Here is a 65,092-nt window from a genome sequence, read left to right on the forward strand (position 1 = left end):
AGTCTTCAAGAACTGGGTCAGGTATTTATTTTTATTAAGTAGAGCTTTAAAAAACTGGAATGTCTGAAAAGTTATTTCACAACAAATTCTCTTTGACTGTGCTCTCAGCCATTCTGCATCTGCTTTCTGTAGCAGAAGATGAGTTTTCTTGGTATTCATGGAAGCAGTTGATTTGAAGTGAGCATTAGCAAATACCTGCAACAGCCAGAACTCTTCGCATGAAGGATTTGAAAGAAAACTTACCATTAATTCAAGGTCTAATGATAGATGTATTCTTTCCTACTAAATTGACCTTACTTTACTGAAGAATGTGATGATCAATAGGAAAGGGGGAAAATGCATTGGAAAAACTACATAAAGACAAAGCCTCTTCAGTCTGTGCGTATACAATACTTGGGATGAAGGTGTTCTGGAAAGGATGGAGTGCTTGTGAGTGCTTGTCGCAGCAGGACAAGGGGTGTGGCTGCTTTTTCAAATATCTTTAGTTTTCAGATCCTAGCCTCCTTAAGCTCCCTTTATATTCAGAGGTTACCCAGGAAGGTGAAATGAGGAAGCATTGCTTACTACACTTACAGTAAGGCTGTAAAACCAACACATGAATATAGGTTTCAGCTCACTTCTCAACTGAGTCATTAATGCACCACAAAAGCAATGTGTGCCTGTGATGCCTTCCTGCCCCTTTCACTGCAGTGCCAAGAAAGCAAATGGGAACGGTGCCTGCACCACCCTGGATTCACATGACTCTTCAAAGTATGCTCAAGAGTGGAACCTTATTTTTGTCTTTCATACTCCATTAATTCAGCTGAACCTTGTGCAAGGAAATTGTGATTCTTAGCTCACTTCTGAGACTGTGTTTGCCTATTTTTTCCTGAAGACTCAACAAAGAATAGAACTGCTTATATGAACCTGAAATACTGAGAAGATGTCTTTTTTTAAAACATTTCCAGTTCCCACTTTTGGAAAATACAGATCACCTGATGCTGAGAAAAATACAGACATGTTCAATATATGTGGGAAGGCTAAACCCAAACATGAACAATCAAGCAATAGTCTCACTACAGTCTCAGACAGAGTACATATGCAAGAAATTTGTGGCAGAAACAATGTATATTGTGCAAACTCACAGAGCTATAAATACATGCTCCTTCTTTAAGTCACAGGAAATGTCAAAGTTGTCAGTTCCCAGTGCAAAGACATTCAGAAATTGAAAAAATGACTAAATGCAACATTTATTTTTGCAAATGTACATCCCATTCAGGAGTAAACTCACGAAAAGTTGAATTAAGCCTCCAGTCTTCAATACAGTACATCCTGGTAGACTGAAAAAATCAGTAAACAAAATATACGTGACTTTATGAGCTTGATCCTGAGTGTGTGAGGTAGTGTGGCTCCATTAACACCATTTTAGCTACTGATTAATTACTTTAACTCAGTTTCTGTCTCTGAAAATATAAAATTGCCTTTGCTATACATTTGCTTATGATAAGTGTATTAATAGCCCAGAAAGGGAATCTGGCCTTTCTTTTCTTAAAACACTGAAAAGGTTAATAAATTCTGGTGCCCAGCATATAACTAACCTATGAAACTGACTGGCACAGGCTACTATTCCGACATGCAAAAGCTGATTAAAAATCAAGCTCAACAGGGATAACACTTGCAGTAGCAGCAGCTAGGACAAAACTGATAATAAGATCTGTCAATCACGAGGCTTTAAGGAATGTATTTCTTCCCTTGTACAGAAACAGGAGTGTTTATACAGTGTTATACAATCTAATGCCTGCTACTTTTCCTTAAAAACCTGTCATTAGCTGGATACAAAGTAGTGAACAAGATGGAACAATTAGTCTGCTCTTGTTAGACATTTCTTACACACTGTTGCTGTTAGGAAAGACTTTAAGTGGAGTCAAAGAAGCATTGATGAGTTGCCTGGGGGCTGTTTTAAAATGCAATGAAGCTCTTATGAGTGCTTCAAATTATTTCAGTGGGTGCTAGATCATATGAAAGTTGAGACTGTATTTAGAAAATGAACCCTTACTTTTATTCACTTTAATTAGTACAGTATCTTGTGTAGAGCTGACTCAGTGTACCTGTACTATAAAAGCTGTACTACAACATAGCACCACTTTACTTTGTATCCAACTTTGTAAAATAATTCAGAAGTTTTGGTGTTTCAGAAAGAAACTCCTTATATTTTTACAAAAAGCTTTAAAATATTCTTTATGTAAATAATTGGGAGAACATTTGTGAGGTTTTTTTTTTTTTACATAAGATTCTTATTTCTAGCTCATATGAAAACTGAAAAGCAAAGCATTTGGTCCCCCACCAAAGTTAAGTTGAAGGACAGATGTTATTTGAATTTGGTCTCGGTTGGTGCATAGGACCTAAATGAAGAGGTGCCAATGCAGGAGGCAATCAGCAAAAATGGCCACAACACAATAAGGTTTAACATGGTATCAGGAGAGAGAAGCAACACAAATCCGCTCAATCACTAGAAAGGAACTATGTAAAAGAAGGTAATTAGTCAAACAAGTCTAAAAGAAGTACAGAAACCAAGAATTCTTCAAGTCTGGAGGCTGTTAAAAAGATTGTATTATTAGAAGACCAGATAAAATGCATACCAGGATTCAAAATTATATCAAATGGATCAAACTTTCCCCTTAACATACGGGTCAATATAAAATAAAAGGCAGCAAATGTAGGGAAAAAATTGGCATTTAGAAAAATGGACAGTTTGCCTAAAATAGAAGAAAAAATGTAAGCAAGAGATTAAAAGGGCTTACGAAATGATCTGAAAAACATTTTCAAAAGATGGTCAAACCAGTAGGAAAAGACTCTACAAATGCATGAAAACAGTAAGTCATCTAGAAAACCTAACTTGATGGCAAGGGTGTCAAGGTGCACTCTAGAATGAAGACATAAGACAAAATCTCTGAATTCTTTGTGTTGCTCTGCTCCTGGAGGTGCTGGAGAGATTTCTGTAGTTTGTTGCAATCATATCATTCTGAAGTAAATACTATCAGAGCAAATAGGTAAGTTAGTTGTTGATAGATAACCAGGACTGAATGGCACCTTGGAGTGTTGAAAGAAACCACCTATGAAATTGCAGAACAGCTGGTCAAAGTGCATAGCCTGTCATCAAAAATTTCCACCATGCCAGAGGACTGGAAGGCTGCTAGAGAACTTCTTTTTGCAGAAAGGACTCTTGAAGAGTTTGTGAAAACTACAGATGGATGGTTTGTTTCTCTCCCTGGTAAAGTGTCAAGTTATGAGGAATAGGACCAGGGAACATACAGATTAACATGGTCTGTTGGGGAAGGTCAGAATGCCTTCTGTAAGGGAAAATCTTACCTCAGTACTGTTCGATGACAGTGTCAAAAGGCATATGTTACATATGTGTGGACGTAACACACTTTGATTTTCAGGAATGTTTATTAGCAAAAGTCATGAGAGAAATTATGTTGCCACAGGAAAAGGGAAGGTCCTTTTATAGATGTTAAAGGATAGGAAAGGCTTAATGGTCACTTGCCAGGATGGAGAATAGTCAGCAGTGGGGTTTTCTATGGATGATTGCTACCACCAGTTCTACGAGAGTCCAAACAGCGGACTTTGGGACTCTGGACTAGATGAACTAGATGAACTATTTGTTTGACCCACCAGGGTATTTCTTATCTTTTTTAATTTCCTTAAATACTTTCATTGAGGTGTTTTGGTTTTGTTCTTGTTTTTTTTAATAGCTTTTTATTGCAAGTCTCATAAAATATCTGAGACTAGTATTTTGTAGATAGTCACACCTTTATGTACAAATACAGCAAGATAATTTTGTGATATTACTGATAATGAGAGCAATAAGCTACTACAATTTTAAAATACTGCTATTAACTGTATAATAATTACCTATCAAGGATTTAGGAAATGCTTATTAAATTCAAAGACAAAAAGAATTTCTTTAAATACTAATGATCATTTACACTTAACAAATTTGTTTAAGAATCAAAGTTGACTAAAATTATTACTTTGAGGCCTGAGAGATCTTTATATAAAGCTTATATTTAATTCTATAAATAAAAAATAAAATTTAAACTCTTGTGGTGGAATTAAAGTAATATATCAGAAAGCAAATTATTTAAAGGAAGTAAATAAACACTTATTTGATATTCCAAAAAATTCCTGTCCAAAAAAAGTTAATTGTTATATAGCTACATAGGCCTCAGGAAATAGCATGCTAATACACTGTCCACACTGTCAGCACAGTATATGCAGGTATGAGACTTTGAACTACTAAGACTATTGTTAGAGTCCATCCATGCTTCAGAAGGAAGTGTAACTTTCACCATCAAGGCCACACAGAGAAGTTGTATTTCTCTATGAATTAAGACACCAAAAGAGAAAGAGATAACAAGAGATAAAACTATTTCCTTTGATTTCATAATTTTATTAATATTTTTGTCTATGCCTATCTATAACATACTTAGTGTAGTTATTATGTTAGAAAAACCAGCCTACTACTAAGCTTGTTTTCCCACCCATACCATGGTTTCCTAGCCATACCATGGTTGGCACCATGACAGAGGACTTATCCTAGTAGGAGAATAAAGTGGTTTGGTACTTTCTTAACTTGAAGATACAGTATCTAATAAATGTTCTCAGAGTAAACCTCTCTGAAAAGTCTTTCTTTCCTTTGTGTGTCATTCTTAATTCCTTTTGCTGGTTTAATCTGCAAACGTCTACTTGGCAACTTTAACATACCAAGCATTGCAGTTAACATATGTATTAATTTTTAAAGCAAAAATAGAAGTTCTGTGCTTTGGGGTGCTCTGAAGCAACATACATGTTGTAGTATACACTGAATAAATACACACCTTGTAAAGACACTACTGTATGTTTTCTTGTGTAATTAGAGTAATTTATATTTAATATTTGAGTAACTTCAAATTTTAATTTGCCTCTCCCAAACCAGGCCTTAGTAGTATATACAAATAGGTCTGTCATTTAAAAAAATGCATAAGAACTGGTGAAATCTGAATATTTGCTGTGATCTCAGTTAGCAGGGTATGACTAATCAAAATTTTTTTTTTAACAGATTGAGCTTCTTGGCTTAACAAAAGCAGCATACTAAATATATTAAAAATAACACTATAACATTGGATATGTGTGTAACTTAGTCTCAATTCAAAACCAACAAAACAGAACATATTCAGCAATTATGTACTTAGACAGTACTTCATTTTCATTGCAATTTTACATCTTGAGTGCACCTGATGTTCGAATTTCCTACAAAGAAAAAGATGAAAGATGAAAATATACCATAAGTATAGTAGAGCCAGATCTTCTGGCAGTATTAAATTGGCACAGATCCATTGAAAAAACAATGTCAATACATAACAGCACTGTAAATCAGCTGAATAACTAAGATTTTAAAGTAAACTAAATAAAAGACAATGCAATTGTGTTTCAGTGTGTAACCCTTTTCTAGTGTGCTATGGTTAACAAATATTACAAAATTAACACTACTGAAGCACAGCAGAAATATTGACTGGCAACATACTTTACATATTGGATTTTTAATTGATAGCTGCTGTGCATAAAATATGTGTAATTTTTCTTCCAAACTGCTAGTATACTTTTACCATTATCATTAGAAATCTGTTATATAGCTTTGTAGGTTACACAGAGTGGAAACAGATAAAGCAGGAAACGTTGCATGTTACAGGATGATTGAATTTAGTTTGCACATTGTGAAACAATTCAATGTATTAGATTGGCACTAGTTATATATCATTTGATCTGGTGATTATGCAACATTTACAGTCAACAGTTCAACTTGTGAAATGATGACTACAACTACATTTTAATCTAACCAATTAGAAAACAGTGCCATAGGAAAATTTTAATCACAGTTCATTAGGTCTTCAAATTCTATGAATAGTCTTGTGGAAATGCCAAGTTGCAACTTCAAAATAGCCAACCTAGCAATTGCCTTAAGGCAAAAAAGTTGAATACAGACATATTCTTTCCTCCGAAAGCTCCTAAACCAAGATTTCCCAGCACTCAAATCAACACCATAAGACCTTTACTGTTTGGATAAAAGAGTATAGTCGAGCAGGAAGCTCTAGTACCAAATGCAGAATTACATCCTGAACACAGAGAAGGCTATAGGCTTACCCTTTGGACATGTAGAAACAAATGGGTTTGCTGTGCACCTTCTTAACTACTTACTGAGACAAAACAGTCATCTCCTCAAGCAGAGGAAATTCCCAAAAGATGGGGAGGAAAACAAAGAGAAATAAGCGCTTTTAAAAAGATCAAAGATCATTCTGAAGTGAAAATACAGATGTAAGCATAGTACAATGGTTGTATAGATTAGACTATTAGTGGGAAATAAGCAGTTAAATATGTTACAGAACTCATCTACTATAAAATCACACATTTTGTTCTAAGAATATGTCATAGTTGTCTGATGAAGATGTCAATTCAAAGAATATCTTGAATAATTAGACTATTTAGGATTCAAATCTAACAGCATGGGCTTGTTTCAAGTTCAGCATAATAAATAATTTGTACAGTTCTCTGTGTAAGTCTCCAGATGATACACAAAACAACCTTGCAGAAGGTATGGTTACTTGTCCTCTGCCATCATAGTTAACGACACTGAAGAAAAAAAATATTTTTTATTTCTCTGTCTAATGTATGTATCTTCTTGACCTGTTGTTCTAGATTTATGGGCCTTTTTAAAGCCAGATTTAAGGCAGAATGTGGGAGCCTGGATAGAACATGAAAGATATGATCAAAGATTAGTGATAACAAGAGTTCTGTCAGTCGAGAAAACTGACAAACTGAGAAAACATAGGAAGACCTGTTTTCCCAAAGAGCATTTTTGCATACTTGAAATAATACTGTATTTCACAGAAACTCTGATAAAGTTTCTAAAGTGCCTTAAAATTGCCAGGGATTAAGGATTAGCATCCTTTAGGTAAGTTTCTCAGGTTATTTAATTGCCTAAGAAATGAGCTGAAACTTATTCAACCCATATTTCCACTAGTCTTCTGTAAAAGCTGGATCTTCTTTTGTTAGGTGCTTAAATAATAGTAAAGGTGATAAAGGTAGGAACAGTTCTGTATTTTATAGACTGTAGGTGTCCTGGAACACAGACAGGCCTCCCTCTCCAGACTAAATCCTGTTAGGAATGGAGCAATGCTGTGGCACTTGCTGTTGTTCAACCAAAATTGAACATGAAGAGAGCTACAGCAACAAGAATTTCCTTGCTCCCACTTCTGACCCAGGCAGTGACATGGGCATGCATTAAATCAGTATAACGTGTGGCAAACCTGTTGTACTAGCACTGCCCGTCACTGAACTGAAATGCCAGCCTGGCAAAACAGGAAAGTTCTGAGACTGCTGAAATTCCATGCAAGTGGACTTCTGGTTTTGAGTCAGAAAATAAGATCGTGCTCACAACTACAAATATGATACAGGCTAAATAATATCTCTTACTAATCTCTGCATCAAGTTTCTTAGCTGGACACTGAGCCTGATCGAGCTCCTGTTGACAACTGCAGGACTTTTTGAGCTGACCTAAATGGATTATCTGTGATGTTAGGCACTTAGGAGAATAAATGGGGATTTCACTGTGGTGTTGGGAGTGACAGTTTCTCATACAGTGATTTGCATGGATTTTAGTTACTTTTGCAAGGTACCTTTAGGGGATAAGAGTTCCAGTGGATCAGCACAGCCTATTGCACCAGCACAGCTTGCTCACAGCATCTGGGCATACTTCTCCAACACAGTGTCTCAGAGAAAACGTAGTCCTCATTGATTGTGCCTGGCCAGTGGTCTAGTATAATCCACAGTCAAAAAACAATAAAAAAGAAGAAATGGTATGGGACAAATGTAATTACTTTCCATACTGCAATAGTTTACAGTTAGTGATTGCTGCTATTTCTTCTGCTCCATCTTTATTTTGAGGAAGTATTCATATCCAGTAAAATATTAATACACAGGGCTTAGTTCCATTCTTAGGACTACACAAACTTGACATAAAGACAGAAGATTATCCTGTGTCCAGGAGGCTCTCAACATCCACTATTTATAAGCACAGCTTTGTCAGAAGACTCTTGCTTCTCTAGAATACATGCTGGAACTGATAATCAGGTTTTACTTTTAAAAAGTGAGAGAGCCTAACTAAAAAAAGAAAAAGTTGCATGCCTTGCCTTGCCTGATTCTTCAGAGCTGGTTTTGTAAGGATTGCATATTCCTTATACATACTTGACTAGTGCACCTTACATATTTCAATACATGTACACATCCTAAATTAGGCTACTTGGAAATCCTGTGGAAACTCATTGCTTCCTATATTTATATGGAGCAGACTTGTGGCTAAGACCAAAGTGCACAACATCAGACGTATTCACACCACCTTGTTTTAATCATCTTACTTAGATGCCATTTCAGATGTTAGATGAAATGACAGTCTTACCTGTCCTGTAAAAATGACTTTTTATTTCGTTGCCTGCAAAGAGTCCTAAGCTCCCAGTGCAAGTACCTAAGATGGATACAAAAATGTAGGTGATAAATGATCCCAAATTCTGCCTTTAATAATACAAGCTATTCCTTAGTGGGAATCTTTCTTCACATAATTCCCTGGTGTTTTCATAGTCTTCGATGCTTCTTTTAAACACCAGAGCAGGCTAAATATATCACTAGAGACAGATGTTTTCCATTCTACACATCCTCTGCAGGCTCTATTAAATTGTCTGTAAGTAAACAATAGGACTGAGCCTCCTAGTTGTGTCATGCTTTTTGTTTGCTTGTTCTGCTTGGCATATCTTGGTGGCATCTCTCAGTTAGATATTCGTTGGGCAAACCCTGCAACACAGGGAATCCTGGTGTGCTCCTCCACATTTACTTTCCACTTGCTATATATGGAGGCAATTTCAGGGCTGAGAATTCATATCCCAATATGCACAATGACTACTCTTTTCTCGTATAATAATTATGAAGCCTTTATGAGCATCATAATCCTGTTTTGTACAAAGTCCTAATTAAAATAAAAGCTTGCTGTTGGCTCATAAGTGCCTTGTGATGTCCTTACATACCCATCAACTTACCTTCTGTATTTTGGCTTTATTTGCCCCTTCTTGCACATTTTGCTTTGTCAATAGATGCCACTGGTAGCTTGCCAAATTGCTCTTTGGAAATTGCATTTACATTTTTGAAATTATATGTTAGGTTTTTGTAATACCTTAAATAGACAAATGTTTGAAGAAAGTCTCAGCAATATATTCTTGTAATTTCCTGCCTAATGAGGTAATTTTGCCAAGTAAACTGGGAAAAAACAAGGTTTTTGGATGCAAATCAGGTCTTTGCTATTTACATAACCAAAGTCCTTGGTGCTCTTTTTCATGTAATGACTGAAGTTATGCAGGCCTAAAAAAATAAAGACATTACATTTCAGTGGAAATACACCTAATTCTGAGCATATTTCCAATGTAATGACATCTTGTACATGGAAGAAAGGGAAAGCTAATTTACCAATAATAAGAATATTTTATGTATGCAAATCTATCTATACAGAGTTTTACTTGGGAATTTACCAACATTAATATAATTATCATCAGATGCAGTAAAGCCATGCCAATTATAGGAAGACTAGGGCTGTAAGAATTTTGCTAGGAAATGTTAAAATGAGAAATAAAAGATGTTGGTTCCTCATAGTGAATGCAATCATTTATGTCCTGATTTGATACTACCGAAAGTCACTAATAAGGAGGTCATTCAAGGTCAGAAAATTCAAAGATTATTTTCTTATTCTGCGGTCTATAAGACTCTCATTTTTGCATCAGGAAAAACAGTTCTGACAGCTTGTCAGTCCAAATACTCTAGGTAAAGAAATTTAGTTTCTCTTTTGTCATTTTGACAAGAAAATGATTTTCTGTTGTTTTCAAAGTCCTACTCTATTGAGTTGAAGAGCATAAAATGTGAAGATTATTACACTTTTCCCTAACAGGACTGACTGTTCTCCTGCTATCATACATATGTGATATGATTCTTAATAAGAGGGAATTGGAATATATAAATTATAAACCACATTTCTGTATGTTCCTCTATAAAGGAGTGAAAGATTTCATGATGGGAAATAAGAGTTATTTCTTTGTCAAAACCAAATGGGCAGAGATAAACATCTTTATGTCACCTGCTCAGATGACTGCAGACATGCTGATGTTTTAAACGCATCATTATACATATGTCAGGATGTCTTTTCTCTCTTAAAACATTATCACTCACTTTTAACTGCAGAAACTTTGAGCTTTGTGAATATGGATGAACATGAATCATCCACATACGTGACTCATGTATATGTCCTTGTGAAAGATTATACCACAGATACAGATGGATAATGGACCTGAATGAATGAGTGAAGTCAAACACATAACGCAGAATTCTACAGTAAGCAGAACAGAGCCATACTGTTAATTGAAAAAGCTGCTAGATCTCAAAAAGTGGACGACTTCTGTGTGGCCTTCTCTTCCCACTTCCTGTGCATTCCTCCCTTTTGGACTTTTCATCCTTGCTGCCTTATACCACCAGTGCCACAAGCTGCTGTAGGCAGAAGTCTGAAACCCAAATGATGCAATGAATCTCTTTTAGGTCTAGGACAAGTCAATGAAGCTGTTATGGCACATAGTCGTGCTTGCCTATAATTTGGCACAGGCTGGATAATACAATGCATTTCATTAATCAGAAATGTTTTGATGTTCCATCAATTCCTGTCTTTGCCATTTTTTCCAGTTTTGTGTAGGATACAGTATGTTCTTTCTTATATGCTCTGCAATCTCATTAGACCTGCTTCATAACAGGTTATGATTGCCTGTCGATACAGTATCCCTTATTTCAGGAAGTCATTTGGAATATGCCTCTCCATGTAGTACCGTTTAATGCCTGAGTGCCAAGAGATGCTGACTGCGGTGTTTCCTGTGTGAATTGAAAGAGGAACTCAAAAAGCACTTTGGCTGTGCAAGTCAGCCCTAAACAATACTCTCGATAAGTCAGGCAAACAAGATTTATGCCAGGTTCAGTAACTGTGATGTATGTCCAAATTTCATATTAAATTTGGCTATCTACAGTCAGCAAAGGCATCCTAATTGGAACTCTTTCTGGATCTGTATTACTATTAACAATCAGGTTCTGAAATCAAAATACAGTCTGTTTCTTGTATGCAAACCAGTCGTTTTCAATGTTAGAACAGCTTTAAATAAGGGTCAGTGAGATTCATTTAAACAGTCTTAAAATACTGCTAAATAGATCAGGCTTTTAGCAGTTAAACTGAGTTTCTCAGAGAGAACTCATTTCATTTTCCGTCAGCTGTTGGCTCATATAGTGAAAAGATATCAAAGAAAAGATTAAAGCAGAAACTTTATCACTTTACAGAGTGGAATTACACACTCTATTCTGAACCAAAGACAAGATAATACACATATACATTTCCATTAACCATATATAATATCTCATCAATATATAATTAACTTCAATGATAAAAGAAACCATACAGCACATACGTAGATTTACTAAACACAAGCTAACACTTTCTATAGAAAAATTTGTAAAAAAAGTTCATAATAAACTAATTTAATTTTTTAGGACTTCCCCAAAGTTTAATTCAATGTATTCATGCTATCTTGAACTTTGGATTAGACTGGACACTCTACTGTGAACATTCAATATTGACGGCCTCAAGTTTAAGCTCCCTTTACACGATACTGTTCACTTCTCTCAAAGCAATACCTGCAGACTGTAACTGTCTGTGACAGATTCTATAGAAACATAGCGTAAAAGAAAGTCTTGCTTCAGTATATTTAAAATACATACAACGTTTTTCAAAATTCATTGAAATTAAAGGAAGGAACTTTTTATACTTCAACAGACAGTGGACAAGGCTCAGCAGGGTCAGCCTCACAACCCATAAATGTTCCTTTACCTTTGTGCCATTCTGATGGTAGGACTATGGCTTCATTTCAGACATAGTATCACAAACTGACAAGGTAAGTTAGCTAGAGAAGAAAAGGTCTGATAAGAAAGTGTAGATACAAGGATTAGGTATGAATAGAATTTACAGGTCAGAGGTATTTTTATGTTTATATGTAAATAAGATAAATTAGTGATAGCACCAGACTTAGCTACCTGTCCATGGCATTTGCTCACACTTAGTGAATATGCCTGTCACAAACTCACTGGTCTTGTTATAAGTGTACTTGTCTTGCACCTGTAAGGCACTGATTCCCTGCTGTCTTGTACGTTGTGTAGATACTTGTCCCAGTGCCAACCGGCTTAAACTGTATTGGATTTGACGGATGAGCTTTATCTGCAGTAGCTCTTTCCAGACTGCCAAGACATCTTTGATCTTTGCTGCTGCATATCTGGTCAGCAAAAGAGAAGCATCAGCAAGACACAACTTTCTTAGCAGACTTTTTAGCTGATGCTACATTTTAGAAAATGATATCTGTTATGTCTGGTTTCACTCAGATAACTGCTTCCTGATGCTTTCCTCAGCCCACAGACCCAATATCCTGTCATTTCTGGATGCCTGCAGCATAAAGGAAGGGAAAACCAGCTTTTTTCCTGGATGGATGAGAAAATACTGTTTAATTGGATTTTTGGTGCAAAAGCAGCAAAGTTCAGTGACAATTCAGTCCAATATTAAAGCAAGATGAAGACCTTTTACAGACTTTACTTCTGGTGACAGGTTAGCTGTAGCATTATTTCGCTGAAGAATGGGAACAGAGACTGTTTTCTGAGCGTTTTAAAATTAAATTATAAAAGTACAGACTGCATTAGACACTGTACAGGAAAACAGCTTAGCACAATCCAATGATCATAGAAAACACAGCTGTCCTCGATAATTAAAAAAATCCTAGCAGATCTGCAGCATGGTCAGTCCAGTGTATTGTCAGAACATTGCAGTGCTGCATCTGAAAATTGATCATGTTTGCACTCAGCTAAGTAGTAAGGAGGAAGCAGAAGAGATTATTAGAAAGTCAGAAATCAAATTATATCTGTTCCCCTGTCTTCTAGCAATACAGCACCAACATGAGACACAATGTTTTCTAGACTCCTGCTTCTCTCTAATTTTCTGTAATACTGGCTCTCACTCTATAAAATAATAGGGACCTACACAATTTTTACTTCACTGACTATTAGGCTTCTGTGAATTACTTTTATTTCTTTCAGCATTGAATGACTTTGCAATGTACACACTAAGTAATAAAGGAAGTACTTTTATATATCAAACTATTTGAAAGATCTTAATTTTGGATTTACTTTCATTTAAACATAATGATATGGAAGTACAATTACTAAAAAAATATTTCTGTACCTCATTTTCATATCTTCTTAGTAAGCCAACTAAACATGTCATATTATACTTACTAAAATTATGTCTTCATTGGTAACATCTATAGTTAGCAAGTCCATTCCTACTATTGCATACAACTACAGTGCTAAGTGCCAATGACAGATTTATTTCACAGAATAATACACCAGGGAATTACTCTAGTTCAGTGATATTCATTGGGAATTACTCTTCCTTTGTGGTGAAGGATTTAAATGCAGAAAGACTATGTAATATGTGACATTAATGAACAAGATTAGCTGGTATTAACTAGATAATGTCATAAGATGTGCTATACCAATATACTCCTCAAGGAAAATATACATTTTCTTAATTTGAAATCTACTATTTGGATTTAAAAGATAGAACTTATTCTAAGCCTTACAATGTTTGCAGTGTAGTGAACTTTTTCTGTTTTTCCAACTAGATCACTTCTAAATGCTAGAATGAAACAATGGATTCACAATGGGAAGGCATGAATTTGTCTACAGATTTCTGTCATGAAGTGCAAATACAGCTACCAGAGACTTTTTTTCACTGGATAGTTTTCTGAAACTCAACATACTTGGATGTGGAGCCTCTGTCTTCACTGAGATTTTATTATTGCTCTGAGAGATTTTTATAGTTTTTTAACTAAGAATAATATACCTTGTAAAAATACAACTGGAGAACCAGCAAACACATTTGAATATATACGGTAAAATCTATATGGTCACTTTCTGAAATATTAATCTCTTAAAGTCTGTTGGGATAGCTGAAAGCAATGAGACAACTCAGTTTGCAACACAAACTATGTCTTTAGTTTTTTCTAAGATAAGGAGACATGGCACTATAAGAAAATCAGATATGCAATAAGAACGTTGAACTATTGTTTATTGTAATCAAATACAAGGTCACCAAATTCATAGCTGGGTCTTATCCACAGTTATGGACAGAATCCAAGCAACTTGATTGGAGTTTTATTATTTACTGTTTGCTATTTATTAAAGAACACTTGTATAGAGGTGGAAGGTTACCTTGGCTTTTTACATTTGTACTGTAGGATATGTTCCCTGTCTGGGAGATATTACAGCTTAACAGATGTCTCCCAGATGGTCATCTGATACAAAGTCATACACAGAAGTCAGGTCAGCAACTTTGAAAATAAAATCCAACTCACAGGAAATATTTATAGTTGATTCAGCATGCAGCAATATGACCTTTATAAATATTTAAGGAAAAATGAGAAAAAAGTTTCATACTTAGTCTAGAAAACTTTGGGAAAAATAGCAAGGAAACTTTTAGTTTGGCATTCCTAAGGCCTACCCCAAGTGAAAAAAAGAAATAATAAAATGTTTAACATACTTAGAATAACAAACTTTTTGGTAAAACTATTAGTGAAACATTTAGTTTGCTGTTTCTGAGGCCTACTGAATGTAAAAAAATACACAAGAACTCATAAATATCATATCATGACATCTGCTCAAAACAGATGGTTTACATGGACTGTAGAAAACTTATGAATTGGAAACAAAATATATCATCTTTCACATTCTCTAAGTGCCTGCCCATACTTATCCAATTATTTCTCTAAAAGCCATTCAAGCCATTTGGAGTTCTGACACACAATGACCTGTTATTTCTATCATTAATAGTCAAAGAATCATCCTTCCTCGTGAGCGAAAGTAGAGACTTAAAGCATGACTAGAGCATAGGATTTGTCTGCTCAACTTTGATGGAAAACTGAAACAACTACCAAGGGACAAATGACATTATCCTGGAATAATTTTATCTCAGAACAGCTCTGTCTGCTTTTTAATATGTAGACACCTTACAGATGCACTCTGCAAACCCTATATTAAAAATGAAAATAAATCTTAATGTTCATAGTTATCTATTTGAGGGGTTATTTGCAAAGTCTAACATTATGATCCCTAAAGCCAATGTAGAAAACTTACTAACTTAAAAGTGGTCTGCATTATCCCCAGAGGGGTTATACATCTCTTCTAGGATGGGGAAACTTGTTTTGTAGCAGATGCATCTCAGGCACATGCTTAAAGTTAAACAATTCTGCTCTTGCCGGGTTAGCTTTCAGCCAGATGAGCAAGCAGAAACATCCAGCTGTATGACCATATCAGCAGTCTGCCAACAAAGAGTAGACAGCAGAACATGTGGCCTAGGGTGGAGGGAACACCACTTCTGACAGCAGCATTAGTTAGCTTAATCTGATTATGACACTATAACCCTTTCGTGCCAACCTGCCAAGACAATCATCCAAATTGCACTACAGTACTTCCAGATAATACACAGGAAGCCTCCTTTCAAAATTAGAGATCTGGCCAGACCATTTGCTATAACATTTCCTTTACTTTGGATCCTTTGGATTGCATAGAAAGATTTTATTTCTCTCCTGGCAGTTGTGTGTCACTAATTGGTGTAGAATATTTCATTCACAAAACCAAAAGTGTATGGTGATTTTATAGGTTTGAAAAGTTATTTAATGGAAGAAAAATGTGGATTGTAAGTGATTTCCAAGTCTGATTCTACTATCAGTTTTCAGTTTGTTATTCTGCACACATTACAGTTTACCTCAGTCTTCTATAACTGCTCTGAAAAGCATTTATTAGGAGGCTGCTGTTTCAAGTGCTGTAACTTCTTGCTGTGAGTAGTGCTGTGAGTGTGCTGGTTTAAAGATATGTTTGCACTGTAATGCAACGCCTTGCTGGACTACAAAAGCCAGGTGGGCTCAATCTCAGGTGGGCCCTGGAGAAAAAGTCTTAGGGCTTTCAATGCTTTTTAGTTCTAGATTTCACTTAGTCTTATTTGGGGTTTGAAATAATTTCCTTAACACAATATTTGAATTACAGTGGCTGCTAAGGTGTTTTCAGTCATATTACTTTACTGTTCTTTATCTGCCTTTTTAAAAGGGACTACAGGATTTCAGGCACAAGAGGCAGTTTCTCAGTTTATCCTTTTGCATAAAGTGCAGTGATCTACTTTTTTATGACATGGAAGAAGAATTTGTTTTGGTTCTGGTTCAGTTTTTATTGTTTTTTTGTCAAATATAGAGGATGTAAAGTCAAAGTGTCTTCTACCTTCCCTGGGGAGAGAGACCATCTGGGGTTTATCACACAGAATCACAGAATTGTGGTGGTTGGAAAGGACCTCAGAGAAAATGGTGATCCCTAGTTCTGGAAGAACAGCAAATAGCACAGGCCAGATACCTGGGTTTGCCATGACGTTTATATTCTTTTTTACATTCTTTTTTTCATATAAAGATTGCAGAATAGAATAGGATGTTTCAGTTGGAAGGGACCTACAACAGTCATGTAGTCTAACTGCCTGACCACTTAGAATTAAATAATCTGGTTTTACCATACAGACTCAAAAAACATTAAGAAATGTATTTGCCCTAGATTTACACATTTCAGACCCAGATCCACTGTTATTACGTGACCTCAGTGGGAATAATGCCTGAGTGAGAAGTGAAGTCTTCAGCTTTCAATGATATGCTGGTAATGTACACAAAGAAACAAAAGAAAACAGATGACTAAAACTTGCACTTGTATGTGGTTTCAGTTACAAATATCATCTTCATTTCAATGGCATTTGATATATGGTCCATTTTTTAGGATGTTTTGAAGCATTCTTGCTGCATACCAAATTAATTTTAAATTGGCTAGAGTGGTACTCATTAGTGCCTGATGTAAAAATTAGTTCCAAAATGGATTTTCATATCCTGAGGGTAGATGGTACATTTTAAAGGATTTACAAATGTCAAGGTCACTGTAGATTTTTATTTATCACAGTCAGTTTGGAAAGTAGAACATGCTTTCCTGGAGGTGTTTCAGCTTTTTGCAACCAAATTTTTGAATAGAAGTTTACCTTTGATGTTACAAGATTCTATAAAATAGAAAGGAAAAGAAAATAAGTTTATTTCTTGACAGCAGAAGTGTGATTCAAGAGCTTAGCTATGCTATGTCAATTTAAATTAATCTTTCTTAGCAGGACTGTTGCTTGAAATTTAAAACATAGATTTTTTAAAAAATCAAATTGAATAATCTTTAGAAAAAATTACATAATCCATAATTAAGGGTCATATTATTTTTGAATCTATTATCAAGTTATTTGTACAGCATTCAATTATAAGCATGTTGTATAAACAAACAATGCAATACCAGTTCCATTTCCCTACTGTAAATTGTAGATTTTTTCAGACAGTCCACTTCAAGAACCCTTGAAATACTTGAACATGCTGATTTCAGTACTCAAGTAGAAAATATCTTCTTCTGAATCAGAAAAATTTCCCTTGCACATAAAACATGTATTTAACACTGCCTGCCCAATACGTCTTCAATTTATGCAGATGACATAATGCTTCTGCAAAACTGGAGTCATTTCAATATGTATCCACTCCGGACTGTTCCTCAGTTCTACCTATTCTTGCCTCCACCAGGTGCATTTAGGTAGACAGATCAGTGCTGTACTTAAGGATGTAAAGAGATGTGTATTTTACTGTATTAAGTGATCCATTTATCTCACAATAAATAGTTTGAGAGTTACAGTTCAAGGCTCAAAATATGCTTCCAACAAGGGTATAGTTTACAGTTCTAATCATTGCAGATACCACACAACAGGAATATTTAACAGCTGTCAAACCATCCATTTAAAAGTCTAGCTCATTTGCACATATGGTGTTGGTCTTGGTATTGGCCTTCAAGAGGGTACACAAATATAAAGAAAAGCTTGAAGAAGTTAGCAACTGGCAGCTATTCACCAATGATCACTTTAACTTGAGCTCTTGGTTAGTGCAGTTTGACACACAATGAAAAACCTAGTGATCTGCCTCTTAGACCACAAAATAAAGATATTTAACATAAAGTAGATTTACTGTAATAAGATCCAGAAGAAAAAACTACAGAAAATTTAGGATTATGCATGTCTCAGGGGCCCTCATGAAGAAGTGGGATAAACTGCTGCAAGGAAAAATAAAAACAGCATAATCCCAGTACATAAAGTTTAAGGGAAACAAACTATCTCACAACTGAATAGGTTAAAAAAATGTCATCTGAAGAAAAAGTGAATATAACTTGCTACTAGAGTACAGGAAAAAAAAAAAAAAAAAAGCCAGGGAAAGATTCCATCAGAGCAAGTCATATAAGAACAACATCAAAGATCTTTTATTCCTACTCCTCCCTTCCTTACCATGCCTCTTCTACTTCCCTTTTTGCCAATATTTTTACAAAATTTATTAGAAAAAATAGAAGTTAATAGGCAAAAAAGGAAATTACTGGATTTGGTGAATTTTTCCCTTCATGAAATTTCCTTCCAAAACTTCATAGATGGTATTTTTACCAAATTCAACTGCAGTTCATGAAAGGGCATGTAGAAAATAAACAGGCAGCAGTTCATTGTCAGTATTCTCTAGCCTATATTAAACTTTCCATTACTGCATAGTGTTTCAACTAGTCACATCCATCAGTCAGCCTTACTCCTCACACTGTCACCACACTCCCTTTAGAGAAGAAAGGACTTGCCTACTTTTTGTGTCAGAGCCCTCAAGGCACTAATAGGCTTTAATGGCCCTGACCAGCCTCAGCTGGAACCTCCACTCACATGCCCTGCCCACGGGGTAGCTCTTTTTAAGCTCAGTCTTGGTCCTTCAGTGACCTGAGACACATTGATGGAGAAGTATTGGTCTCAGTTTTGTGCTAATCATACCTGCACTTGGCTACTGAGCCCCCTGATTCAAGCCTTGACCTAGAAACTGACTTCACCTTGGACTACCATGCTGCTGTGGACCTGCTGGGCAACCATCTTTCACTTGAAGACCTCTGCCAGATCATTCTGAAAGCATACAGATAAAGGTATTGTGATAATTCACTGTGTAGATCTTTATCAAAGTCACACTACAAAGATATTGTTCTGAAAGTATAATATGCTCTGTCAGCCCCACAACTTTTTCTAGCTTGTGTGCAAAAAGAGTGTTTGTCTCAAGGGGAGAATTAATGCTTAAGTATCATCCTATAAACATAAAGACCATTTGCTTTATAAAAGACAGGGGGAAAAAATGGACTTATGAGAGTGTACTCTTGAAAGCCTTCCAAAATAGTCATGCTCTTACTCAGTAGAATCATAATAATAATACACTAGATAAAAACTCTAATTAGGGTACCACAAGGAGAAGAACCTAGGGGGAAGTGCAGCCTTTTATAATCTGCCTTAAATGAAGCAGAGCTGCAAAAGAACTTTTATAGACGCTCTGCACTGGAAAGAATTTAACCACAAGTGAATATTCCTTATGTTTTGCAGTTTGGCTTAAGATAGTGTTCTCTCATTCTTCTCTGCTCCTCCTTTTAAATATGACCTGACTCCAATCTTTGACTGACTTCGGCACCAATGCATAAACTAGATGTACTCATCTAATATTAATGACTGTTTGAGCTCTTCTATTTATCAGTGACAATGGGTGAAATCCACTGTATTTCCATATGAAATTTGTCATCCTCTTCTGTGATTTACACAAAGCCTTAGTGGTAAGTGAGCTGCTGTAATTCAAGTCAATAAATCTCCAGATAACTTTTTAAAGTTATCAAGGAAAATTCTTTTTGCAGCAGGGAAGCTGCTTCTGACCAATGAAGTTCTGCCAGAGTAGAAATGGATATACCTACTAGACTTAAAAAAAAAAAAAAACAAAGGAAAAAGGTTGTGTCTTTTTTTTAAAAAAAATCACCAAATAGATCACTCTCTCAAACAAAATAGGAGTCTGTTACAACCCAAGACTCTTCAGGGTCTGGGAAATACATAGATTTATGTAAATGGAAATTCTGGTTGTGTCTTTTTTTTTAAAAAAATCACCAAATAGATCACTCTCTCAAACAAAATAGGAGTCTGTTACAACCCAAGACTCTTCAGGGTCTGGGAAATACATAGATTTATGTAAATGGAAATTCTGGTGATGAAGCATTTTATACCAGTTTTAATCCTTACAGTTGTACACCAATAGTTTTAAGACCAGATAATGTCCAGGTAGAATGCTGATATCCTTACTAATACTGAATACCCCTTGCCAGTCTTTTTTCAGTGGTGCCCAGGGATAGGACAAGAGGAAATGGGCACAAACTTGAATATAAGAAGTTCCACCTAAACATGAGGAGGAACTTCTTTACTTTGAGGGTAGCAGAGCACTGGAACAGGCTGCCCAGAGAGATGGTGGAGTCTCCTTCTCTGGAGACATTCAAAACCCGCCCGGAGCTTTCCTGTCCGGGCTGCTCTAAGTGGACCTGCTCTGGCAGGGGATTGGACTAGCTGATCTCCAGAGGTCCCTTCCAACCCCATATCATTCTGTGAATAAACACCTCATGCAGTACCTGGCTATCAGTGGAACTGTTAGTAAAGCAAAGATACAAATTGCCTGTTCATAGGGTGGAAGAAGAAAAACAAGTGGCTTTTAGTCTTTGCTCTAGGTCTCTAGAAACTAAGACTGGCCTCTGGTGAAGCCTGAAGAAAGCCTTATGATCCTTGTTAGAATTTGTTACTGCATGCCCACTGCAACTATGTAAGCATGCTCCATAGATTTGAGATCCCTAACATTGTCATTCTAGTGGCATAGAATTTTCAACAAATTTTAATGGCAAATATTTCACTTAATGACTTTTATTTCATGTACTTGTTGCCTGTGTAAGTATATAATGACTTTTTTAGAAGGCAGTTTTAGATGCCTTTGAAAGTACCAGTAAGCTCATACCTGGAAGCAAAATGAGTAATATCCTATATATTTAGCATAACCACTGCAACTTGGTGTCCTTTATATAAATCTACCTTAAAGTAAATCAGTAAAAACACCAAAACAAGAGTTAGCATGCTTATGGGACAGGAGCTCAGTTTCAGTATAATTGTTAATGAGTTTGCAAAAAGGAAGCTCACTTTTAAAATGGATGTTGAATGACACCTTGAGGAGCCTGCTGTGGCCATACCAATGTCCTGGTGAAGCTGGCATTACAGTGCAATGCAGCCATTTCCCGGTGAGGCCCCAGCGTGACCAGCAGATGCTACTTCAGTGAGGGCAAAACAGGCTCCGCGTACCACTTATCTCTCAAAGAGTGTAATTTCCTTGCTTACATATTGAAAATAGGATCCAGACCTCTGACCAGCAGAAGTATACTACATGCATGTCTAGAAGTTGGAGAGGCTGATATTAGGCTACTAGTTCCAAACCTCTTTTATGTTGGACCTGACAGGCACTGACCCAGCTTATAGTCTGTTCTGAATTGTATAACCTGTTTTCATTCCTGCACTGGTTTTGACATATGGGGATCACCTGACTGGAGCTGTGCCTTTAACACTCCCATGCAGGAGGCAGCTAGTTGAGTATGTATGCTTTGTCTGCTGCAGTCAACTTAACCTTCCTGTAGTTAACATTTCCTATCAGAAATGGAAGAATTGCCGCAGAAATTAAAGTGTTTGTAGGAGTTCATAGAAATGGCAAATGGTAAAATACAATTAGCTCACATGAAAGCATGCAGTTCTTTTGAAATCACTTTGAGAAGATCATTAGCAAATTGGTGTCATCTTTGAAAGTCTAATGGAGCTTCTGGCTAAGAGTGATCCAACAGTGTGGATCAAACCACTGCACTTTTTTTTTTTTTTTGTCACCCTTAATTCTAGGTGCAGTTACGGCATAGAAAAATAAATTCTAAAACTTAAACTGAAAACACCATTCTAACTGTGTAGTACAGATAAACAGAACAAAATATAAATATAAATCTGAATTAAATATATCAAGTATCTTCTCTGCATACTTTCCACTTTTTGCAAAAATCTTTACTCAAAGCAGTCCACATCTGCATCTATGGAGAATATATACATGCACAGCTTCTAGAATCATATATTCTCAGTATCAGCAGACAGAGCTACTACTAGGATGTATGATCTACATGGATTTTTATAAAACATAGCTAGTCTATATACTATAACAGCTACAATGCATATAAGAACAAGAAAAAAAAACCAACAGGTTTTCATATATGAAAATGCTGCAGAGTTTTATAAAACAAAGAATAACAGCAAAATGTTAACAGTACAGGAACATTTGCAACTAAGAGTTACAGCATCATCTAGTGGTCAGATATGAAAAACATAATTCTAAGTGAGTTATCTATTGTTTTGCTACTGTATTCAGACAGAAAAATTAAAAGCATAAAGAAAATGGCTACTTGCACTTCAGGGAACATTGTAGGCAAAGCCTGGGAAAGCAGTTACCTGGCTTTTTAAAATATCTACTTTCTCTTTTCTTTTCACAGAAAAGAAATTTAATAAAGTGCACTAACAGAGGAGATACCATGTACTGTTACATTTTTTTTTCTTTAACTGTATTCAGATATACACTGAATGGAAATAAAATCCTCCAAAACATGTACAAGTCAAGCAAAATGACATTTAGCAATCATTTTGCAGTCTCTTTGAGGCTGTATGTATGCTTACACAGTAACTAACAAAACACAGCTCCTGTCCAAGCCTGAAGCTTCTGTAACACGTATACATGATGCTAGCAGCAATAGATACTACCTTGTCAGTGGAACTCCAGTCCTTCTATGACCTTATTTCTAAGGCTACTTTGTTACACTATTCTATTCATATTAATATGAAAAAAGCTCCAGAAGTGCCACCATGGAAATAAAATTTTCCTCAGCAGTTTTGCCATTTATGTCTCAAAGCTACTCTTGTGATTTTCTTCCTTCCTTAGTAATTAAAACACTTTGTCCTGCAGCTTCTAGGGCTTGTACCAAACACCTTGTTAGCCTTGTCTAGCTCACAAGCAATTAGGCAGGAAAAAATAGCTTTTGGGAGCTGAATTTGAATAATATGTAATACCACCTATACCTCCAATATTTTTGATCTACAGAGTTGTTATGGCAATAATGACCTAGTGACATAGGATGTTACCCTGTAGGCCAGTAAATGCGGTATTGCCATTACTAATCATGAGCCCCAGGCTTTCACTGAGTTTGCAAAGCCTCAGGACTGAGACATGTCAGACTCACTTTGCTTGAATTCATCTAGACCTGTCTGGAGCTTTGTCTTAATTTGTTTAGATGTAACATCAATTTTTCTTATCAGGTGGCTATGCCTAATTTCATTTACTTTTGTTTGCCTCTGTACTGAAAAATAGATTTGATATATGCTGTAGTAACAAGTAGCCATTCTACATAGAATGAAATAATTATAGCTCTAATCTAATGCAGGAATACAGACTTAGAACAGGCAGAGGCCTTGAAATCAGTGAGGTGTACGGAGACATTCCTATCAACCTCTCAATTTGAATGCAAACATACAAGTGCTGCTGTAGAAGCTTTGTAGAACCTGGAGTGCTACACAGTATTTGTAACCTGTATTTTGAATCTATCAAGGAAAAGCAAGAGCAGGCTCCACTCAGAGAACCAGTCAAGCAGTCCCGGCTGCACTCTACAGTTCTGCAAGTTGCTGTTTGTATAGTTACAGATCAGCTGTTTCATGTGGAGTTTGAGAGCTACGATGGAATTCGTATTTTTGGGTTATATTAATCTTTCTTTGACGCGTGCCCCACAAATAAGGCTGAGTAGCTTAGTGTTGGATATGGTTTGATACAGAGACTTCCATTGGTGATGAAGGTATATTTGAGAACTAAATGGCTTATTTTCCCATAGGGTACTCGTGCTCTTCCACAGAGGAAAGATATTTACTTATGAGCCAATTGATAGAATCTACTCTGCACCGTGATCCACAAACTGAGAAGCTTTGCTTTAAAAGATGCAGTTGCAGAAAGAGCGAAGTCAGCACTCATACCGTTCTAAAGAACAGCCAATGCTGAACAGGTCAATGTTTTCATATTTTGAGAAAATCCACATATCAACATACAATTGAAATGCAAACAGTTTTATGGAGATAGCTTTGAATGTCTTTGGTTTCTTGTGCCAAACACTAAGTATACAAATATTAAAGTCACTAGGCACTTTTAACACTGAAATAAGAGTAATGATGTCACAAAATCCTATATGATGAATTAACTCTGATTCACAAGTAATAAATGTCCAACTAGACAGTCTTTGATTAAACTAAGTCTCTTTTGTTGACTTGTAAAATAAGGCAGAAAATACATCAATTAGAAAAACAGGATGAGAGTGAAATAATATGAATTTTGACTAGTGCCAAATTTGCAGCTCTGGAGAACTAAAATGATATTTCTGTGGATGCTATCATTCTAAAAGCCATTTGCTTGTTATACATTCCTCTTTCTGAAAGAAACAAAAGATTCCCCCTCCACCAGCTATTTTTTGTCACCCCCAAATTATTTCTTGCATAGCTATAGATATCATTCCACAAAGCAGGAGGGACAGTAAAAGGGGAAATTTCAGATTGCAATTGCCAGATCTTCTGGTGTCGAAGAGTTTACTGAAAGTAAAATGTCAATTACTTCTGGAATGGCAGTGTACAGGCTCTTATTTCAGACATGCTGCCCTATGTTGAAATTTTCATAGCCCAATGATCTAGAATGAAGTTGTACTTGCATATAAAGTATTGATTGTAGTTAGTGGAAAAAGTCACTAAGTGTCTTACATAGGACTATAACACACATTAAGGCATTGGTCCTGAACCTCATCCCGATCCCCTGTGGGTAAAAAAAAAAAAAACCAAACCTTGGAACTCAGCTTATGCTGAGGTGTATTTTATGCTTTCACCTGAAAGGTTGTTGACCTTTGCTTTAAGATATGAAATACATAACCTTGGCATTAGATGTATAACCTGAGAACTGACTTTGAAAACTGATCAAATGCAGCATGTAGTTCTTCCCCCGCAACATATTGAGTGAAAGGTAATTTGTTTTGGTTTGCAATTCACTGTTAAAATGTAGCACTTTAGTGTAACACTTTCTCTTATAATAATTAGTTTCTGACTCCTGTGCTGCAAGGCATGCTTAAACATGCAGACACCTGTTACAAAAAATTTTTATTCAAATGAAGGCTTGGAGGAAAAGCAACCAGAGCACAACTGCATCGGGAAAGGAAGGTAAAAAGGCACCACCATTAGTACTAACCCTGTGAACTTTGTTTAAAAAGCAAAGAAATTATCAGAATTTGCTGCTGAGGCTTCTCAGTGTGCAGGAACAACCCTTTTCTTACTCTGATACCAGAATTCTAGTTGACACACTCTGAATAATGTACAGAATATATGGAGAGTACCAAAAGTGTTTCATGTGTTTCATTAAAGGCAGAAAAAGAACCCAAGAAAAACAATTGTATCATTTGAAAAAAAATAACTGAGGAAAGCATTTTTTTTTTCTTCTCTTTAGTGAGGAGATTGTTTTCTTCAAAAAGCCTTTTCTGACAGCCTCTCAAATTGTATTAAAAGTTCTGACTATTCTTCCTGGGGGAAGGAATTTGAATTAAGGTTATTTGGAGCTGCTGCTGTGGTAATCTGAAGGGATTTTTTCCTTGTGTCAGTAATAGATTAATGCAAAACCAGAAGAGTCAGGAAATTGTAGCGCTACCTCTAATATGCATTTTCATTAGTGAAAGAATGTGACCCCATTATACAGTGTTATTTATACTGTGGATTGTGCAACAGATGTTGTGTGGGGGGCCATTTAAAACTCTAATTTTGGTGGCCTTTCTGGTCCTAGCTATACAAGAGTTCCAAAATATTAAGTTGCAAGATAAAACAAACCATACTATCGTGAGCTTATCTTCATGCTAACACAGCTACTTGTCACCTCACTCCAGAGCTTGCCTGTATCCAGCCAACTCAAACATCTACTGGAGACAACAGAAGATACCTAGAGGCATATTAAAAAAAAGACATAATAATGATAAAAGCAGAGTCTAGAAATCCCACCACACTGCAGCTTTTCTTCAACATTTAGCCTCTTTCTGGTCTCACTTAATCAGGATGATGATCTAACAGCATCTTTGTGTATCTTAATTGCTCCAAGAAACAGTAGTATTGCTGCTCTCATAATAATGCTCACCTTTCCCTGTTTAAGGATGCAGATGAATACTTTCCAAAAATTGTGAGCCCGCTAGCTCATACCATCCAGAAGTAAACTCATCTATTACAACTGGAGACGTAAATATTTTTTTATAAATTTAAATGAATCAGTTAATTATTCATCATGTTACTAATTTGCTGGTTTCATAAATTACTGTAAAGGACAGGCTGAGTTTGACTTCTGTTACTTTGGACAACTGTATCTGCCCCTGGCCACTGCTGATTTGGTGTGACTACTGGACAACTTTATGGGGTTGGTAATGAATGGTGTGCAAAACACCAGGGTATTAGGGTATTCTGCAAAGCTGGCTTTCTTGATTATTTTTTTTTTAACATTGTGTTTCTTACCAACCCAATACATTTAATTGAGAATTTGAAATTTTGTCTTTATGAAGTTACCACACACTTATGCAAATACAGTCACTTCCAACCGGATAAAAAGGGAGGGGGGAAAAAAAAAATCACCAGAAGACTAAGGAGTAGGAAAGCTTGTCTGTGGAGGCTGTAGAATCTTCAACCCTAGGCTTTTGGAGCCTTGGCTGGAGAAAGTCCAGAGTGAAGTGGTTGGAATTCAGTGTCAACTGTGCTTTGAGTAGGAGGCTGGACTAGACATATCCATAAAAGGATCTCCTTCCTTTCTGACCTGAATTTCACTGAATTTCTAGAGTTGGAAGGGACCATAGAGATCATCTAGTCCAACTCCCCTGCTGAAGCAGGATTGCCTAGAGCTAGAGCATGTTACTCAGGACTGCATCCAGGCAGGTCTTGAAAATCTCCAAAGAAGGGGACTCCACAACCTCCCTGGGCAGCCTGTTCCAGGGTTCCGTCACCCTCACCGTGAAGAAGTTTCTCCTCATATTTGAGTGGAACCTCTTATGTTCCAACTTGTGCCCGTTGCCCCTCGTCCTCTCGGTGGGAACCACTGAAAAGAGTCTGGCTCCCTCCTCCTTCAACCCTCCCTTGAGATACTTGTAGGCGTTGATAAGGTCTCCCCTCAGCCTTCTCTTCTCCAGACTAAAGAGTCCCAGCTCTCTCAGTCTCTCCTCATAAGGGAGATGCTCCAATCCTTGAATCATCTTTGTAGCCCTACGCTGGACTCTTTCTAGTAGTTCCCTGTCCCTCTTGAACTGGGGAGCCCAGAACTGGACACAGTACTCCAGTTGTGGCCTCACCAGTGCAGAGTAGAGGGGGAGAATGACTTCCCTTGACCTGCTGGCTACACTCTTCCCTATACAACCCAAGATACCATTGGCCTTCCTGGCCGCAAGAGCACACTGTTTACTCATTGCCATTTTACTGTCCACCAGGACCCCTAGATCTTTCTCTTCAGTAGTTGCCTCTAGCGGGTCCACCCCTAACCTGTATTGGTGCCTGACATTCTTCTTCCCCAGGTGCAGGACCCTACACTTTTCCCTGTTGAACCTCATGAGGTTCTTCTTTGCCCAGCTCTCCAGCCTGTCCAAGTCTCGCTGGATGGCAGCACAGCCCTCCGGGGTGTCAGCCACTCCTCCCAGTTTGGTATCATCAGCAAACTTGCTGAGGATACACTCTGTCCCCTCGTCCAGGTCACTGATGAATATATTAAACAGCACGGGTCCAAGTATTGACCCCTGGGGGACTCCACTGGTTACAGGCTTCCAACTTGAACCTGCTCCATTAATAATTACCCTTTGGGTCCTGTCACACAGCCAGTTCTCAATCCACCTCACTGTCCCCTCATCCAGCCCATACTGCCTCAGTTTCCCAATGAGGATGTTATGGGAGACAGTGTCAAAAGCCTTGCTGAAGTCAAGGTAGATGACATCTGCTGCCCTCCCCTCATCCAACCAACCGGTTATGGCATCATAGAAGGCTATCAGATTGGTCATACATGATTTACCCTTGGTAAACCCGTGTTGCCCACTTCCAATAACCCCCCACTCTTCAACTTGTTTGGAGATGACATCTAGAATGAGTCTCTCCATCACCTTCCCAGGGACAGAGGTGAGACTAACTGGTCTGTAGTTCCCAGGGTCCTCCTTCTTGCCCTTTTTGAAGACTGGAGTGATGTTGGCCTTCCTCCAGTCCTCAGGCACCTCTCCTGTTCTCCACGACTTCTCAAAGATGATAGAGAGTGGCCCAGCAATAACGTCTGCCAGCTCCCTCAGCACTCGTGGGTGCATCCCATCAGGGCCCATGGACTTATGAATGTCCAGTTTGGCCAAGTGGTCCCAAACCTGGTCCTCCTCTACTAGAGGAAAAATTTCCTCTCCATACCGTCCCCCTTGCCTCCAAGGTCACAGATTCATGAGGGGCAGTCCTAACAGTGAAAACTGAAGAAAAGAAGGCATTCAGCAACTCTGCTTTCTCTGTGTCTTCCACTACTAGGGTGCCCACCTCATCCATCAGTGGGCCCACATTATCCCTAACCTTTCTCTTGCTGTTAACATACTGAAAAAACCCCTTTTTGTTATTGTTAACATTGGTGGCCAAGATGAGCTCCACTTGAGCCTTGGCCCTTCTAATTTTCCCCCTGCATATCCTCACTGCTTCATGGTATTTCTCCTTATCTGCCAGGCCCTTTTTCCAAAGATTATAAGCCTTCTTTTTGTTCCTGAGTTCCAGTAGTCCAACGAGTCTGTAGTTCTGATTCAATGTAAGTGTTTTAGTAATACTAGTAAGAAATTTCTCTGTATATCAATGAACTCCTAAACCAAGTATTTCTACACAAAAACATGATGCATTTGTGTTGAGGAATGCTATTGTTCAAGTATCTACAAATTTAATATCCTTGAAAGTAAAAAAAAAAAAGAACATATTAGTCATCTATTTTGAATGCAGGGATGAGGGGAACAGAAAGGAAAAAATTAATTACTTTTTTCTTTCTGAAACTTAGAAGAAAAAGCCTGCATATTTTTGTCACCTTGACTTGCATGACTCTGTTAAACCTCTTCTCTAGAGATGTTCAGCTTCAAAGGCCTGGTCCATAAGGGTGATTAGACTCTAAAATAGTTTTTCTCTTTCTTTGAGGGGCGTTCTATGCTGGCAGGGAGAGGTAGGCTGAACAGCCATGAGATATTCAAGTTGTTTCCAGTGAAATTGTTCTTGTGACTTCAGTGTTCAGCATCACTAGAAAATATGTATTTTTCTCAGCCTACCCTGACCAGAATCAAGAACGGTGTTTCTTAGTTCTGAGAGGAAAACATATTTGAAGTTATATCATTATTTTACCATCTGCTGACTGATGTGCAGATTAGTAATTGGAATGTACTAGAGAGCTACAAGGCAAACAGGGAAGCTTGGTTTGCCTACAAGTCTTATTGACCTGCTGCATAAAAAGTTCTCCTATTACCCAGGAGTGAATTACAGGTCTGGCCAATTTAAACAGGATGCAGCAGCACAGCCACTGCAGACTTGCTTTTGGAATCCCGACTCTCCCATCTGCTACAATTGCATGTTGACCAGCATATCCCTGGAATTCTTCTGGACTTCATACAAACCACAAGCCACACACAGAACGTACTAGGCCAGCCGGTATTCCTTTCAAAGCATCAACAGCCTCAGAAAAAAACAGTACTGCTACTGTCATCAAGAGAGAAAGTAAGCTGCTTACTGTGTAAATTCTTCCACCTGTTTTCGAGTTTATAAATATTTTCTAGATTACACTAATGACAGCAACAAAAATGCAGTAACGGATCCTGTAAGAAATTGCTGCTAAATTTCTGCTTTTCTCCTAGATTCCTTTTGAACACCCTGTGCTTCCCCAGTCTTTCCCCCATTTCCTTCCCAAACCCATCTGGATGAACTTGGACTGTCATCTGATCTATTCAGTGAGACCACTGTAACCACCCACAATGGCCAGATCTTTCCCAGATTGTCAGTGTTCAGTCATGAAATGAATGTGGCCTAAGACCCTTCAGGTGTACGGTGCATACAAGTGCCAGTTCCATCATGACCCTTCAAGGAAAACAAGCGGCCTTGAGGACTTTCTGGACTGAAGGCCTTATTTTTTTTCTGTTGAAAGAAACAGCGAACAATCATTCCCTATTGACCAGGTGCACTGCACAGCCTACAAAAAATGTTTTCTCTTAGCTGGCATCAGTACACCCCAGAAACCAGTCCCAGAGCCTGGATGTACCCCAGTGCTCTTGCTGCCCCAGTGGCACATCAAACCCTGCAGGTTCTGAGCGTGACATCAAGAGCTAAGGCTCAGTCTGACCCAGAGCCAGCGGCAGCAATGATCTGTGCAGGTGGTGCTTTTGCCAGCCAGCAACCAGCTCATTAGATGTGGTAAGACCTGAGATTTCAACAGTGGAGTTTGGGGATTTCCCTCCCACCCCCCCACTCCCTGCTTTTGAGATCACAGCCTCTGGCCTCAGAAAAAGAGGCTGGTTCTGGATCAGTCTGTCTGGTGTCAGTAGGAGCTGGCTGGTAACTGCCTCTGTACTCACTACTCATGCTGCAGAATACCCTCTCATGGCCATAATTACAGGTTGTAATTATGGCTGTGCTTCACGTATGCTCCTTGCCTTGGCCAAATGCTTAACAGCTGCTATCCTGAGGCAGCATATTAACATCTGTGCCAGAAAGATCTTAACACCTTGGTGTTCAGGTGAAGTGGCTGGAGGAAAACAAGTCTCTTCAGCTAAAGGTTAATGAGAATGGTATTTTGAACGCAATACAACTCCTTAAAATGTATAGTCTGAAGACAAGCTCTTAAGGGAGGGGAAGAAGGGCAGAGTCGCCTCCCTTTGGAGCATTATTTCAGATTTGACTAAGGCAGATGCTGAATACCATCTGTCTAAGGTGTGACAGAGACATGGCCCTGAAGGATGGCTCACTGCCACCCCTCACACCAAGCCTGCCACCAGCCAGACCGAGGGGGCGGGCAGACCCTGAGGCTGCTGCTCTGTGTGTCGGTACACGGGCCAGAATAACGCCGAGGCTACCCGCTGCAGCTCACTGCGGCCGCCTTTCCGCCCCTCAGCTGCCGGAACGCCCCATGCACGGCGCCAGGTCGCCTCAGCGGCTGTTTCCCGCCCTGCCCCGCTAGCGACTGCCTGTCTCGGCGCCTCGGCGGTCTCGCGAGACTTGAGGCCCCACCCGCCGCCTCAAATCTCGCGCGATTTCCCCACTAGCTTCCGCGTGTTCGCGGTTCCGCCGCGGCCCTGCGTGCTGCCATGGCGGCGCCGGGCTACGAGGAGGCGCGGGCGGCCGGCGTGGGGCTGGGAGTCGGCCCGCCGCAGCCCGGCGTCCCGCCTCACCCCGGCGTGGCGCGGCGGCGGGGCCGGACGCTGCTGGTGCGGCACCTGCCGGCGGAGCTAACGGCGGCGGAGAAGGAAGATCTGCTGAAGCACTTCGGGGCTGTGTCTGTGCGCGTCCTGTCGGACCACGGGCGGCTGGTGAGGGCCGGGGCCTGAGGCGGGGGCGGGAGAGACCGGCTGCCTGCCGCCCTGGGTGGGTTGCCGCGCCTGAGGGCTGGGGAGCGGGCCGCAGGGAGGGGGTGAATGTGGTTGCCGAGTCAGGGCTCTGCATTCCCCCTGCCCGGGCCGGAGCGGTGACGGGAGAGCGCCGCGGGGCCGAGGCGGGGTGGTCGAGGGGGCTCCTGACACCAGGGTCCCGTCTCCCGCCCGCTGCAGGCCCCGTGCCTTGCCCGCAGCTTTGGCCTCGCTAGTCGTTAGGAATAAGGCAGCGGAAAAGCAGCACAAGAGTGTCTGTTGGAGGCGTAGGGATGCAATTTCACGGGTCCGTCTCTAGAGATCTTTATTTTTTGTCTTCCTCTAAATTACAAAAGCATAGGAGTATCTGTCAGGTGGCAAACACTGGTGGGGAGGAGCCTTGTATTCCTGCAGAACTGCAGATAAATGATGTCTGCAGCTTTTCTTGGGGTCGTGCTTTCTTTGACAGGGTCACTCACCATTGACTTTGTGATGAATTTTCTGGTAGCTGCTATTTTAACAGTGCTAATGTTTTGAGGTTTTAATACCCAATCACGTAGCGGCAAGATGAAGTAATACAGTGTGTTAAAATAAATTTAAGATGAACTGTGTATTCTGCCAGAATTTGATCTAATTTGGAAAACTTGAGGTTTTTTTATACTTCAGAAGTACGTAAATAAATTTCCTTTTTTGAAAAGAGGTTTAAACTTCATTATCAATAGGTACTTGCTTGCAGTTTAGGATGCCTTTTGCTCACTAGAAAAAAAAATTAGTTTTCTTGTATTTCTCAAACTGCTGAGTTCCTGTCTTAATTTTTGAATGCAGGAGAAGCTTGTCCTAAATTCTTAAAAAAAAATATTCCTTAGTCCTTCACCTTTGCCCCACATAGGAGTTAAATGGCTACTGTTTGGAAGCTTTCAAATATGTAAACTTGAATTTACAAATTACTTGTGAGTATATGTTTTACATGTAATTTCTTAGCTTTTTTACTGGAATCCAGTATGACTTCTTTTTTTTTTTTTTCTAGAAACATACTGCATTTGCTACTTTTCCCAGTGAAAACGCAGCTGTGAAGGTTTGTGTTGAATTGGTTATTGAATGTTTTAGCAAAGCACTTCTCTGAGTTGCCTTTTGGGCTCTAAAATGTTTTACACGTCAACTAGTACTCAGTGTCAGCAAAAAAAAAAGCAAAGGAATGTAATGTTAGAGTTCTGTTTCAGGAGAAGTTTGAAGGATTTGATGAAATGAACGTTTCTGTAGAGTCATAAGAAAAGTGGGTTGGAAGGGTCATGTGGAAGTTTTCTGATCCAATCTCTCATTTAGAGCATGACAAAGTTACATAAGTTGAGACTGATCAGGGCCTTGTTGAGGATGTGTGTGCATTTATATATAAACTATAAACCAAACATCATTTACCTGTCTCCTGCATAATTGCATATTTGCCATAAAATTCAGACATAGTGGTGTACACAATTCAAGACTGACTAAAATGCCCAACTATGATAAGAAGAAGAAAACTACCATGTTAATAGGGGACATGGATGCCAAAAAGGTAATACTAATAATGCTTTTAAAACATGAATCTGGCAAAAAGCCTGTGTCCTGAAATTCCCTCTTATGCCTTGGGGTTTTTTTGGTGTTACTTTTATTTTTTTTTTTTTTAGCCATGCTGTAAAGTACTACTCAAAAAAGTTACAAAGATTATGTGAGGTGAATAGTGGTGAATTTAGGTTGCTTTATCAGAATCCGGATTTGCAGAATGTTGAAGCTTCCTAGTGTGACTGTTAAGAATCTTGATTTTAAAATTCCCAGCTATTACTAATGGACTTCAGCATGTTCGTAGTTCAAGAGCAAGAGGTTGGTTACTTGAAATAACAGAGATTTATTAGGTTATGTGATAAGTACCATTGTAATGGCTGCAGCCTTACTACTGTGTTCAGGTGACCTAAGTCTTTGCAGTGTTTCTAGTTGTGCAACCTCATCTTTTTCCTTCCTGCCAGCAGGAAAGAGGCTGCTAAAAGCAGGGCTTTGAGTGCAGGAACGGTGCAGAACTACCTGTGGCTGTACTGGCACACACTGAGCTTAAAGCATGTGGGGCTGCATCCTATGGCTAGTTTGCCAACCAAAGAAACAACAGTTATGCTTCAAAATAATTCTGATCATTTTCCTATTCCCTTTCTTTCTTTTCTTTATTATAATTATTTGAAGGCTTTGTCAAGACTGCATCAGCTGAAACTTTTAGGTCACACCTTAGTTGTTGAGTTTGCGAAGGAGCAAGATAGTGTGCAGGTACTTAGCCAGCCTTCTGTCTCAGAGAATTGTAAAAGGTATGTGCATAATAATTCAGTTTCTATGTTTGTGGTCAAGGAAAAGAAATTCCTTATTTGTGATACTTATGTAGTACCGTTAAGTCAAAGGCTAAATCATAGCCATTTAATATTGTTTCATTCAGTATCATCATGTAATAATTCCCATCTGTATTTTATAGTTATTAATATCTTTAATCAGCAGATGGTCCTGTTTGCTCTCATTTACAGAGCAAGATTCCAGTCTGTGTAAGCTGACCTCTGTGTTGCACAGGTTCCCTGTTTTTTTAAAAAACTTTTCTACTTGGTTTGAGTGTCAGGGTTATAATTTTCTTTTGCTATTAAACAACTCATCCAATGCTTTCCTGATGTTTCTTTCTAATCTGAGAGGTAGGCAGAATTGTCACCTGCTGGCATACCTGCTGGTATAAGACTATACTATTATAGCCACTGGTTTCTAGGCTGGAGCTGATTTGCATTTAGCTAGTTTGATGCATGAGCAGAACAAACAAAACTGTCCAAGTCTTTCTTCAAAAGAATATGTAATATTAAAAAAACCCAACAAAACAGAACCAAAAATACTAATGAATCCTAATGCTAGCATGACCAAGAACTGTGATAGTTTGGGTTTCAATTGTCTGTCAAGTACTTAGTTAAAAAAGTAAGTTACATAGTTAGGCTTTCAAGTTTAACTGTGTAATATGTAACTAAGTGATAGAAGGTATGTGATAGTGCTTGAGGTTTTAAGTTGTTTATAGAGGTTTTGTAGGTATTTATAAGGTATTTATAGAGGTTTAAAGTTATTTATTCCACTCTCTGAATATGAACAAATCAGTATTTAATATATTTGATTTTATACAGTCTCTGAACAGAGAGCATCCTGAAATAATTTTAGTTCTTTTCCTGTGAGTAGATTTAAGTCTGCAGTATTTAGATAAAGGGAAATTTACTTAAATCTGCCTCAATCGTTATTTATGGAGGCCTTAGAAGTCTTGATACTATAAGTATCCACATGTGTTAATCCTTAAGAATTAATAATGCCTGTAGTAATGCCATTGATAAAAGAAGTTAAAAACACCATACTAACCTACTTCTTATATTTTTAATATATGAGATTAAACATATTTCATACATAATGTGGTCACTTAAATTTTGCCTCATTTTAATTAATGCTAAATTACTTTTCAGTTCAGAAGAACCAGTGAAAGAAGAAGAGAAGAAAGAACCAAACTGTGTTAAAATTGAGGATGGAATTGCACCCAACCATGGGTTAGTGTTTTTTTTTTCTTCATATTTTATTCTGTTACAGTTTATTTTGAAATAAAAGTTATACAGCCTTGAACAAGAGAGGATGTGGTATGCTGCATTCTCTTGTTTGTTTTATAGTATGCTACTGTCCCACATGCATAGCTGTAGGAATTGTCATAAAGATGAAGTTCTTCAAGTTTAGAACCTCACAGTTGAGTAGCAACTTGTGCTTTGAACTATGAGGTTGAGGATTGCCTAATAATAGCCTTCTAGTGCGATGCATTGCTTTCTCAGGAAGAGTGTGAGGACTGGGTAATTTGTCCTTTTGTTTTTCCAGAGTTTTTTTTGTTCTCTCTTTCTCCATTTGCATTTTTGCATACACAAAAAATATATTTCTTTGGGGGCTAATAAATCCAGCAATGTGAGCACTGAGTTTGTGATGTTTGTACAGCATGCTATGCTGTGCTTTTGGTTTTGGACATGTTGATTGTTTCTTTGTGCTGTAGGCTTTCTGCGTCTGTTGATACTTTCATTGTGCCCAAGCCCAGTAAGTCTGTCACGCATTAGGGCTCTGCTCCCTGATGTTAAAGACATAATGTAAGTGGCCCGAACTGTTCCAGGGAAATTACAATTAACTATAATATAGTTTAAATAATAAAGTATAATTAATAGTTAAACCTCTAGTAATCATTAGTTGTTATCATTCATTATGTCATGATAGTGCTAAGATTCCTTGTTTTTAATCTTTTTTTTCCTCAGCCTCACGTTTCCCATCAATTCTTGCCTCAAATATTTGTATCCACCACCTTCAAGTACAATTCTAGCAAATATAGCAAATGCCTTGGCAAGTGTGCCCAAATTTTATGTGCAGGTAAGTAAAAAAATGGCAAAAAAGAAAGTATAAAAATGTCTCTTTTTTTCCTCTTTTAATTATCCACAGAAATATTTTTTGCCATAGTAAATATTAAGTCAGTTTTCCTGTGATAGTGTTAACCAATGTTAATTTTTTACTATCTTAAGATAATAAGATTTCATTGACCAGAAGTAAATGTTACTTCAATGACACTGAAGACTTAACTGGATATGATCTTCCTAATTAGATGTGACTTGAGTGCTTAGAATTTCATCCTGAGATGATGCTTTACTTTTTGATTAGCCTTTTTAGGGTGTTGCTCATATTTACCATTAGTGTTGGATCTCAAGCCCAGGCTTTCACATTGGTCAATAACCAATGTAGTTGTGTCTTCATTAAACTGAAGCTGATTTATACCTGCTAGAACTTATCCACTCTAATACCTAGCAGGGAACTATTTTCATTTATGTATTTATTTAAAGGAAATCTTACTTTTCTTGAATCATTCCAGGTACTTCATCTTATGAATAAAATGAATCTTCCCCCACCTTTTGGACCAATTACTGCTCGCCCTCCCATGGTAACTTTTTTATTGTATGTTTTAAGTACTGTAAAATGGATTCACAATGTAAAATGTTAGCAACATGGTAGGAGATCTAAGTTCAAATTTCTAAGAGTTACAGAAATCTCTAGACGATGGCAAATACTGCTGCATTACTCTGGCCAAAATGTGCATATTAGTCTTCTGAAGAAATCCTTTTATCTATATTTAGAACAAAGAGGTATACATGTATGGCAGTAGCACTGGAATATTTCAGACTGTTGAGTATAAAAAAAAAAAAAAAAGGATGTTATAGCATCACATTACAGATACCGGAAATAAAGAATGCAGTTAGCCCGTTGACTTATGAAGATGTGCTGAGTTCTTTGATCCGTGTGTTTCTTTGGAGTTCTCATTAGATTCAGATTGTTAGTGAGACTGCACAATGCTTTTGCATTTAACTTGCTCTGTCTCCAGGATGTTTTCTAAAGAGAGGCAGTTTTAAAACTGACAGAGGCTTAGGGGGATCTGTTCCAAAGCCGAATAGAAATACCAGCTTTGTGGTCTCAGTTCTCTGTTGCTGTGATAGTTTGACTGCCAGTAGAAGACAGAGCAAGTGAGGACTTGCATTAATAGTCTTGCATTAATTGAAAGAATAGTAAGTTTGAGAGGCCAGTCCCTGAAATTCCTAGATCAGTTTCTAAAGGGTACAGAGTATTTCTAATGCCAGAAGACATCAGTGCCTTATGGAACTGATGGTACCTAAAAGTACCATCAGTGCAGTAGGTATAGTAAGATTGTTACTACAGCTGGCTGGAGATCGTTTTGTGCATAGGGAGTTCTTTATGTGTGTTTTTTTAAATCTCAGTGAAAAAACTGATGCTTTTTATGAAATCCTTACTCCTTACAGAGGTAGAAATATAACTGATAGGTGGTGGAAGGTTCAGTGTAGAAACTGAGATGGCTTGGGTGTGTAGACCTCTTCCCATATGACCACATTTCTTCCAGGGAAGTCCTTAAACCTGAGTGCAAAGTAAAAACCCAGTTGTCAAATTAAAAGAATGAAAACATTTACTGTTATGCTTCAGAAAGCAGGCAATTGTTTTCTTGTGGAAAGTTTTAAAGTAATGTAGTTTATTAAAATAGATTGCTATAAATGTGGTTTTAAAATGCTTCTAACTTACTGCTTTGACCGTTTTTGTTATGTAAAGAAAAACAAGATGCATAATTTTTTTTAACTTTTCCCCTGTAATTAGTATGAAGAGTATTTACCAGTGCCTGTGCCACCTCCCCCAATCCCACCTCTGCCTCCTGAAGAGCCTCCTTTGCCTGAAGAGGAAGAAGAGCAACCATCTAGTGAAGATGAATCAGAATATGAAAGTGATAATGAGGAGGAGAAGGAGAGGTAGGGATTTTACAGTCGTTTACAAGCTTCTGGGCTCTTTTAAAGGGGTGTTTTTACTTTTCTAGATTCTACTTCAGCAAATAACACTGTTAAAGTTTGCAGTATATAGATAATCTTTCCAGATGCTTAAGGAAACTCCAGAGCAACTTAAAAACAGGACAGTGCTGTTTTGAATTACGTCAAGAGAAGGAAAATGGCCAAATGGTATGCAATTCACCATTTATTCCCATGTCCACAAAACAAAACCTCAGAATAAAGAGCGAGTGGAGATAGAAGAAAGCAATAATTTATTTGTTTTGTGGATTCTTCATTTTTCCGCGTCTTAATTGAGTAAGCTACTTAGCCTGAATCATATGTGCACTCTTACTTCCAAAACATTCTTTGTACATCAGTGCCTATTGCTAGAAGTAATACTAATGGGAATTCACGTGTGCTGAGGATTCTCTTGCAGTTTTGGGACTGAATTGTATCATAGCTGCTTTTCCTTAAATCTAATACTAAATGAAGAGGCAATTTTTCTTTATTTGCTGTTTAAACTGAAAAGTAAATCAGAAAGTTCCTATGCTATATTCAGAAAAATAAATGCATCTGGAAAAAGGCAGTCCTGTTGAATAGAAATGGTATAAGAAAAGGTTCTGCTTGGTGCTTCTTAGCATTTCTCCAGCTTCATTCTCTTAATTAGGTGCATGCTTGGGAAGGAAGGGACATCATTTAACTCATTACAATTTTGACCGGTCACCTAAGTGCTCTCTCTGCGTTTATCAATTTTCTATGTGTTACAGTTTATTGCTGTAGTCTCAGTCGTAAGGTAGCTAGATTTATAACCATATTCTGAAAAGTTATATTTCAAGGGCTTTCAGGAAGGGGGAAGGGTTTTCAAAATCACTATTTTCAAATTAACTATAAACCACATTGGTTCTTTTTTAATTTTTGTTTTTAATAGAATGACCAAGTTGATGGAATTAGCAACCCTTCAGCCTAAAAGACCAATAAACACAAAGAGACGGAGTGTTAGAAAAAAGCAAAGAATTAAAGACTTACTGAATGTTCCTGTGTGTACTCCCCACAGGTTTGTATTGTTTCTGGGGTTTTTGCACTTTTTTGGAAGATTACTCCTTTTACTAAATGATATTCTCTGTATCATGTTTGCTTTGGTGTTGCTGTTTGAAAACAAGCATTCTTCACTGATACATAAATTTGGTAGTAAAGTTGGTCTATTATTGCTCTGAAGGTCTAAATTTTCATGTAATTTGAACTCGAGTCTGCTCAACAACCTTAATCTGTAAAGTGTGCCTGATTCAAGCTCTGTGCTTCTCCTGCTATCAAACTAATCAGAATTCCTTTTTCATAAAAAAGAAAAACAATATCCTATCACAGCCCTGACTGAAGCAAGCTGGATTTATTGTTTGGCATACATCTTAAAATAAAAATTTAAAATCATTTTAAAAATGGATGATACTGGAAGGTTAAAAGCTGATTTGATTTTAAATAATTTTGGATTTTGAAACGGCAGTATTATGGCACAGTAGACACCAGTGTAATATTTCTACGTAGTGATGATCAGTAGTAAATGCATTTTTATTAATAGCTGCCGCCTTCTTCCAAGTGATTTGTTATATTTTTTAAAAAAAATTGGTATATTTTCTATGCTACATGAGAGCAGCAGCAAGGCCAGTTATTTTTTTGTATTTAAGTTACTAATGAATTTTTTCATAAGTGCCTGTCTGTACTGTAATGTGGTATGTAATTCTTGGTTTTGCTCTCACTGCCAGCTGTACTTACTGTATTCACAATGTTTTAATCAACTTGAACTATATGGGATGAAATTCCTGAAATGGAGGACTCATGTATTTTTGATAAACAGCATAAAATCTATCTGGAAGAAATCTTGTATTCAGCTATGCATTCATCAGTGTCTGATTCTTTAGTTAACACGTTGTTGTTTTAAACAGTAATTTGCACCCTACGCTGTCACCTTCAGATGTCTTTGAGCAGCCACAGCATGTAGGTCATAAGAAAATAGAGTTCCATATTACTACTGACATCCCAGCTGTTCTTCAGATAAACTCAGAAAAAAAAGAAAAAAATGGTAAGAGTACTTCAAATGTATTTAATATTAAATTAATGTGGTTTCGATGTGTAGAAGGCTGCTAAAATTTAGGACAGGGAATTCTTTCATCCTTTTGTTTTAGATCTTTCGTAAATAGTATCAGGGTTTGTTTAAGAACACCAACTTTCACCTTGTCACAGAACTCTGTGCTTTGGTATGGTAAAGGATCTACAGGATTTTAAAGGTCTCTTTCTCTCCTTTGTGATCTGTGTGTTTATGGTAAATTGCACTCTCTTTTAAATGTTAAGGTGTTTTTAGAAAATATGTTACAAATGCATTCTCAGTATTATATAGTGTAATTGAATATATCAGGCTAATTTTGAATTTTCCAGCTCTTAGAGAGCAGCATTCAAGTGATTGCCAACTCCTCTGTGATGCACTGATTATCTGCTATAAAAATGCTGGGCGATAATAGCAATGAGGTGTGATGGTTTCTTATAGGGTCAGTCTATGTGTCTTGGTACTTTACAGTAATACACAGTTTCTTTGAATGAAAATTAGATAAACCATTAAAATGGATACAGGCTTGAGCTGCAAGGCTAGTTTAACTGGCATATGCCATGGCTTTTATTTGTAGTACAGTTGATTTTATAGGACCATATAGAGCTGGTGTGTTTGTCAAACCAGGGATTAGGACACATTTCTTTAAGGATCTGTTCAAATTTCTTTACCAAGTCTACTAATGGTACTGGAAAGAGTATACTTTTTTGCTTGATGTTGATCCTTTTGTGAATAAATATGCAAACCACTTATATAATGTGTTGAAATTTCAGACCTTTATGCAACCACAGAAGAAATCAATAATACAGGCTTTGGAAGGATTTTCCCAGCTCCAATCTCAAATGATAAAATGGAAACTGAAGAGGAGGATGATGAAATACCATCAGAATTTATTTCTAGAAGGGATCTAGAAAAGAACAGACTTTCTAAAGAAGGTATAACTGTGAGAATAAATCACCTAATAGTAGCTCTTCGATTTGTTGCAACAAATAGTTTAAATAAGTATTTATTAATTGATTATATTAAATTTGGTTATTTTATACTGAACAAAAATGCAAAATAATTAAATGACCTAAAACATTGTCTGTTTTTCTGTTTTCTTCAAGAAATGGAAAAATTTTCTGTTTTCAAAAACTATGAGCCAGGTGATCCAAATTGCAGGATATATGTGAAGAATTTAGCTAAACAAGTTCAAGAAAAGGTAGGTAAAGAAGCAAATTAAATATTTATCAAAAGGGTTTTTTATCAGCTTTCCTCTTATACCTACCCTTTAATTTCAGGATCTCAAGTTCATTTTTGGAAGATATGTTGACTTCCAGTCAGAAGTAGAACGAAATATGTAAGTTAATTTGATACTTGGTTAAAATTAAGCCTTTTATGTTAATGTCTATAATATTGGTGAAAACTTTGATTTAAAAACTAGTCATCTTAACTTTTTTCTTTATGCTTCTGTATAAAGAAAAAACGTTTCATCTGAACATCTTCATTTATCACAAGTACAGAAAGAGAATTGGTTTTTTTAAGTATCTGAAGACCCTGCTATTTTACCTGTATATTTTTGTGACCAAACTTATTGTTTATTTGCTGAGACACACTCAGTCATCAGCACTGTTAATTCTGTATATCTGATTGTTTTGCATATGTCATTTACTACATTTGCACACCAATTTGCCATCCTATGGTCTAAACACTTTTTACTAAGTGCTTTCCCCAGGCAAAGTGATCTCCAGTGACATAATTCCTGCTTGTAGGCTCTTCTCCCATTTCTGCATTTTTTCCAACTTGAAGTGTGATCATTATATTTGTGCTATGAAATATGAAGGTGCGGTTAAACATGAGTAATTCAAAATTCTCAATTTTGCTTCTAGGTTTGATATACGTTTGATGAAAGAAGGTCGTATGAAGGGACAGGCTTTCATTGGACTTCCTAACGAAAAAGCAGCTGCTAAAGCTTTAAAAGAAGCAAATGGATATGTCTTATTTGAAAAACCCATGGTGGTTGTATCTTTTTCCTCAAATAGTTACGTTCTATTCTTTGTAATCTATCTGTCATTCTCTAGTTTTATTGCTCTCTGGAAAGAGGATATACCTTAAGAAAGCCAGGCAGCGTAGCATAGTGTAATATTGTTAATTTTATAACTGAAAAATATATAGAAGCATCCCTTCTAAAACAGGAAATGTGCTTTATTTATGACAATAAAATTACTTTTCTAGTCTTAGCTCTTTGGTTCTGCAAACTTAATGCAAGATATAATTTAGTTTCTATGACCATTCTGTTTAAGTAGGCTTTTTGACTTGGTTAAGCTGGTGTTTGCAGAATCAAGAACATCAAGAAATGTTTCTATCAGGATCAATAGTCTCTAGACTGCTTCTCCAGCTGAACTGTCAATTACTGTTTGGGCCTGTGAGACCCACATGTTGAGATTTCTACACTGCCTGATTGTGTCGCCCTGGCTTTTGTCTGTAAGTTTTAAATCTCTTCCTGTCTTTTCTTATTTTTCACTAAAACATTTTGTAGTTTATTTCCTTTTATTTGTACTCTTGTTCATTTTAGCTTGTTTCCTCACAGATACCCACTGAGATATCAAAGTTATGGAATTACCCTGCTGGGATGAAGGCTTAAATATCAAGCATTTGTCATGCTATTATTGTTCTGTTTGCACCTAATCCATTCCAGGGTAGCTCTCCTTATTTACTTGGTGGTGTAAAATCTTGAGCAGGCTCTTAAAATCTTCTTGTACTGCAGATCAGTGAGGTCCTAGTCTTTGACTAATAGACACTATTGTTATAATATTTAACAGTGTAGCAGAGTTGATTCACAGATAAAGGCCGCTTCTTAAACTGTCTTTTGCTGAAATAATACTTCTTTTTTGCTTATTGCTTGGCTTCTGTTTATCATTGACACTTGTAGTCCTTAACAGAATCTCAGCAATTTGCTCGTTCAGCTAGACCGAAACAGGATGCCAATGAAGGGAAAAGAAAAAAGTAGAACACTGCGCAAGGTATGGATTCTTTGCCTGAAAATAAACAAATAGATTGGGGGTTTCGTTCATTTGTTTTGTTGTTGGTTTTTTGTTTGTTTTTGTTTATTGTCTTTTCGATATCTGCTGTAGAAATAGTGATGATGGAGGGGGATTGTTCCACACAATTTTCTTTAAAATGCGCAGTTATATCAGAAAACCAGAATGCAAGTTGTATAGTTGGTGTAAGTTTAAAATGTTGCTTCTTCCTCTGTTAGAAATTTGGAGACTGCCGTTTCCCTAATCCTCATATCCTAGGGTAGTTGTCAGTTTCTCTGATCCTTAATCTGGGGAGCTGAGTAGAATTCTCTGTGGAATCTGGTCATTACCTTGTAGTAACCGTACGGGGTTTTGGCTTTGAAGACAGTTGCATCTCTTCTCTTTCCCTTCCATTCCTGCCACTGTAAAAGGATCCTGAAGAACTGTTTCCAGTAATAAACTCACTTCTGCTAGCTCTGTAAAGGTCCTTCTGCTTTCCTAACCTCAGAAAGTTAGCACTTGGTACTGTGACAGCATCCTTTAAACTTGCGTGGCTTAAGAAAAGGATACTGTGTCAGAAAGTGCTACTTAGTGTTGCACTGATACTTTGTGGGATGCATAGGTCCTGATTTTGGGCATTATTGTCTAAACTTGATGGGGAAGTAACTTTTAGCAGAAAGTAGTCACTATTTAACTTTATTTCCTACAATATAGCTTTACTGCTCACTCTAAGTATTTGCTTTATATGACAGTAGCTCAAGCAAAATCAGTTCTAATTTAACTATGAAGGTTTTAATGGCCTAAAAGCATTTGACTAGTGAACTGTCTCAAATTGGCACATGAAGTAACTGGTGCGAGAATTGGAACCACTTCTTTCTCAATCTGCACCCACTGATAGGTGAGCTAGCTCAAATTTAAAGGGTTGTTTAGCTTAATTACAGATTACAGTTGAGCCTCCTCCCAAGACCAAGTGAACTCAAAGATTAGTCTGAATGCTCTTCTGAAATTTTCTGTTAACTCCAGGGTGTGTTTTTAATCTGGATGTTCTGGTCATTGTTACTTTGGGGGGGGGGAAAGTTTTAAATAAAGGATGTGAACAGCTGTTTTTGTAAAAATTGGTTGGATACCTCACAGTATGGTTACTCTGAGGGTAGTATTTCTATTCATAACAGTTACTTTAATTGTAGGTTTCTTTTTCTGTTATTCGTCTAAGGATTTTTTCATCAGATTGTATTTGAGCACATTTCCCTCACTTTCAAGATGCTCTTTGGTGTTAACAGTTCCTATTTTGAGTTACTGATTTGTGGCTTGCAAAATCTCTATTTAATTTTATCAAATTAAAGATCACTTTTTTTTACAGGCATTCTTCTGTATTAGTCATTGGAAAGAGAGAAATGAGCCTTAGCTAAAGTATTCTATTGGGAACAAGGGTTTATGGGAATGTTTCAGTCTTGTTTCATGCTTCCTTGTTAGAAAAAACCTTCTATTTATATTATTTTATCCAGTGTCTAATAAGAAGAAAATTCCTAAGGTTTCTTTAAATGCAAAAAAGAAATTTGAAGTATTTTAGCTATTGGAAGGCCTTGTGAATGAAGTCTGAACGCTTTTCTTCTTTTAGGAATTCCGTATCTTTCCAAGTAATTTTGTATGTTAAGTCTTATTCTGACTTCATTAAAAATGCTAGTTAATACTTAAATTACGCAAAGAAAATAATGATGTGTTATTTGGTTATTAATCATGTTGCTGGTCAGCTCAGAAGCTTTTTTTCTTTTTTTGGGTGAGAGAACATGTACTTACACAAGAATGACTGATGTGCTTGAAAGTCTACATGAGTTACTTTGGTGCCCTTGATTTAATGTATCATGGGCAGAATGTCTTCCTTACCTTTACCATTTGTATGTAAAGATCACAGAACGTGCTGCAGACTAATACAGATTTCTATGGATCCGTGAGGTTTAATTAAAAATATTTATTTCACTTCCCAACTAATGACGAAACTGAACCCTGTTTCTGCATGACTAACTTTTCCAGTTCCTGCTGGAATACTCTTATGGATGCTGATTTATGATGCAAAATTCCATGATAGAAATATGAGTCTGTAAGGAAGAACAGTGTCAGAATCTCATTTGAAACATAAATATGCATATAAACAAGTTTATGCAAACACTTGAGGGACTTAAAATTTGAGCTGTATCCTGAGTATCAATGTTATTGTTCTTTTTTATTTACCAACTAAATTGACATAAGTTAAACTTGTGATTGTTTTTAGACAGGAAGAAGCTGTCTTAAATTCATGAAATGCTATTGCAAATATTTTTTATTACTTTGAGTATTTTCTCTACAGAGGTGTTATCCTTTGTAGAGAAAACAATATGTATGGTTTATAAAAATACGATGTAACTCCTTGCTGGCTGAAATGTGTTTTTTGTGAGGGACTGGTGAAAAATTTCAATTGGTATTTGGGATGATTATTTTTTCTGTAGTTAAATACACCTGTTTGGGAGAAAGGTTATGTAGAAGAAACTGACATTGAGAGGTCCCCACTTCTTCATAGGGAAGAAGTGACTTGAAAGCCTGTATTGAATGGAAATGTGATTGGGTTTCAGACCTGATAGAAAAAGCAAGTCTTTAAAATACAAAGACTTGAAAGAGAATTAATGAGACGCAAAAATCTGGTGTTGTCCTAGTAGTTCAAGTTATCAGAATTTTATTTCGTTTTAAGTATGAAATTTAGTGTTGGTAGACTCATCAGCTCTCATTGAATCTCATAAGTGGTCAAAACTGTATTTTATCAAGAGGCATATTTGCTTTTTGATAGGTAGCATAAAGTTATGTGTGTGCAATAATGAGAATCAAGTAAAATTAAACCACATTCTGCTGTTCTTCTTTAGAAACATTCCTGCGTAAATTCTGCAGTAATACTGTCATGCAGAGTGTATCCTTTCTTGTTGTATCCTTTTTTTGTGCAATGTTTCCCGTAGCACTCAACGACATCTAAGTTTTCATATAGAGTAGGTATGGGGAGGAGTTTACAGGTTTTAGAGCTTGATACTATCTGGTAATTTTAAAAGCAAAGGGCACTTTTTTTTTGGAGGGGGGGCGGGGTGCGGAGGGGGAATAAATCAATGAGTTGTCTGTGTTGTGTGAATAGACACAATGAAGTTTTCTTAAAAGGTGGCCTCCACCTTCTTCCTCAGAGGTCGTATAACTTGAATTTGTGATCCAATTCCTTAGCTTGTGTGAGCTAGAAGTGTTCCACTGATGTGTGTGGAGCTATGCTAAGCTCACACTGAGGACTTAATCTTGTTTTTCTTCAAATATAATAATAATAAGTCGGTTTAAAATATGTTGCAGAGCAATTCTTAATAATATTAAAGGGTTGGCCAGTATTTTAGATAATTTGATTATTATTGTTGTCCTGGTATATGAGAAATCTATAGTTGACTTAGTTTGTACATTCCTTACTACTTTTTTTTTGAGTAGAGAAGACAATCTAACAAGATCTTGCAATGAATTATTTTGAATTGAACCATTAATCACTGTTACCTTTCTATTGGTTGGGTTTTTTGGGGTTGTTTTTTTTTTTTTTTCCAGATAGTACTATGCACCAAGGTAGTGTTGCCAGGGACTAACATTTTTCTTGTGGGCTTCATATTACATTATTGTTTAACTTACCGTAATATAAAATTAATGCAGCCTGTGTCTGTTAAGTCAGAATTTTTTTTTGGACATTCAGCATTTTTCTAAATACTAAGCATCTTTCAATTTAGTTATGAAATGAAAGCATAACACTAGTATTTTCTGGTTCACACTTTTAACATGCCTTTGTGATGTTCCAGGTCCCTTTTGTGTTCCATCTCTTTCAAGTATTATCAAGCTGGGGGAAGAAGCAGTGTAATCATCAGGACTCTTGAACTGTGCGTAGTAGCATTTCTAAAGTATTTAAGCCAGAGTATAAACTTTCTCATCTTAAAGATTCCAGATGTCTTTAAACTGTCACAAAACTTAAATCATAAATGTATGTTAGTTTGCCTGTGAAATCTCTAATAAATTATTTCGTTTCTCTTAGTTTTGCCTTTTTCTCTTCATTTTGACTTCTGTTTTGTTGCGGCGTTTTGGAGCGGGAGGAGGAGGAGGACGTGTTTGGGGTGGGGCAGACGGGTTGGGTTTTTTTGAAAAGGTGAACAGTCCAATTGTAGCTGTGCAGCATGATTCAGATGATTCAGAGTATATATTTTTATGCACCTCCATGAGTGTGATATTTAACTGTTACTGTTTCAGGGTTAAAAGATAAGAAAAATCTAAGGATAGTCTTAGTGAGTATCTCTTTCTTGTCTTGTCTCCTACGGAGGGAGGACTAGTGCACTGGTGTGAATTGGTAGTGTGGAAATTAGGCACTGTTTTTTCCTTAGTAATTAACTTTAATTGTTCATCCACATCTTGAAAAATACGAGAGAGAACTAGTGAGACTAAAGTAATTAAAATAAAGGTAGCAGTTAAAACAGTGTTAAACCAGTGTAGGTGTGGTCCTTGCCCTGTTGAACTGGGTTTAATAAAAAGCAATGCTGGGGAGGTCACATAGCAAGATTTGTTACATACTAGGAAGTTTAGTGTAACTTTCCAAAACCATATGGGAAACATTGGAATAACATTTACCCAGCAAGATGGTCCAATGGATTTTAGGGGAAAATTATTCCATAATTCATAGTTGATTGTGTGATAACAGGCAAGTGTAAAGGCTTTTGTTTTGTCATCATTCCAGCTGCAAACAGACTAAATCACTAGTATTAACTGCTGAACTAAAATAAGTGTATCTTTGTTCTTTTTTCTAGATGAACTGATGTAACAGATTACTTTAAAATGCTTTTACTGGAATTCTCCATAGCTTATTTGCTTGTGTTCCCATGTGGACTGTGTAGTTGTTTGTTATCTTATCTTATCTATATTTGGAGTAATAGGCCAGGAAAAATATACTAGAAAGGAAGTTTTATGAGAACTTTTGAAGGGTTTATGATGCTTAGAGAGTTAAAAAAAAGGTGGCTAAAATTTTTTTTAATGTTCTTTATAAAACACATTCACCATTCAATACTGATAATCTATCAAAGAAACTTGCAGTCCAGTTGAGAGAACTTTTTTTAAAGCCAGAAGGCAAAGCTTTCATTTCCTTAAATTTTTTTTTGTATACCCATTTTTTTTGTTTACCCATTGTTTTTGTATACCCATTTCTGCTGGTTGGTGTTTGGGTTGTGGGATTTTTTTTCTTTCCCTTGGAATCTTTGTTCTGTTTGATCTGACATTTCAGGTCAAATGACCTCTTTTTTTAACAAGTCATTAGGGCTGGATTCCGAAATCACACTTAAGTGGTGAGTACAGGCTTATTTCACAATTTTTCTTCATTAGCTAATGACGTATAGACACAGCAATATTTCTTATTTAATTGAACTTTTGAATATACTCATGTCACTGTTACTCAGGTGAGGCTGACTCAGATAATCTAGCAGTCGTGAATTTTACTATAGTGCTCTTGTATAAATTGCCTTCTTGATATAGCAAAGATCTTGTGATAGCAGAAGCTAAATTAGATCCTTATGACAACAGTGATTTGGAAAATTCACTAAGACATTTCACATGTTACATAATTTGCATCTTTGTTATCCCTTCATATCTTTGGAAGGTGACAGCTGAGGGGGAACCTAATGCCAAGCTGAGAATCACTTTTCCTTTATTTTTTTCTAGGACATTTTCCAACTGCTTCAAGTTTATTCTTTAAATGTATCTCTCTACTTGATACAAGACTGATGAGAACATACTTGCCATTGTAGATACTTTGGTTTCCTTAAGTAGCTTACGTTGTTACTGTCCCAATTGTAGAACAAACGCTTAAGTCCTGCAACTCCTACCTGAGCCTCTTATTCAGCCTAGCAAGCAGCCCTTGCTGGCATGAGATCCTTTTATGTTTTATACAGACAAATCTTTACTGTAGTTGTGGCTTTGACTAGTCCCAGAGAACAGAAATATTATTCTGATAATGACAAACTCCATTTGTTACTTTGTATGGCGAAGCCACTGTAATAACATTAAAGTAGAAAATAGTAGTTAATCTGCCGTAACCTTCAAAGATGCGGAACCCTTCCTTGTGCTACCATATTTTTAGTCTGAACCTGGACAGAGCCACTTTACAAAGCTTTGTGACTCAATTTATTACATGTTAAGGGGTATATAATAGAGGAAACATGCAATACATCCAAACACCCATGCGCAACCAAGCTATTAAAATATTGCATAAAAGGCCAACTAAGTACTTTTCAAAGCAGTGAAGTGGAGTAACAGCAAAGAGAAGTATACATGTAATAGAGAGATTTCCTTTCTTAAATCTCGAGAATCTATTCCAGAATGTAGTTTTATGTTGGCGCAGCGTACCCACGTGTAGTATAAAGCTTTTAGATAAACCCGTTTATTTTACTGTATAGCCATTTCCCAGCGGCAGACCCGGGGCGTTCTCGGGCGCCGGCGGTGCTGGAGGGCAACCGCTCTGCTCCGCCCCGCTCCGCTCCGCCCCGGCGGAAGGGGCTGGGCTCCCGTCCCTGCTGGCCCGGCGGCGCTCGGCCTGCGGGGTGATGCTGCCGGAGGCCGCTGGAAATGACGCGGGCTGGCCCCAAAATGTGCGTATGGCGTCCTGCTGCTCGCTCTCCGCGCCGTCACCGCCCGCTCCCGGGATTCGCGGCCGGTAGAGCCGCTCCCGCGGAGCGCTGCGTGAGGGGCGCCGCCGCGTCCGAGGGGGCGCGGAGCCGAGCGGCTTCCTCTGCGGGAAACGCGCAGCTGCTGAGGGAAGCTCTGGGGGATTGACTGGACGTTCACATGGAAGCTACTTTCCTGTAGCAGCCTTGAACCTCTGAAGCTTCAGCAGGCCTGTGTCAAACCTGCCGCAGGTTCAAATAGTGTTGTTAGTCCTTTGGAGATAGATAGCTGCTGAGTTTCATGCTGCAGGGTTTTAGTCCAGCAGAAGACAAGCTGACCCGAGTTCTCATGTTGTCCAAGCCAGCAGTACTGTTCTTCAGAAATAATTCTCTCCCGTGGTCTTTGAATTGCCGTCAATTGTGCTCTCTTTCTTCTGTAGAAGAATACAGGCCTCTCTCTTTTTTTTTTTCCCAAGTTTCAAAAGCATTTTGAAGCTAGAGCCTTGGGAGTGTGGTGGGGATTTCAGCATCTCCGTTCTCTTGTCATTGCTTGGACTGAAGCTAGAGCAGCCATAAACTTATTTCAAAGAATTTAAAAACTCCATTGAGTTTTCTTTTCAAGCACTAGGCCTTGGAGCTGGTTGGGTCAAAATGCATCATTCTTACTGCTTTGTGTAGTTTACTGCTTTGTGTGCTTACTGCTGTAGGTAAAAATTGCCAATCTGATCAACGGCTTCTCTCATCAGAGAAAATTGAACTTTCTTAGCTCATTTTCTGTTAACATATGTTCTTCCTATTAGGGCAAAGAAGCATTCTTTCATGAAAATAGAAATACACAGAACAACTGTTTATGGTTGAAATTTATCTATATACTCTACTGAAGATCTACAAGTAAACAATTTCATTTAAATTACTTTTTTTTACAAGCAGAAAAATAAGCTAAATTTACCAGATGATTAATTCTAAATAATTCTGGCTGCCTGTGAAGTACTGTGAGAGCTGATGGCAACTCATAATAAGAAACATACCGCTTCTCCAAGGCCTTGGCTGAATACAGGAAAAAACCCCTACCCTCTCAAGGATAAATAGGAACATAAAATACATTAAAATGAGAAATGAAATTTCATATGAAATATCTGTTTCAGTCTATATAAGTACTCCTTTGCATTTTGGGGGGCTGGGGTGGGTGCATTTGGCTTTATACTAACAAAATACACACCTTTTGAACACCAATAGACAGCCTGTAGTAAACAATGTCTGAATTCAAACTTTGGAAAAAGAAAGTTACCATTAGTATGGGAGGTTGGCATAGCTTAGAACCCAGTTCTCAAACGAAATGACAATCAAATAAAGTTAAAGAAATACGATGCCAGAGATGGGCATTTACTTTTAAATGTGTATTTTGTAATGTGTACTTTACCCTCTTGCAGGAACGTAAATAGGCAGTAAGAAGAGTGCAGCTGCTCAGAGAGCACAGGATGCGTATCTGTTGTCTTCTGTTAGTGGTAGGGGTCTGCTGGGCACAGTACAACCCCAATATCCAGGCTGGGAGGACGTCTATTGTACATCTCTTTGAATGGCGCTGGGTGGATATTGCTCTTGAGTGTGAACGCTATTTAGCTCCTAATGGATTTGGAGGAGTTCAGGTATGTCTGTTCTTACCAGTAAGGAGTAAAATTGCTATATAGATGATTATTTTTCAGAGAAAATGTTCAATTCACCGAAAGACAGGTACTGAGAAAGAAACAGAAATTGATAATGGAAGTAGTAAAGGCTGACAAATACATTCTTCTGCTGTCATTGTGTAAGAGCAAATTTATTTCATTCCTCCAAAATGTATGTTTTGCACTCCGTGCTATTACATTTCAATGAATTATAATTGCATATAACTGGCTAAATATTTTTTTTAATTGCTGTGAAGAGTAGCCTATGTTTATCTGCTTAATATTATTTAAATCAAGAGAAACTCTTAAGAGCTAGGTAAACATAAAATGAAGCTATGACTGAAAAAAAAGGGCTCTCAAAGAGAATATTAAAGTGCTGAAGGTTTTAAATAAATAAATATAAAAAGCTGCTAATTATTTTCATACCAACTGGCAAGCTTCTCTCTGTAAAGCCTAGTGTCAGTGTAAGCCATGAAGAGACCCTTATTTGGAGGAACCTGGCATGAGCAGGCAGAAATGAGCTGAACACAGGTTCTGGTGGCGGTGTGTTGATGTGAATCTGAACAACGTTCCCTCTGAGCAACAGACACGTGTTCCTGTGGAACCGGTGGTGTCAGATGGCTGGGGCAGTACAGCTGGAGAGCAGTCAGCTGTTAAGCTATTTCTGTTTGTTTGTCAGATTGCTCAGGAAAAATCGGTGAGAGAAATCTGCCTGTCTCTTGTAGCCCAGGAATTTACAAGTTGGCCTGAGTGACAACTTTCCCATAATTTTCAAATAATACATCTTTTCTTTGCAACCTTCTTTCCAGGCACACAGGCCTGATTGATTTTTAAACTGATTTCTCAGACTGTGGTATACGCCTGGATATCTTTTTAATCCATGTTGTGACAAAATCTCAGTAAGTTTTTTCAGGTGCAGACTTGCTGAGCTGGTCACAAAGGCGTGACAGCCTGGGGATCTTTGTGAGAAATGGTGGGATCAGGTGGTTATGCCCAGAGCCTTGGAGGTTGTAGCAAAGGCTTGTTGCCTGAAAAGTATCCTGGAAAGATTCCAGAAAAGGAAGAGGTATAGCTGATCTGGAAACTGTGACAGGTCTCATGTCAAGAATGCTTTTATCAAAAACTTTACAAAGAATGGGAAGTCGGATAAATTTTAAAGGCAGGATGTTGCGTCAGTTGTTCTGTAGTCAATTCCTTCCGGATTCAGGGCAGTCTCTACTGACCTAGTCCTTCAGATTTCAGACCCTTCTTTTGATCTTTGAGGCCTACATTCATAAAGACAATTAGGACATATTGTGTCCATGGGTATAAATTTTATAGTCTGTTTCTACCTGCTGAAGGTCCCATGTCTTTTATTTCCTGCCCACTACAGTGTAAGCAGAGGATACTGAGGATCTATGTGGGTAAGGTTGTGTGAGAGTCTTCCATTAAAGGGACCTGATTTTCTATTTTTATGTTCTTTCTCTAACAACATTGAGCAAACAAATAGACCATAATCACTATCCTGTTACTAAGAGACACCGTCTTATTCACAGATTTCACCTCCAAATGAAAATGTCGTCATTACTGACCCCCAGCAACCATGGTGGGAAAGATACCAGCCCATCAGCTACAAGCTATGCACGCGATCTGGAAATGAAACTGAATTTAGGGACATGGTGACCAGGTGCAACAATGTAGGAGTAAGTGCTTTGAAAAACTTCTGGTGTTAACAATGCAAGGATGTAGACAACTGGTAATTTAGAAGGGAAGACATGTAGCACTGGAGTGAAGATGGTGGGGTTTTTTTCATAGAATCATAAAATAATTTAGGTTGGAAAGGACCTTTAAAAGTCATCTAGTCCAACTCCCTTCAATGACCAGGGACATATTCAACTATATCCGGTCGCTCAGAGCCCTGGCCAGCGCGACATCGAATGTTTCCAGGGATGGGGCATCTACCATCTCTCTGGGAAACCTGTTCCACTGTTACACCACCCTTGTTGTAAAAAATTGATTCCTTATATCTAGCCTAAATTTTCCCTCTTTGAGTTTAAAGCCATTACCCCTTGTCCTATCGCAACAGGCCTACTAAAAAGTTTGTCCCCATCTTTCTTATAAGCCCCCTTCAAGTACTGAAAGGCTACAATAAGGTCTTCCCGGAGCCTTCTCTTCTCCAGGCTGAGCAACCTCAACTCTTGGTTTTTCTTCATAGGAGAGGTGTTCCATTCCTCTGAACATCTTTGTGGCCCTCCTCTGGACTTGCTTCAACTGGTCCCTGTCATTCTTATGTTGGGGGCCCCAGACCTGGACGCAGTACTCTAGGTGGGGTCTTACCGGAGCAGAGTAGAGGGGCAGAATCAACTCCCTCCACCTGCTGGCCATGCTTCTTTTGATGCAGCCCAGGATATAGTTGGCCTTCTGGGCTGCGAGCGCACATTGCTGGCTCATGTTGAGCTTCTCACCCACCAACACCCCTAAGTCCTTCTCAGGGCTGCTCTTAATACCGTGATTCCTCAATCCCTCCCCAGCCTATATTGATGCTGGGGGGGTCATCCCAGCCCAGGTGCAGGACCTTGTACTTGGCCTTGTTTGAACTTCATGAGGTTTGCACGGGCCCACTTCTCAAGCTTGTCCAGGTCCCTCTGGGTGGCAACCTATCCCTCAGGCACGTCAACTGCACCGCTCTGCTTGGTGTCATCTGCAAACTTGCTGACGGTGCACTCGATCCAACTCTCTATGTCATTGATGAAGACATTAAATAATGCTGGTCCTGATATGGACCCCTGAGGGACACCACTTTTCACCACTCTCCATCTGGACATTGAGCTGATGACTGCTACCCTCTGGATGTCACCATACAAACAATTCCTAATCCACTGAACAGTCCACCCATCAAATCCATATCTCGTCAATTTAGAGAGAAGGATGCTGTGGGGGACTATGTCAAAGGCCTTATAGAAGTCTAGATAGGTGACATCCATAGCTCTTCCCTTGTCCACTGATGTAGTCACTCCATGATAGAAGGCCACTAGGTTGATCAGGCAGAGCTTGCCCTTGGTGAAGCCATACATGCTGTTTTGAATCACCTTCCTGTCTTCCATATGCCTTAGCATAGTGTCTAGGAGGATCTGTTCCATGATCTTCCCAGGTGCAAAGGTGAGACTACATGACAGTAGTTTAAAAAAAGGGTAGTTCTACCTTTTTAAAAAATGGATACGGTGTAATTTGCCTCTCTGTTGAGATGCATGTTGCATCACCATTGCTATACATTAATAAAAGAGAAATATTTTAAATAAAGTGTTGTGGGAAGCAAGCAAGCAAATATAGGGGGATAGGGCAGGAGGTAAGGGAGAGAGAATGTTAGTGGTGCTGTGGGAAGTAGCTTTCTCAAATTGAAATGTGAATACTATTCTCTAGGTACATATTTATGTGGATGCAGTGATCAACCATATGTGTGGAGCTAATGCTGGTGCTGGTGACCATGCTACTTGTGGAAGCTATTTCAATGCAAAGACTGAAGATTTTCCAGCTGTGCCATACTCTGGCTGGGATTTTAATGATCGTAAATGTAAATCTAGAAGTGGAGACATTGAGGATTATCATGATATATCTCAGGTAAACCTAGAACTATAAATATATTTTTCATGTACATCCTGGGCTGTGGCTTCTTTGCTCCCTTTTACTGTCAGACGTTTTTTAAAAACAGAAGAAAACCCCTTAAATCCATCCAAATTGATAATAGACGTTAACGTTACTATCAGGAACACCGCTTCTTGAAGGGATAGCTCTAGTTGAGCTAATGGCTTGATTTTAGATTTAGACAAATGTGCTTAGGTACTTATAAAGACTGTTTTAAAGCTCAGTAAATCTACTCAGGGATTATCTTGTGTGGTTTTTTTCTGCTTTAAAAAAAAAAAAAGGTAATAGTTGTTACTTGCCTTTTAATTTGGAAATTTTCATTGGTCTGAATTTCAGAAGAGAGAGATTAGAATTTCATAAAGAAAAATAATAATGCTAAAATCTTGAAAATCAACCCGTTTTTAGAGATTTTTCTTCCTAGGAGTCTATCTATTCCTCTATACCAGATTACTAACTCAGGACTTTAAAACTACCACAGAATGAAAAATTATTTCATAAGGATAAATACCTATCTTTCCTGAATAATGTCTTAAGCCATTCAAATGCATTTGATATTTCCTGAATCTAAGTTGAGGGGGGAGGTGTTTTGGAAAAAAGGCAGAAGAAGGGGAGACTTTAAATGTCCCTGAATTCTTGAGCAGTTCTAAAGGAGCATCTTTATAGCCATTTCTTTAGTACAGATTGCACCATAGGGTGATGCACCTTGCTCTCTCCAGACAGATGTGCATAGCTATGGAAACCCATCATAAGAGTTAGTAAAAAAGCATTTCAGTATATTCAGTTTATGTTCAAAGTACTCTTTTGATGAAAATTCATGCCCATCATTTTGTATTTACAGGAAACAAAGGCAAAATGGGTACAGAAAACAAGAATTTAATGTTTTGTAAGGCTATAATAACTCAAGATTTTTAAAAGACTTAGAAATCCAATTTCTGGAAATCTTTCCTACACCAGAGAAGAAATGAGTGCACTAGAAATAGTAATGAATCTGTTCCTTAATACACTGGAGAAAAAGTATTTTATCATATTTTTGCTCTATACTTGCATTAAAAAGCTGATTATAGATTTAATGGTTTGACTGTTGTTATTCTTCAGCACATACAGCTGTGTAAGCTGGGTGAATGCAGACTTCTTAATGTTCCTTCTGTGTAGATGACTGCCCAAGGCAAAAATATGCATGGTGAATAATGGCTAGTGAAGGTTTTATTTGGCATGGTAATGTAGATAGCAAAATTAAAAATGTATGTAGAGCACTACCTTTAGTTTATTGGGTGAAAAAATGTTTCATTTCATAATTTTTTTATAGGTCCGTGACTGCCGCTTGGTTAGCCTTCTTGACCTGGCCCTGGAGAAGGACTACGTACGCTCCAAAGTTGCTGAGTACATGAACCACCTCATTGATATCGGTGTAGCAGGCTTCCGAATTGATGCTGCCAAGCATATGTGGCCTGAGGATGTGAAGGCTATTTTAGACAAGCTGAAAGATCTAAATACTAAATGGTTTTCTCCAGGAACTAAACCTTTCATTTACCAGGAGGTAATTTTTTTATTTTTTTTTTTAATTGTACATTACAAACATATTTCTTGCAGGCACAGTAGAGACTCAGTCCCACACTGGAAGCCGTACTTTGCCTGAGCTGGGCCGAGCGGCTTTCAGACTCAAGATCTATAGAAATCACCACTGAGATTTAATTTACAAATATCTAATCTGCTCTTAAAATGGTAACTGACATGCAAAATGCCACAATTGTTTTGGACCTTCTGGAACTAAGTGACCTGGAAATTCCTCTTTAGATTAAATTTACTGCATCTAGGTTAGAGTAAAAATTGCATTGGTTTTAAAAAGATATTTCACTCTTTGCAATTTATTACCCAAAATTTAAAGTTCAACAGAAGATATAAATAATGATTACAATCTGAAACTTTGTTTGCCAATGGCATTACTAGTGTTGACATTCTGAATTTGTGTTTTACGTTTAAATAATAAATAATAACAAGCCCTAAGAAGCACGTAATTGTTGGTTTCAGCCAACAGAAGCTAAAGATGCTAGACACATTTTATTATATCAAATGTTGCATGCAAAGTCTAAGGCAAATAGTGAAATATCCTTGAGCTAGATAGTGAAATGAGGTTGACAGTGTGCTTGGAAGCACAGGTGTTGATGAGTAGACCAAAGTTGATACAGCCCAAGCCTTAATTGTGTGATAATGATCAATAATGGTAAGGAGATATAGGAGGTAGACAGAAAACAAGTTCACAGCTAGGCTGAGATAAAATGAAGAAAATATTTTAAATATGATTTGGCAAGTAAGCCAAATAATATACTTAGCTCAAGTAGTGCCTCTTCGTTAAAACAGTGTCTAAGGCAATGCCTTATACTTGTTTGTTTCTTTAAGTAGAACAGAATACACTGTTTTCCTGCACTACTTATCTCTGTGAGAGGAGAACCAATGCACAGTTTTTCCTTTGTGTGGCAGGTAATTGACTTGGGTGGAGAGCCGATCAAGTCCAGTGAATACTTTGGAAATGGCCGCGTGACAGAATTCAAATACGGTGCAAAACTGGGGACGGTGATCCGCAAGTGGAACGGAGAAAAGATGGCCTACTTAAAGTAAGGGTGAAGATGCTGTGAGTTATGTGGGCCATGCTGGGTACCCCAGTTGACAGAGTAGCTTCAAGTCTTTGTGTTTTTGGCCAGGAACTGGGGAGAAGGCTGGGGCTTTATGCCTTCCGACAGAGCCCTGGTGTTTGTGGATAATCACGACAACCAGCGGGGTCACGGGGCCGGTGGAGCTTCCATTCTAACGTTCTGGGACTCCAGGTAAGGGATTGCTGTTGTCCGGGTGATGCTTTTTGCTTTTGCTGGTTTGTCTCTCTGTTCTCTGGCATGGTTTCCCTTTCCACGTCTCATTGCTTTTTTTGTCTGACAAACAGGCTTTATAAAATGGCCGTTGGTTTCATGCTTGCTCATCCATACGGATTCACACGTGTGATGTCCAGTTTTCGCTGGCCAAGATATTTTGAAAATGGAAGGGTAAGCTTGTAATGCTGGAGATATACTGCTGGTGAATAAGGATCAGGAGGTGGCTGGAGCAGCAGTCCCATGGGTTTAAATTTGTGAATTGATTTCTCTGTCCCATATTGGACCTAGCAGGTGGAAATGTGGTGCTCCATCTGGCTTTTCTCTACGTATAGGCTCTCTGCATGTTCAGTAAGAAGTTTTAAACTTGTCTTTTAAATTGCAGGACATCAATGACTGGGTTGGACCTCCAAGTAACTCGGATGGATCAACAAAGTCTGTTACAATCAATCCAGACACGACCTGTGGCAACGGCTGGGTTTGTGAACATCGCTGGCGCCAAATAAAGTAGGGCACTGTGGAAAGAAAGAAGAAGTGAAAGCAGTTGCTTTTGCTTGGTGTTCCTTGTGGCTTTAGAGATCTTGCAGCCACGTTGACAGCCGTTCCTTTTCATTTTCAGGAACATGGTCATCTTCCGTAATGTGGTGGAGGGTCAGCCTTTCTCCAACTGGTGGGACAATGGCAGCAACCAAGTAGCTTTTGGCCGTGGAAATAAAGGCTTCATCGTTTTCAATAATGATGACTGGTAAGTAAAAGAGGGATAAATTATAATTCTCCTAGTTAGGAGAGAAAGCTTTTAAGGTGTTGTGATCTCAAACAGATCTTTGTCACATACTTCCTCAGTCTTGATTGGCAGTGTAAACTTAGCATTCTGTACCCTACCCGGAGCTCACTTCACTGTCTGAGCTTAGGTCTTCTACTATGCTCTTGGTATTTCCCTGTTCCTGGAGGAACTTACAGAAGTGAGGAGACTTGGCAACTCAGGGATGTGGTTCAAAAATGGAAGTTTAAAAATTGTGTTGCAGTCTTTTCACAAACATGATGTAAGAGGAGTGTGTCAGTTCTATAACAATTAGAAGTAGGTTGAGGTGATGAGCAATTTCAAGGATGTAGTGGTTGAGTTCTTAGTTAACTTTGTTTTCCAAGCCTATGATGCTGGCCCTCGCAACGGTTTCTTTTGGACACCTTGCAAAGACTTGAGAGGACTTCTGTTAGGGCTGACAGTTCTTTAGGCTATTTTGGTATGTTCTCGTAGTGTACCGTGATGTCAGGAATGCAATATCTGCATGAAGTTTGGCTTTTCTTAGGCATCTTTAAACTCCTTACAGAAGAGGTTACTAACAGAGATTTCTGAGAATTTGTTATATGATCATCTGAAATAGCTAACTGCGGTTTGGTAGGGAAAAATTAAAATTGAAGTTCTGGAGTCCTAAAGTTCCTGGAGACTGAGAGCACCCAAGCTTCCTGTCATTTGTGGTAAATGCTTAAATGTTACTATATTAATTAACTTGTTTATGTAATTATTTTTCTTCCTTGTAAAGGAATGTAATCCAAATTCCTTTGAGTGCCCACAATGTAAAAGAGTTTCACATGAAAAATTGCTTTAACTAGTGTGTGTTGACTAGCCTTATGATGCCTGAACACAGCATGAACTTTGGTGTTTTTTCTGGCCTCCTCACTCAGTAGTCCTAGAGTATTGTCATTTTGTGGGTGAATAGATTCTGACGTGTCCAGAGAACTGATGCAGAATAACAACTCCAGAATTTCCTAACATCTGAGAAGGTCTTTAACATGAGTTGCAAAGCGTATGAGAGTCCAAATAATCCTTATTGCATTTCAATATTTTCCGAAGGTCTTTGAATGTAACTCTGCAGACTGGTCTCCCTGCTGGCACTTACTGTGATGTCATTTCTGGGCAAAAGGAAGGTGACTACTGTACAGCACTTGAAGTTCATATTGCTGCTGATGGCATGGCTAATTTGCTGATCAGTAATGAGGATGAAGACCCATTCATTGCAATTCACATTGATGCTAAATTGTAACCAGATCTGTTGTGCACATGTTGTTTCTTCTCTTCTGTATTTTTGCTAGTAGCGTACAAGGTGGTCTGATTGTCTTGGCTCTCCAGCACCAAATGATAGAGCAGAGCTTATGTTAATGAAATACTGAGTAGCTGCTACACAGAGACAGGAGATAGCGGTGCTAGTGCAGATTTGGAAGAGGTAGTATGCACCTTTGTAAGTGCGCTTTATTCAGTTAAAGTACTAACAAAAAATGAAAGGATAAAAATGAAAGTACTTAATTTTAAATTGTGCTGCTCTGTGCACAAGTAGAAATGTAATTCTCTTTATGTGGAAGCTGAACAGGGAATTAACAACATGTCCAAAAATCAAGCGAAGACACGTTTGTGCCAATTGAAGTTGATGCCAATTACAACTCAGCTGAAAATGTGTTTTTTCCATTGGACTTTACATTTTCTGTTTCACCTGTATGCGATTCCCTGGTATTCGAGCATAACTGATTCTCTGTATCTAGTGAATAATAAATGGCAATCAAACTGAAGAATAATGCTTTATTATTATTATAATTAGCTTTACCCCTTAATGAATTGGGTTGTAACTTTATCACATCGTAACTAGTGGCAGTTCAGTGGTGGGTTTTAAGGCAACGCAACACTCCATATCCGTAACAGAAACACAGTGAGAGAAAATGAAATAAACCAAAAGGAACTCAAACCAAATGTGGTGTTTCCAAGGGAGATACATACAGGAAGATCTGTACCCCAGAGCAGCCACATTGTGGGCAGTCAGCTACAAGCAGTGCCTATGCACAGAGTTTATCCATTTCTTGCAACAAACTAAACCCGGGGTCTGGGTCAGCGGAGGAGCCTGTGCCGTGCCAATCGATTATTCCAGCCTAAGACACCAGTCAAGGCAGCACGGCGCCTGCTTCTCCGTCAGTTTGTGCCTGTGCAAATGGAAACCACAGACCTTCCATCATTAGCCCCAGTGGCTTGCTGCAAACAAATGTCACTCTGGCCATTCCAAAGGTATATAGAAGAAGCTACTGTATATGCAAGCAGCGCTCAGACCTCCTGCAGTTGGCTGAAGAACAGGATTTTCTTTTCTCTGTGGTGCGTTAGGCTCGCTTGTTGTGTAATATCTCAGAGAATTACACAGACGGACCACAGGCTTGTTGGCTTTACCAATGTCATTGTCAGCCCTGACAAAATGCTGAGGTAAATGTGAAAGTGCAGCCTTGGCTTTAAGTCACAATGTCTCCTGGGCCAAAACTGTTCATTGTGACCCAGTGTGGAGGGGCAACTGGAAGAGGAACGCCAGGATTAATTATTGTTTATGTCAAGGTGTACTTCTAAGGGCTGTTTCCTTTTTGTAGCAGGAGAGAGATTGCAGGGGTGTTGGGGGCGGATACGAGAGTGTCTGGCCAGGCCGTCACGGAGCGGCAGGAAGCGGGCAGGTTGTGTCCCTGGCCCAGAGGCTGGACCTACCGTCTGTCTCCCTTGCTCGCTGTGGCCAGCAGCGCCTTGCTGGGGGCAGGGGACATGCTGGCAAAACACAGCCCCTGGATCCGCTCGCTGGCGCGGGGCCTATGATGGGGAGACACACGTGGCAGGATTTTAACAGCCATTGCGAAGCTGTCAGTTGTGCCCAGGGTCAGGTCAGGGAGCCCTCCTGCCCCTTTGAAGTCAATGGGCTCCACTTGTGTTTGAGACTGGGGTAGCCAGGGGATGGGTTCACCTCCATTTGTGGCAGAGCACCCTGCGAGCTCTTTTCAAGAAAGCATGACATCTCATGTTGTGCGCGATAGTGGCAGTATCCTGGCAGCTGAAAATTTGCAATCCAGATGATGGATCCGTCTCTGCTGTGGAAAGTGCCACGATGTTTCAGGTCCTACGGCTGTGACAGCTTGTTCTTTTCTGGTACTGGCTGTTTTTCTGCTCTTTACCACCCTTCCTGGGGTTTGCAGCGGACTTGCTGTGGCAGGTACCACTGACCCGTTTCTTTCCCGAGAGAGGGACAATCTCAACTTTGTAGCACGTTATGAATCTCGCCTCTCTGGTGAGTAGCAATAAACGTAGAGATGCTCTTATTTCCAAGCTGATAATGCAAGTCCAATATCACTAACTGAGCATCTTTAAGCCTCTCACCTCGCTCAGTCTTTTACGTTGGCTCTAAGAGCCTGTCTGGGGGTGGTTGAATGCTGCGTTTAATACACAGGCACGCTTAGCTGCCTTTCTGTATCCTTCAAGCCATTGTTAGGACAGAGCACAACAACGAGTATTCATTTGGTCAAGCCAAATGGGGCAGGGAGGTGGACGACGGCATTGTGATTGCTCTAACTGTGTCCGAGTCCAATACTCCCTGACCAGCTTCTTTTAGATATTCCACTTGTGGAGGCTGTAGTGTTTAATATCAGATTTACTTCTGTGAAGATAATTGATGTTAGATACCTTTTCTGACTTAGCTACGAAAGTGTTCCTACGAGAGTGCTACGAAAGATACGGAGATCACATACAAATGTAAGTCAGACTTAGCAAAATATAACAATTGTAAAATACAATATACGGGCTGTCCTTGGCTGATAGCTGTATATTTCAGTGGAAAACACATGTCATTGGAAACTGAGTGTTGTGCAGTGACATGCCATCACATCAGTAGAAGCCCATGTGGAATGCAGATGTAAAAATGAACCTCAGGCACATTTGGTTGCTCTCACTAGTAGTGAGGAATGTTTGGGTTTTTTCTCACAATGTAGTCACATGGTGCAATCATCTCACTGATTCCTTGCTGTCAGTGAGGAGTCAAAGTCATTCACAGTAATTTTCTGTTTCATTGCCATAGTGGAAAAAAAGACCTCTGATAAGATCTATGATATGGAAATGCACAGGTGGGCAAATGAGACCTGCTTCTGTGTTTTGTCCTTGATGACAATTTCTTGGAAAGGGTAGGATGCGTGTGATACATTCAATGATGTGACTAGTTTCATAGAGAGCATACTAGAGGCAGTGCAGGTACAAAGTTCCTTGGGGTTTCTTTTCTCTTGGAGTAGAAGTGCCATTTTGTGGACTTGTTTTGGTTTTCTCACAGGAATGTGTCAAATGTCAGGGATTTTCTGGTCTTTGTATTCTCTCAGAGTGGTGTTTTATCACAAGCCGCTTGGTTTCTGAGAATGTATAATCACTGTGAAAAAGTTATTTTATCTTCAGCTGTTGAGCAATACAGTATAAAACAAACCAGTAGAAAGATATTGAGCTAGCTTGCCGGCCAAATACTAACTGATAGCATTGATCAGTGTGAATTTTCACAGCTGCAATTGGAACTTTGTCATCTTGCAGGAGTATAAATTGACAGTGCAGAGAGGGCAGCTTTGTATACTGAGGGCACCATGCAGGTCCTCCTCCTACTCGCAGCTGTAGGGTTTTGCTGGGCACAGTACAACCCCAATATCCAGGCTGGGAGGACGTCTATTGTACATCTCTTTGAATGGCGCTGGGTGGATATTGCTCTTGAGTGTGAACGCTATTTAGGTCCTAATGGATTTGGAGGAGTCCAGGTAAGTTGTGTCTTCTGAGTCTGCAGGGAATGGTATTGTAGCATTTGATTAATGACTGAAGATGCCTGTATCGGTGTATTGGCTTTGCGTGTCAAGGTTTTGGTGGTGGGGTGGCTAAAGGGGTGGCTTCTGTGAGAAGATGCCAGAAGCTTCCCCTACGTCTGATAGAGCCAATGCCAGTGGGCTCAAAGATGGACCTGCTGCTGGCCAAAGCTGAGCTTATCAGTAATGGTGGTAGTGGCTCTGTGATAAAATGTTTAAGAAGGGGGAAAAATCACCTGTGAAACTGCAGCTGTGAGGTGTGAGAGTATGTAGAGAAACAACTCTGCAGACACCAAGGTCAGTGACACAGGTCGGGGAGGAAGTGCTCCAGGCACCAGGGCACAGATTCCCCTGCCGGCTGTGGTGGAGACCATGGTGAGGCAGGCTGTCCCCCTGCAGCCCATGGAGGTTAACAGAGGAGTAGCTATCTCCCTGCAGCTCCCAAGCTGGAGCAGGTGAGTGCCTGGAGGGAGGCTGTGACTTCATGGGAAGCCCACGCTGCAGCAGGCTTCTGGCAGGCCCTGTGACCTCATGGAGAGAGGAGGCCAGGCAGGAGCAGGTTAGCACCCTGCAGGGGATGCACACTGGAGTAGTCTGTTCCTGAAGGACTGCATCCCGGGGAACGGACCCACGCTGGAGCCGTTCATGAAGAACTGCATCCTGTGGGAAGGACTCACGCTGGAGAAGTTCATGGAGGACTATCTCCTGTAGGAGGAATGCCATGCTGGAGTTCTCTACCTGAGGAGGAAGGAGCTGCAGAAACAACATCAGATGAACTGACCACAACTCACATTCTCCATCCTCCTGTACCTCTGTGAGGGGAGGAGGTAGAGAAAATAGGGAGTAAAGTTAAGCTCAGGAAGGAGGCAGGGCTGAGGGGAAGGTGTTTTGAACTTTGGTTTTATTACTCATTATCCTATTCTCATTTGATTGGTAATACAATAGACACAGCCCTAGAGCCTGCAGGGCTAATAAATGATAGCAAATCTCTAGGAGAGCAGTTACAAGGGGCACACTTTCCTCTGAAATGCTTTCCCTGCAAAGCTAAGTTTTGCTGTTTTCCTTCTTCCCAGGGAATTGCATAAGCATTGAGTTTTGGCTTTCCTAAGGGTGTCACTATTCCAAGTCAAAAGAATTCCTGTGGCTTCGGCCTTCCTATGTGTGTGTCCTTGAAAGCATGCCTATGCTGGACCTGAGCAGCCCACAGGAGCAAAAGAAAACTTCTTTCTTGCCAGTCCGCAAGATGGACATCTCCCAGAGCCGAGCTTGTGCTGTGGGAGAGGGAGACTGGGTTGGGCACTCGCTGCCTCTGAGGGCAGAGGTGCTGAATGTTTTCACAGATGTTTTCACAGAATCTTAGTGGTTGGAAGGGACCTCTGAGATCATCGAGT

The 65,092-nt window shown here is 38.6% G+C and overlaps 2 protein-coding genes across 4 annotated transcripts; both read left to right on the plus strand.

Annotated features, from left to right (window-relative positions):
- The first annotated feature begins 31,527 nt into the window (after window positions 1-31,527).
- Window positions 31,528-47,330, plus strand: RNPC3 (RNA binding region (RNP1, RRM) containing 3). 2 transcript variants are annotated; one of them, XM_014939450.1, is made up of 15 exons: window positions 31,528-31,764; window positions 32,828-32,875; window positions 34,009-34,127; window positions 35,295-35,375; window positions 36,114-36,225; window positions 36,719-36,787; window positions 38,005-38,153; window positions 39,097-39,222; window positions 40,106-40,242; window positions 41,037-41,198; window positions 41,370-41,464; window positions 41,544-41,602; window positions 42,132-42,264; window positions 43,193-43,265; window positions 46,154-47,330. In XM_014939450.1, exons 1-14 carry the CDS (start codon window positions 31,543-31,545, stop codon window positions 43,250-43,252), a joined length of 1,572 nt encoding a protein of 523 aa, XP_014794936.1. In that variant the 5' UTR covers window positions 31,528-31,542; the 3' UTR covers window positions 43,253-43,265; window positions 46,154-47,330. The 2 variants fall into 2 exon arrangements, with proteins under 2 accessions (XP_014794936.1, XP_014794937.1); XM_014939451.1 differs by having other exon boundaries at window positions 47,102-47,330.
- Window positions 47,331-49,828: 2,498 nt separating this feature from the next.
- Window positions 49,829-60,647, plus strand: LOC106886497 (pancreatic alpha-amylase-like). 2 transcript variants are annotated; one of them, XM_014939502.1, is made up of 11 exons: window positions 49,829-49,924; window positions 51,370-51,585; window positions 53,139-53,285; window positions 55,003-55,200; window positions 56,531-56,761; window positions 57,703-57,836; window positions 57,924-58,046; window positions 58,160-58,259; window positions 58,471-58,592; window positions 58,705-58,830; window positions 59,938-60,647. In XM_014939502.1, the coding sequence occupies exons 2-11, from the start codon at window positions 51,418-51,420 to the stop codon at window positions 60,125-60,127; spliced, it is 1,539 nt and encodes a 512-aa protein (XP_014794988.1). In that variant the 5' UTR covers window positions 49,829-49,924; window positions 51,370-51,417; the 3' UTR covers window positions 60,128-60,647. The 2 variants fall into 2 exon arrangements, with proteins under 2 accessions (XP_014794988.1, XP_014794989.1); XM_014939503.1 differs by having other exon boundaries at window positions 56,531-56,584.
- The last annotated feature ends 4,445 nt before the right edge of the window (window positions 60,648-65,092 follow it).

The sequence above is a fragment of the Calidris pugnax genome, unplaced genomic scaffold (assembly GCF_001431845.1).
Source record: "Calidris pugnax isolate Ruff unplaced genomic scaffold, ASM143184v1 scaffold18, whole genome shotgun sequence".
Lineage (NCBI taxonomy): Eukaryota > Metazoa > Chordata > Aves > Charadriiformes > Scolopacidae > Calidris > Calidris pugnax.

Excerpts from the sequence above, each read along its gene's own strand:
- LOC106886497 (XM_014939502.1), top strand. The coding sequence starts at position 51,418 with ATGCGTATCTGTTGTCTTCTGTTAGTGGTAGGGGTCTGCTGGGCACAG. Across the intron at positions 53,286-55,002 it reads CCAGGTGCAACAATGTAGGA|GTACATATTTATGTGGATGC; the intron begins GTAAGTGCTTTG and ends ACTATTCTCTAG. Across the intron at positions 57,837-57,923 it reads GAAAAGATGGCCTACTTAAA|GAACTGGGGAGAAGGCTGGG; the intron begins GTAAGGGTGAAG and ends GTTTTTGGCCAG.
- RNPC3 (XM_014939450.1), top strand. The coding sequence starts at position 31,543 with ATGGCGGCGCCGGGCTACGAGGAGGCGCGGGCGGCCGGCGTGGGGCTG. Across the intron at positions 38,154-39,096 it reads AATGAGGAGGAGAAGGAGAG|AATGACCAAGTTGATGGAAT; the intron begins GTAGGGATTTTA and ends TGTTTTTAATAG. Across the intron at positions 41,199-41,369 it reads GAACAGACTTTCTAAAGAAG|AAATGGAAAAATTTTCTGTT; the intron begins GTATAACTGTGA and ends GTTTTCTTCAAG.